The sequence below is a fragment of the Ruditapes philippinarum genome, unplaced genomic scaffold, assembly GCF_026571515.1.
Source record: "Ruditapes philippinarum isolate M1 unplaced genomic scaffold, ASM2657151v2 ctg823_1_1_1_1, whole genome shotgun sequence".
Lineage (NCBI taxonomy): Eukaryota > Metazoa > Mollusca > Bivalvia > Venerida > Veneridae > Ruditapes > Ruditapes philippinarum.
Window position 1 is genome coordinate 211,384 of NW_026853081.1, and position 57,169 is coordinate 268,552.

The 57,169-nt window shown below is 30.9% G+C and overlaps 4 protein-coding genes across 4 annotated transcripts; 2 read left to right on the forward strand and 2 right to left on the reverse strand.

The window, feature by feature from the left end:
• Window positions 1–1,367: 1,367 nt before the first annotated feature.
• Window positions 1,368–4,805, forward strand: LOC132733277 (uncharacterized). Its single transcript, XM_060719892.1, has 4 exons — window positions 1,368–1,783; window positions 2,329–2,523; window positions 2,853–2,961; window positions 3,716–4,805. Exons 1-4 carry the CDS (start codon window positions 1,459–1,461, stop codon window positions 4,491–4,493), a joined length of 1,407 nt encoding a protein of 468 aa, XP_060575875.1. The 5' UTR covers window positions 1,368–1,458; the 3' UTR covers window positions 4,494–4,805.
• A 5,832-nt stretch (window positions 4,806–10,637) lies between these two features.
• On the forward strand, window positions 10,638–17,574 carry LOC132733423 (uncharacterized). Its single transcript, XM_060720073.1, has 7 exons — window positions 10,638–10,986; window positions 12,376–12,738; window positions 13,063–13,219; window positions 13,983–14,182; window positions 14,877–15,044; window positions 15,467–15,566; window positions 16,372–17,574. Exons 1-7 carry the CDS (start codon window positions 10,953–10,955, stop codon window positions 16,778–16,780), a joined length of 1,431 nt encoding a protein of 476 aa, XP_060576056.1. The 5' UTR covers window positions 10,638–10,952; the 3' UTR covers window positions 16,781–17,574.
• On the reverse strand, window positions 17,243–27,421 carry LOC132733412 (von Willebrand factor D and EGF domain-containing protein-like). Its single transcript, XM_060720063.1, has 10 exons — window positions 27,246–27,421; window positions 25,038–25,252; window positions 21,881–22,088; window positions 21,379–21,525; window positions 20,983–21,157; window positions 20,374–20,561; window positions 19,893–20,159; window positions 19,396–19,501; window positions 19,116–19,251; window positions 17,243–18,923 (listed from the first exon to the last, which is right to left on the reverse strand). The coding sequence occupies exons 1-10, from the start codon at window positions 27,264–27,266 to the stop codon at window positions 18,818–18,820; spliced, it is 1,569 nt and encodes a 522-aa protein (XP_060576046.1). The 5' UTR covers window positions 27,267–27,421; the 3' UTR covers window positions 17,243–18,817.
• An 86-nt stretch (window positions 27,422–27,507) lies between these two features.
• Window positions 27,508–44,405, reverse strand: LOC132733233 (uncharacterized). The gene is made up of 13 exons (XM_060719837.1): window positions 44,290–44,405; window positions 42,962–43,156; window positions 42,044–42,232; window positions 41,376–41,396; window positions 40,761–40,955; window positions 36,426–36,608; window positions 35,814–35,964; window positions 35,060–35,162; window positions 34,178–34,393; window positions 31,204–31,356; window positions 30,962–30,979; window positions 30,206–30,288; window positions 27,508–27,873 (listed from the first exon to the last, which is right to left on the reverse strand). Exons 1-13 carry the CDS (start codon window positions 44,354–44,356, stop codon window positions 27,786–27,788), a joined length of 1,662 nt encoding a protein of 553 aa, XP_060575820.1. The 5' UTR covers window positions 44,357–44,405; the 3' UTR covers window positions 27,508–27,785.
• Window positions 44,406–57,169: the final 12,764 nt, after the last annotated feature.

Genomic DNA, 57,169 nt, shown 5'->3' on the forward strand with positions numbered 1-57,169 from the left:
ATAACCGACATATACTTATGTAAATACATATGTTATAATGTCTTATCTGATAAAAGCAAAACTTAATTCTAGAGAAGTAAAATTGTATAGATTTGATATCTCTCATTGGTCTAAATGATATATTTAATTATTTAAATTATTCACATATAAAATAATTATTTAATTGTTTACGAAACCAAAGTTTAACATCGCTTAAATTTATCTTCTCATTTTGCATAATTGTTCACTTTGTATAATATTCCAGTCAATTAGGTTATAAAGTTATCAAGTATCAAGACCAGATAGATCTAATTTGGTCTTGCATTGATTATTAGTGGTCTCAATATTGGGGAAACTTAATAGAATAGAACAAAGAAATGGGACTGAAATTGGAGGTCTTAGAAGTAAAAAAGCAGGGTGGTCTTTATTGTGGATCATGCTACAATTGAAGGACAGAAATTATCATTCTATAAAAAATGTCCTAAAAGAAGAATGATTTTAATTCCGGAATGGTCTTAATTGGGGTGTCTTACTAAGTCAAAGAAAGTTATAGATATCCAGAACCCAAGTGGCTCTGTAATGGGCAATTGCAAATTGTGATTATTTAATTGTCTATTAACATAATAGACACTCTGTGCTACATGGTATTTACTAAATTTATATGTTACAGGTTCCGTGAATTCTCTTTCGGACAACTCGTCAAAGCTATGCTTTGTCGGTGATGGTATAGTAAACGTTTTTTGTGAGAATAGTTCTACGGAATTATCGTGTTTTAATGATCACATGATAAGGATAAAAGGAATTCAAATAGAAAGTACTTATGAAAGTAGTCAGATGAATGATTGTGGAAAATGTCCTCCTAATAATGACCCGCAAGATGAGTGGAAGAATGAAACGGATATTACATATTTTGAGGCATTACTGTACAAGGCTTGCTCCAAGAAAAGGATGTGTATTTTTACAACAAGTGATATTGGGAACGATAATCATGTCTGGACAGCAAATGTTAAGTATGATTGTGTTGAAAAAGGCAAGAACAAACATTTTGTATGATACAGTTAATATTTTATAATACATTTGTGAAAGTCCCATAAATCATTATTTAATTCATATATCATTATTTTATAGTTTTAAATGACTTAAAGGGACAACGTGGCAGGATGGTGGTATCTTAAGTTACCATATTGAACTTAACACAACATATTCTAATATTTCTTTAAATCTTATTTATGAACCTTTCTATGGTTTCATTTCTTTTATTTTAAAGATGTTAGAGAAATTCGAAATATGAATGCACAGTGCATATACATATCATATGTTTATCTAAGAAACACAGTTAACATTGCAACATTTTATTTCAAACTACACAGAGATGTCATTAATTTTATAAAACCTTAACATCCAAATAAAATGTAAACGATAACTTTATGTGATCATATTATTGTATTATATGTATTATATACAGAATTATTCAAGGATATGTGTTCACCGTGGACAAAGAAAACAGACTCCGTTCATATTTACCTGGACAGAACTAATAATGCGTCCAAAACCTGTTCATGCACCATTGAAGGCGACACGGAAAACACAAAAATGGCAATTGTTGACTACAGGCCATACACAGGCAACTCTAGTTGTGCTGGTAGCTCAGTTATAGTAGATGGTGAAGATATGTTGCAATGTACAGAAAACGGCACATACTTCTCAGTGTTAAACAAAAATATAACGATCATCAACAATGTTACCAAAATAGCAGTTTCATTTTCTGATGATTTACCTCAGATGTTATGGCTACATGTCAAAGGTAAAAATAATTGTTCATATACATGTAAATGAGTACATTCACATTTTCAAGATATCTTAAAGAACTCCAAAGTTCTCCTTCATGGTGACTTTATCAACTTTACGCGTTTATCATTAATATGTCTGTGCTGAAAGATAATGACCATCAAAACATCAGCTTGATATGTCTTTCAAAAACTTACAATTATATAATACAAGCATAATATCTATAGAATTTATAAGAATATTATTTTTTATGGATTTATATATTTTTCTTCTCTAGTTACTAGTATCGAGTTAATGTAGCGATAGCCGCATATTTTTCAAAAGTTAACAATTTTATTTTTAAAAGAAAAATGTTTATAATAATTATAAGAGTTATATGATTTAGATTTAAAAAGGCCCAGTATGCACAAGAAATGCTTTCACTTTTAGTTCTTAAAGGTTTGTTGTATTGAAGTACTTTTATAGTTTCCTAAGAATACTCATTGGCCAATTATCTTAACCATTTTTCCCTTTTTGGTAATAAGTTCAGCGCCTTTTAACATATTGATGTATCAATTTAAGGTATAAATATGACAGTTCAGTGTGGTAACAAAAATATCAGCTCAACCTTTCCATCTAGCTCCCCAACTAGCATCTCTACTATTGACACCATTTCAACAGATACCTTAACAACCTCACCAGAAAAAGATACATCAAGGGTAACAACTAACACAGAGTCAAATACTGTAACGACTACTTTGTCGTTAAGTTACGAAGGTATGTGCATAAAAAGATTAATATGGTTTGATTTATCTAAAATTTTGCACATTTTAGTGTCATGTTATCATATACAATAATTAAAAAGTATTCAGTTAGAGTCATATAAAAACTAAATCTAAACATCTAATACTTTTTACTTGCATGATGTGAACAAATGCTTCATCTTTAGAACGCTGATTTACTTATAACGTTTAGAAAACCACTTAAATTATGTTATTTGTTTGCAATTCCAAAACAAAAATATCAGTTCTAATCTTACTGCGAGATATATCTTTCACATTATTAATTTCAATTTATATTAATTTTTATGTGTGTTTACGTTTCAGAAAACGAACATGAAAATGTTTTCAGCCTTCTGGTAATAGCCGGGGGCTCAACTGGTCTGTTAGCTGTAGTTGTTATCATTACCGTTACAATTTGCTTCCTTTGCAGAAGGTAATTACATACTAATATACCTACCATTAAATATTTCACTTTGATACTGAGTATTTAATGACTAATCATTTTTCGATGGTGTGACTGGCTAAGACACAGTCACAACAATGTCCATAGAAAATGACATTGACCTCGATACTAGTAAAACTTATTTATAATTTACGTCATACGCGTGAAACATGACTTAGCTAAAGGCAACCAGTCATTCAAGGATTTACCGGATTTAGGGTTAAACGTTACGTAAAGTAAACATGCGATGTAAATTATTGATTTTGGTATTACAAATACAAAAAGCGTTTTGCTTTGCATTCTAATGAACATAATAACATTGAGAAAGCGGTGAAAATGCCGAAGAGACGTATAGCGTCTGCTAAGTAAGGACCTTTTTGCTTTAAAAAGGCTATCGGTCAAAATGAAAATTAAAAAAATGAAGAATTTTTTTTGCCATACAATTAAGAATTACTACAAGGTTATAAAAGTCTATTGACCTGATTAAACAATGCCCGTGGTATATAACAACTTGGACAGGTGATCATCACCATAACATCGCTGTATTATCGGAATTTGCCATCAATTTTTGATTTATTTTTGTTCACTAGTGAAACACAATGGATGATTTTCAGGTTAATAAGTCAACATACAAGTATATCACAGGTGTCATTCATTCGTTGTTAATAAATTGAAATACTTGAATAAGAGTTACAAATAACATGATGGTATTAAAGTCAAACAGTGTTAAACATTTGTCTTACAGGAAATCAAATAGGACTACCAAAGATAAGAACAAAGAGAACATGTACGCGGAATATAATGCTCAGTCAAACACGGCAAATATATTTAATTTAACAATAAAGAGTGGTGTCATAAATCAAGGTTACGAAACCGAAAATAAAATTGGTGATTTCGAAATTAAGGATCTTTCAAACTCAAACTATGAAGAAGTAGGGAAGAAAAAAGAAGAATCGGATGATGGTAGTTGTGACGACAATGTGTATGCAGAGCCCGCAGATGTTGCTGATAACATGTATGCAGAAACATCCGAAACAGAGAATCTAAGACCACAAACAGAACAAAGTAAATTTGAGGGTGTTAATTACACTGAACCGTATGGTAAGTTCGTTATCACTGATAATGGAAGCCAAACTAATTATGCCAAAGTCATTAAAAGTGAGCGAAAGAAAGACGCGTATGACACGTGCGCTGGAATCGACAACTATTCACATATTCTTATTGACATGAAAAAACAAATACCGAAAACCGAGGACACTTATTCTCATATGGAATTTCCCGGAAAAAACCATGACACTTCGTGTTTAGACAATTATTCACACACCAAAGTGAGACCATGGGATAGGAGTAAAGTACAAAAATGTACTGGTATGTACATTAATGTCAAAATCAACACCACGCAGCAAGACCTGATGGATAGAGAAACTGTTATAAAAGAATCAGATAATAATAGTGCTAGTCTAGAAGAGGAAGAAGGAGAATATGACCATTTGGACCATTTGTCTTATCACTCTGTTATTTAAAATAAATGTCAATAATGTCAAACTTAAACTTTGATATTCCTTTGACAATCGTATTTAAGAATTTTGAGGATCGGATGAACATTGAATATCAAACTATTTCTTTGATCGTTATATTTTATTGTCCCAAAACGTCAGGGTCTAATGGTTGAAGTTAGATTTACGTGAGGAAGATATTTAACTTTTTAATGTTTGATGATCGTCTACTAAGGAATTCCGAAATTATGTACAAAAGTGCATACAATTTCTTTTTAAGTGTCATGTGATCTTTGGTGATAATTATGTTTAACAAATCCAACGTTGTTGATATATAAATTTTATATTTGTAAAAATGGTTAGCTTACTTTATTGTAAAAAAAATTCAATTTAAAAACGGTTAATTATCTGAAAATTATATTAAATTAATGTCTGTTATCAGTCAAGTCAGTTCACATTACATATTGTCCATAATCATTTATGCTTGTTTGCATTTGACAATTTTAATAATTTTACGAGGGTAATAAGCAGTAAAAAGAAATATCAACAAGGGAGCGAGACATGCACTTAACGCAGCCCCAATAGTACCTTGCCACACAGGGCCATAGGATAAGCACCCTGTTATGAAACACAGAAAAAGGAGAGAACAAGCCCGGAACAAACATTAAAACAAATACAGTTTATAATGGATACAGTTTTATAACTTATGTAATAGGTTTGAATGTTAGTTCATTGACAGAATCGCACAGGCCATATGTCTGAGTAGCTGCAAGCTTCTAAAAGATAAACCTGGTATTATTGAATGATAATGCAATATAAAAATATAAAATATCTTTTTTCGCATTCTGATATAAAAAGAATTTTTCAAAATCTTTGACTATCATTCACAATAGATATATCAGTTTGATGTCATTTTTGTTAATATTCATCATATTTGCGACGTATAAATGTCTCAGTATTAATATCGTGTATACGTCTTAGTTAAACATAGCTTTGCTCTATCAGGAAGTAGTGGTAATCGTATTACAAACGGGCAATAAATCACCCGATATTTGTACATTAACGATATTTCATTTCAAATAATTTATAGTTGAAACACGTGTTGATTTTTATATTGAGGAAGTGTTGTGTCAAGATGGTGTGTCTTTGATTCTTCTTTTCGTGTGCTTTAATTGCTTTTATATTAAATACATTATGAATTTAAGTACTTACAATTTTTTTTAGATAACTTGATTGTTTTCATTTTTAAAAATATAATATATTTAGAATACGGTCAGAATTGGAGAAGGGCGAATGCAAAAGCAATTGGCTAACCAACCAGTAAAACTTGCAACGCGCAATTTGACCTAATAAAAAAGTGTTATTTTATAATTTAAATCCCAACAAACCATCAAAACATTTAAGGTTTTATTTCGAAAATGAAAATTTCACTATATCTAATATTCTTTGGTCTCTTTCATAGTGATCTGTAACAGAAGTTTATCATGCAACTGCTTTTGCAATTGTCCGATATATACTATGTACTTTATGGCAGGTAAGTAAACTGCTCACCGGTTTTAATTTGCTTTGTAGAAAAAAGCTTTTTGTTATTTTTGCAAATCATCTCATAATCTGTTATAGTCTATCTAGTCTAAAATTTATGCTTTAACTTCTATCATTATTTTGGCTTTTCGAATATTAAAAGGGATATCCTACTTATGTGGACTTAGGTGTTTGGGTAACACTTTACTTAAAGATCCTGTTACTCAATTTTTTATGGTTTTATATCATAAATATAAGTTCCGAAAAGCATTACTTGTAAAGATATTACCGAATTTACATTTCATGTTAATAAAATGAGATAATTAGAAATTTATTTTCTATACAGTATAAGTCAAATTTGCCAATAGAAAATCAATGCATATATTTTAATTGATTACATATGATGTGCACAAATATCATACATATTCTTCGATGTTTAAATGTTGTCTTAGAAACATAATTAAATACATATATAAAATTTCACTTAAATGTGGTAACAACATTGATTTTCATATACAGGATCTTTAAATTTTATGTGCAAGTTGTACAATATCATCTCATCAACCACTGAAGTTGCTTATAACTTCACACACTTATTTTGAGATCATAAAATAATGACGACATCAAATACCCATAGGTAATAGAAAGAGCATCGAAACACGAGGCTATCTGATTTGTACGAGGGGGCGTAGTCCCCGAGTAAACCGAGTATAAATCAGATTGCCAAGTGTTTTGATGTTCTTTCTCTTTTGTATCATAGTCAAGCATAAAAACACGTTCCCTGTTGTCACAATATGAAAACCCCAGAGAAAAGTATCCAATGAAAGAGCATCTGAATATGAAATTTCTGTCGCTTTTCCTTTCTCAGCCGTCACAATAAGTAAACCCCAGCAAAAATGAACCAATCAATTGGCATGCTCTGGAGAGCGGGTAACTAATACCTGCACTCCAGTTAACGCACTGTGCATGTATATGTATACGATTTAACTCTGACACATTTTCAACAGAAAAGTCCCCAAACTATGATACAATAATATCTTATACATGTATTTCAAGTGAAACATGACTCTTTATATTATAAAATTCCTAGTTAAAGAGCAAATTGCAACATCAATTTTCAGATTTATTGAAGATTTTTGCTGGGTACATAACGCATGTATTCGGGATCATAACTGTCGGTTACTCTCCAAGGCCCGTAACTCTTGTACTGTTTTTGATTGAATTAAGACCGTGTGTGAACTTTGATAGTTTTACATGCAGTTATAATCTTCAAAACTACTGGAGGTATCCACATGAAACATATCTAATAAGTGGAATAGTTGGAGATCACTTTCAAAAGCCTGTTACTCTTGGCATTAATGATCTGAATTCCGTACACATATAACTTTCAAACAAGATTTATTATTATTATTCTTTTAGACATGAATTTGAAGTAAATTGCCCCCTTCTTTGCTACTTATATGGCTCGTTGTGAAAATAGAAAATTATTTGACCAATATCCAAATCTCATAACTATATAATGTCTTTTTTTTTAATTAAATATTTTTCCTCTTTTACTTTCTACGTTATCCGAGGGCATATTTTACTATGATGCTCTGATAATTTGAGCCCCATTCAACTTACAGCTCTTGTCTTTATTTCGGTAACAGATTAATTAGCAAATAGGTACAAAATGCAGTAACAATAGTTGAGTTTCATGTATAAGGGTATTTTTGTCGAAACTTTGCAAAATAAAAGAAAATGATAACAGATCTCAGCAAAAAAATGTAATTTGCATTATTCAAAATGTAAATTCATTGGAACAGGAATCAGATTTTGCATTTCTTTCTCTGATTGTAACAGAACAACAAAAACACGGTTTGACATGCTTGCCCAACTAAACATTCTATTACATTCAATTGAGGACGAATAATAAAGACAAAGTAAATAATCTGGATAATATTTGACTGATGCCGTTTATTACATTTGCTTGAAATTGTATAAACTAGAGTTATGCGTAAATATTGCTAAAATACAAACAAGTTCAGAAAAATCAAATAATGTTTATCTATCACTTGTCTTTAAGGAAATTAAACACAAAAATACGAAAGTAAATCAAAAGGAAAACATATTCACGGTATATAATTGTCAGTGAAACACGGCAAATATATCAACGATAAGAGATTGTATCATAAATCAAGGAACCTGAACCGAAAAATGAAATTAACATGATTAATATAAAAATGAAAATTGCTGTTAATAACGAAAACGTAGACCTAAAAGAAGAGGAATCAGAAAGAATCTCAGGATAATGATGGTAGTGTAAATCGTCCATGTGCAAAGCAAGAGGATGTTGTTTCTGATGAAAGTTATACAGAAATTCCAAAAGCAGGAGCAGGTATTCAGATGTCATAAACACCAAGCAAATTACAGCAAGTCTCATAATTGAACTGAACCGTTTGATAAGAGTGACCTCGTCATAAATAACTGACACTAAAATAGCAATGCTTAAGTCATAAAAAAGTTAACAAAAGAAAGAAGCAGATGCCACACATTTGATTGACACGCCAAAGCACCAAGAATTACGGATAACTGTTCTCACATACATACATAGTATATAGCCGGAAATAAACATCAACATTTATCTGTAGATAATTACTCATACACAATTTCACAATTTACACAAATAAAATAAACAAAAATAATATTAAAGTGTATAAAGCTATATATCTGCTTCAGAATTATTGTTTGAATTTCACAAAAGAATACATAAAAATGGTAGATAATTGCCTTAAAAGCATGTGACGCATGCACAAAAAAGGGATAAAACCATACTTAAAATAGCAAATAATATTTTGTTCCGGAACATTTTATTCTGTTTTCATACAATATTCACGTGTAATAAATACGAGTAACAGAGATATTCTATGTAACAACTTTTTCGGCAATCAACCATATACTAATGAGACCAATATAAAATTAGATCTACTGTTGATAATATTTTTATAAAAATATTTCATTTTTGTTATTATTATTGTTATTTGTGCTCACAATTTTTTTGTCTATCGACCCGATTTTGATCAATTAATCCCTTCGATTCAAACTAGAAATAAATTCGGAGCTAAAAAGGACTTTTTTGTCGAAAGTGAGCGAAAGTGAGCGAAAATGACATTAAAATGTGAATTATAGCATTTTTATAGAATTTTACAATATAATTGCAGTTTGTAGACATATGTTATTAGAAACTAATTATATTTATTATCAAAAAGAATCATAATGATGATTTAATCGCTATTTATTTGCATACTTTCTATACACAATTTAGTATGAGATATCATGATATACCATTTGCCGCACATTTTGAAAATGTCGATTGGCTTTTCATATATTTTTACATAGGAATTTTAACATTTTTTTACTATAATAAGTTGTTGATATTTGTAGAAAATGAGTAGTATTACAGGAGAAAAAGAAAATGTATATGCTTTAATATTTTATTATCATCTTGTATTACTGACTACAGTAGTGACACACACAGAACAATGTTGCACTGCTGTCATGTCACATTACAATTCTTGTTAGTCTTGTTTGTGTTGGAATTACTTTCCTTATCAAGTAGGCATAAGTGAAAGCATTTTTGAAATTATTATCTGGCCCCTCTCTCATTGACAGTGCATAGGATAAGTATAATTATGCGAATTTAAATGATTTACAAAACATTCAGAATAATGTACAATAGTACTTAATCTAAATAGAAAATGACATGTGTGTAGGAATGATTTAGAAATGTATCTGTAATGAGTGCATTTCTTTGCGCGGAGCTCCTCAATTGATGCATTGCAGCAACATTTGTATTTGTTAGATATAGATTTATACCCTTTAAACAAAAATAAACCAGTATGTATAATCATGTTTAAATGGGCACCGAAATTCAGATAGAATCAGAAAATCGGCCTAATGGAGGGGTAAGCTAGGAGAATATGAAGACTGATCACTTGGTAATTTTTCACATCACATCATTATGAAATTTGTTTTCATCCAAAATAGATTCGTCCGTTCAAAGCTTTTTTTCATAATGCCTGTTGCAACTGTGATTTAATTATCAGTGATTAGTGACTATATCGTATTTAGTAAAACATTCATATCTTGTTTATATCAAATGCTTGATGTGTGCGCTTTAAATTGAACTATTCATACATTTTATTAAATACAACATGCCACTTGATTAAATGATAAACTTTCAAAAAAGTATGTTTCCGCTTCATTGCACATTTTCTTTCGATTTCTTTTTATAATTGCATTATCATTTAGAAATTACTTAAAATAGGGAAAGGAGATTTTATCTAATAAATTTGTCATTTTTTGCGTTCTTACATTTAACTAAACAAACTAATATAACATTAAACAACGAATGGTGAATCGAAACTTTAACTAGTTATGCTAAGTGCTCACAATATTTTCAAGTCTGCTTTCCTACAATATTGAAGCCTTATATTAAAATATTATTATGTGCATTTCAGATTACCAGTAGGGAAATTGATGATATGCATTAATAATTATTATATAATGCTACTTTTCATGGTGCGCAGTCACCAAAACATATACACTCTATCGCAAACTTGCTTCAGTAACTTTGGATATCTTCCTGGTTAAGGGTGATGATTTATAACAAAATCGAAACTACAAAAATAAAAAGAACAACAACCCATAACAGACTCTTTATTGAAACATTTGGATTTGTGCAAACATATAAAATACGATACATTATAGTACTCAAGCGTTTAAATAACCTTTTTAAGAAAATCATTCTATTTACTCAAGCTATTTAATAGCATTTCTATGTTTAACAACATGTTTTATTATCAGCGGAATGAAAAAGTTGATTTTTAATGTTTTATGACAGTAATGCTACGGAAGGGCAATTTTAAGATTTATTCTTTCAAATTTTGCCTTACTGCACGACTTGTCAGATAGTGGATTAACAGGATGAAACTTTTTCTTATGTTGATATATATCACAGGTAGGTTTTTCTCATACATAAAAACATTAAATAAAACGATTAATTAACGTTAATTTAACAGCTTTTAATTGAATGTAAATACAACTGGTACATCGAACTGATATTATAAACGTATTGAAAATTTTACAAATTATAAGTAATTACTTGAAATGATATAATATAATAATATTAATAGAATATAATAATATTATATATTGTTACATATTTTCTAAATATTTCTTCAATTAAGTAAAAAAATAATATTAGCTGTAATAGTATTCCAAATTGTTTTAACATGATTCTAACTGCTGGATATTTTTTCAATGGAAATTTAATCGAACTACATAATTATTTCCATTCTGTTGTATATTTATTTTGTAATTTGTCTAACAATACATATTGTATTTGCCTTATGGAATTTAACTCGAGAAATATATACATATGGAAAAAACTCCTTACGTTTGAACTTTTTTATGGACATTAAGAGAACGCAGGTGTAATGTAACTGCTTCGATTAAGGTGGTTAGCTTATATTCACTCATGTTGAAATGACTTATGAGGTTTTTGTTTGATTTCATTATTAAGGATAAATATTTAATAAGTGTGTAATGGAGAGTTACTTTTAAAGTAGAAATTAAAATCGGATAAAGATGTGTACATGATAAGGATGTATTTGCTAAATCTAGAGACTAAAATCTATTTATTTCGTACATGTTAATCTTATCACCACCGTGCATCCGTTCATGTTTTGCCTTCATTATGACTCGGATTTCCCGAAAAAAAAACACAATTTATGCCATGCAATAAAACCGGTTTTATAGATAGGCGTCCGTGGAAGTATAGCAAATTGTTGACTTTGTCAGAAAAAAGAAGTAAACTTTAAATGATGTTAACGTTATCCATTTTAATGGGCAATATTGTTTAGATAAGTTAGATGCAGGGTATATGGAAAACGCCGTTTGTTCTCTCGAAATCGTGAAAATTCCCTAATTAGTATTTGTTTTCCAGCGGTTAAAATTAGAAAACGCATCGCTTTCAAAATTTTGAAAGTTCGCCGATGATTGGCTGTTTGAAAACTCCCGAGGAGGTTACAGCCTATTGCTGATCGTCAGATTCTAATATGTAGCGTTATTTAAGAGCTGACTTTAATCAGATTGCCGCGAAATGTTACTTGAACATTTATAGATCAGAAAAGATAAAAGTCTTATTTATAAAGTAAATCTAGTATTGGTATTTTTGAAAGTGTTAACAGTGGAAATAAATAAGGCACTAGTAACTCGACAGTGAGTGTCTTGAATCGTGTGGATATTCGCAAAGTAGAAATATGGTTATAGTATCTTGTTTCTAAGTAAGTATTTAAAACAACAAACGTGGATATATTTTTTGTGCCTTTGGTGTTATTATTTTCAGAGCATTTATATCACGTGAAGTGTTATTCGTCAACTATTTGCTTAAGACATTACTTTGACACAAGTGATATCTGTAAAGGAAGATCTGACAGTCTTTCTTGTAGCCATGGTGACGTCATTATTATCGAAAGTATTCGTTATGCAAAAAGTGAAAAAGGATACAAGTCGTGCTCATACTGTTCAAATAAAAATTTAACATCGGATTTGGACATTAATCCAATTTTCTTCAAAAACGAAGTCTACGAGTTATGTTCTCAGGAAAATAATTGTACACTGAGTGAAACATTCAAATCACCACCGAACATTAGTCAAAATAAACGCCAAACATGGTATGCCATCCTAACATATGAATGTGTAGCTAAAGGTAAATATTTCATTTCAATCTGACACTTTTTGCCTTATCAAATCACCTTTTTGTAGATATCTCTGTTAAATCTTTTTTCTCAAAAGAGCAATATCAGCAAAAGTTTTCTTTCTTAACTAAGTGAAAAAAATCAGTTTACTATTACCGTCAATAATTTGGTTCCACAATCATAAAATGCTAATTAATAAGTTACAATGTGTAAATTTTATAGCACAACCTTTGATACAATATTTTGTCATTTTAAATTTGTGAAAAATATCTAATTAAAAATAACTCTAAGTCAATACTAGATTACTCGTCTGTATGATACATTTTAATATACAGGTTCAATACGTGACATGTGTTCATCATTTGAAGCTGTGATAAATGACAATGACACTTTACATGTCTCACTGCTTGGAAAAGATATTGCTTCGCAACACTGTGGCTGTTTTGTACATGGCACTAAAGATAATACTGCTATTAATATCGTCGATTACAGGTAATCAAATGAACATATTTGTTTAGCACCATGGTACCATCAGCGTTTCGAGGCCATGCTCATTTGTAAACGAATATGTTTAAAATGTCCTTGTCACTATGTCTTTTTGCCTTTATAATACACATGAGCTTTCAATAAATTTCTCAAAGTCTCAATATCATAATAATCATAGTAATTTATATCTTATATCAACATTCTGAATCAACATTGGGGTGTTTGAGAAGAAAACAATGACTAATTGATGTATGGAAAAAAGATAATTAAACAAGAAGATATATTAATTTTGAAAGCATAGTTTGGTTTATTTACTGCTACAATTTGTGATTTTTTAGACCTTTTGTCGTCAGAATTATTATTACAAGTACTTTCTAATAAAATAACATTTAAATCATTATTAATAGATATTCTAAATAATAGATTAATGAATATTTTTGAAGATTCAGGGGTGATGAACAGTATTTGAATTCTTTACTGCTTGTAAGGAGGCATAATGTCTGGTACAATTTTTTGAAACACACTTTTATCCAAGTAAAATAAAGTTGAAATGTCCAATTTGGAAAGTCATAGATATACTATGATGCAGATATTACCAGTAATGATACAAATTTGTTTAAATTGTAAACAGAAAAAGGTACTTTGAACATGTAACGTCGTTGTATTTAGAAAAATAACCTTGACTGTTATGTTATAGACATAATCTCTTTCATACATAGCTGCTATAATAATATAATAAAATAATCTCTTGTCATTATCATTATTACAGGCCAAATGATGACCATACTAAATGCACAGATGACACTTTATTTTACGTAAATGGCGTACGGATATTTCAATGTTTGAAAACCATTTCAAATGAAGGCACGCATATTTATAACACAGCTATAAACATAACTGGTTTTGTAACTAACATGACGGTGTCATTCAAGGAAACGCTTCCAAAGATGTTTTGGATTACAATAAAAGGTACGAATATATATTATTTACAAGTTGAAATTTAAGTTTAATTTAATAGAATATTCCCGATCAAGATGTTTACTCTCAATTTCATAAAGTCAATTCAGTATATATATCTAATAACAAATGTAAAGACTTTGGAATCATATGGTGAATAATAAGTCCACTATTAAAGTCTGTCAAGAAATAAATAAGATTTAATCAGATCTAATTTACCATTTGTTAAAACGGTTTGGTTAGACAATTTTGTTTAATTGTTATGTTTTATATTATACATTTATACCAACATAAAATTAGCTAACCATAAAATTATTTATCTTACTCTATGAATATTGTTATTTTTCAATTTGTCGATTTAATAACAATTGTAAAACATCGTAAAATTTAAGAAGCACAACTCATGTGTGGTACACATATTACTTTAATTGCATAAATACAAATAACTGCAGTTGAAAAAATCTCAAAAACCTATTAATGATCAAGAACATGATTCTGATAATATTTCCGGTTGAGCATTTGCTGGGAAAGTTAAAACCTTTGAGAAAAGACTATCTGTTATCAAAGACCACAATCTTAGATATACTCTTAATATAACCATTAGTCTGAATGAAAGTAATAAAAAAAAATCTGCTTATAAGAGCTTTATAAATCATCACAGAAATTGTATTTTCATTTGAATGTATTCTTTTTCTTTCACAAAAAGGTGCCAACGTACTAGTTCAGTGCAATATTGTAAACAGCGCCATCAGCCGATATACAAGTGTGCCAACATCTGTTGGAAATACAGACACATCACTAAACTCTCAAGAAAAAGCAAGTCATTTACCATCCGGTGGCATGGCACAAACAACTCGACACACAGAAAAGTCAGGTAAATGACGACTGCGTCTAATTGAATAACATTCGATACTTTATATATTCTGTGATTATTTTTAATTTTTACTTTATTATCTATAATATCTTCATTTATTGTTTATAATTCAACATGAACTTGTGGATATTACTTACTTTAAAATTATAACACTTTATAACGATTTATGTGATGAGAAGACATTTAAAACTCTTCTTTTTATTACATCTATAATCTTTAATATCAAAATTACTTCCTTGATTTACAGTTTCATTTATTACTATATCAATGCATGGTTAACTCATGCAGTCATACATGAGAGTAATTGAAATAGTGACGCACGTAATTTAAATACCGTGTACTTAGACCGATTTATTAAAGGATATACTTTCTGTATGAATAAGGATCGTTTTAAAACTCAAAGCGTTTTATATCTATTCCAGTCAGTTCAGAAGTATTTACAACACCAGCTATAATCGGAGCAACTGTAGCAGTTGTAACATTTATGGGTATTATTGCAGTTGTTGTTTGGCTATATCGCAGGTAACCCTAATACCATATTAGCATACTTAATTTATACGACACATATTTATTTTACTTTTTCTTTGTTTTGATTATTTCAAATCATATGAAGAAGTTTGGAAATGCCCATTAGGACAAAGAAATGCTTGATTTTTTTTCTTCAAAAGCTTTTCATTTTTGTTGCCCTGTTGATTTCTAGAGAAAAAAATAAATTAAATAAATAAATAAATAAACAACCGTTTACCTACATAGTAATACGGTTAGTATAGCTAATATTGATTTGGTATTTTAATTAATTGAAGTCAAAATACTACTAAGTTTACAGTTTGCTTCTCTTGTAAGTCAAAAAATTTCACATAAAGCACTACTGTCTAAGTGATAAGCGTCTAACATGCCCTAAAAGCATGAATTAAACAATATAAAAATTATATTTTCCATTCTTTAGAAAGAACGATTTTTTTTCTGAGGCAAAATATGCCTTTAATCAGATCTCTTGTGAAAATGTAAAGATGCCATAAGTACTTCAAGCACAAATATGTCTCCAGTTTTAAAGGCTTATTCTGCCCCAGAAATAATTTTATTTCTATTTCTCATTAGCTTTTTATATATATGTTTTTTATTTTTTGAATCCGGATATTGTTTCCAAAAATTTACTTATAGACCAAAAAGTTGAGCCATCTTTTTTTTCTGTTGTTCTTTGATTATAAGTACGGTTATGATTTAAAAACCATTATTCAAACGTTATTAAACTCATGCTTGGCCTTCTTAATGAAGGAAAATGTATTCGATTCTGAGGCAATTTGCCTTTTAGCCATTTTAACTTCAGAAAAACTTCTGTACAACAAAAACCCGAAGTTACTGAAGCTGTATACTACAATGAAGGACACATTAATGGTGAATGCAGAGACGGTGGTAAAGGTGACAACGAGAATAATCTCTCTAAAAATAAAGTTGACAATCTATACATAAATGCGCCAAGTGCACCAGGACACGATAATGTAGAGAACATAGATAATGTTTACTTAAATGAAAATATGAAAGATTCACCTATTGCTGGGTCAAACAAAGGTGAACAAACGAATGCAAGGAAAAGAGACAAAAATAAAACCAGAGAACACAATAATCAAGATACCCATTACAATGTTCTAGGAACTCCAGGGGAAGAACACACCTATTCGGAGTTAAATTGCTCTGGTGGAGACAAACATGCATATTACAATTTAGTTAAGACATAATTATCAGATGAATACGATTTATTAGTAATCTTTGACGAGAAGTTTGATAATGATACTGAGTTTTCTTTCTGACAGCTACCAGTATACTTTTCAAAATGATAACATAACTAAGGAGCGCTTATTCCAATATAAATTATGGAAATATCCAAATTAATACAACGGATAAGAGGAAACAAACGAAGATATTTATGACTTGAAATTTTAATGGAACCACATGACAACATAGTTTAATTTACAAAAAAAGCTTCTGAAATTACAATACATAGTTGAGTTTGTTTAAAAGATGCAAAAGCAAATTCAATATTCATTTGGTCGATATTTATTCCTTTCTGTGTATGTTTTTCGGATTCATCAGATTTCGTATAATCATAAATTGTTCGTGCAGAAAGAAATATTCAAATGCCTTGGTATACCATCAAAGACATGATGAGGACTAAATTTTTATTAACTTGACTGAAATTAAACTTTGTATGATCTATCAAACACACAATATGAAACTTAATATCTTAACATTTAAAAATAATACTTACGAAGTGATTTAGTACCAACTTACAAGGGTTGTAGAATATATGCTTAATATCACAATATTGCTCACTTACATTTCAATCACTTTCCTTTTGCTTCCTTATTAAATCATCGTGCCAACCTTACTGGCGGTATGGATTGTTGTATTTACAATTATTGTTATCTAGTTTCGCTTTTACAGATAAGAAAACTACTGCCATTATATCTATACAATACAAATTTCTTCTGATGATTTGAGCTTCATTGTTACATAAAGATGACATAAACTGTGAGTTGTTTACTTTTTTATATTGAAATGGTTAGAATAAATGATTTTGATCATTTTAGTTCTGCTGTAAGTTTACAGCATTCAGATATAAAAACATATAGTGAAATTTAATTAATAAGCCATTTATTTCAATGGTAGGATACTACGTCATCTCGCACCTACAAAATGCTCTAAAACGGACTGCTTTTTTCGTGTAAACATTAGTCGATTAGAAGGTAAAATATATTTTTATTTTAAGAAATTGTTAGAATATCAACAAATAATGTAGCCCACCAAAGATTTGCCTTTAATTTAGTACTGCCAATTATTAAAAAAAAAACAACAACAGAAAAACGTTCTACTGCCTAGTTAAGTCCTGAAAACGGGATAAAGTTGTTTGTTTCCTAGATGCTCTCACTCAGACTCCTAAAAAATAATCCCGTTTTCAGGCTATAACCAGACATAACTGTCATTATAACTCAGCTATATCAAAACACGAACTTGAAACACCATCTAGGCATTTTTATTTTTGAATGGGTATATGGAAATCTGTTATATATGTTACGGTTATTTAATGATATAATCTAAGCTATTGATGCTATATTTAATAATAAATGTACAAAAAATACAAGGTTTTATGTTATTTTAAATTTTCAAAAATGTACACCCTCAGTAAAAAAATACCATGCCAAAGATGTTAGCATATACAACAATGTCTGTTAATATAGATATAACAAAAACATAACACAAATAAATTCATGAAATAGTTTCCTGTTAAGTCAGAGTAAGGATAATTAAAAATGGATTGTAATCTAGCCTTTTGTCACTCAGAGTCTTGACAAATATATCCTATTATTGTCCGTGCATGATAAAAATCGAAAACTAAATTGTTGTTTTCAAAGATGATATGTTCTGTTTTTCTATATTTATTTTATACAAAAGCACGTTAAATTTGTGTTTGCTTATGCTAATTTAGAAATCTTAATACTTGTTATTCTAAGACATAATCTAAAAGCTTTAGCAATGTTTAAATTGAACGCTCAAGATTTTTATTTTGCCATGACAAGACCTTTCAATTTTCATCTGTTTTGTGTAGGATCGGAAGAACTTTATCATAGAGAACATTTGCATACATTGTATAAAGTTAACACGAGGTTAACTGTTATGATTATATTTATAATCAACAAACTACGACGACACATTAATAGCTGTTTAAAAATCTCCAACTTTTCAATTCTTCACAGCATCTGTTTATATTTTTTAACTCACAGTTTGTGTTTGTTATACATAAACGATGTATTCCCGGGTTCGGGAAGATATCGTATGCTTGATACTTTCGTTTGAAGACATACGTTGGAGTCTTGAACTTGCCTGCAATTAAATAGTAAAATTTTAAAATCAAAATTCAATTTAAAGATCAGTATTACACGGAAACAGCAACATTATAAACATTAAAAGGCAATTAAATACTGACATATTGACATATTTGTTTATTCTTTTTTTTCAATTTTTAATAGGAGATATTAAAATAAGAAATAATTCGTTATCAAAAAATGTAATTACCGTTTTTTACGTGACCCTTTGCAACACACGAAGTAACAAAGAAGAACTGAGGCAACAACAACAACAAGAGCACATCCAATAGCGATTCCTATAATCATTTCTGTAGTCATTTGTGAATCTACCTCTACACAGGTACCTGAAATCAATCAATCAATCAATCAATCAATCAATCAATCAATCAATCAATCAATCAATCAATGCTTAGTATTTTTTTCTGTCATGATTAATAAATTCTTATTCAATATAATAATTGCTTTTCCATTTAGTAATGAGAATTTACCATTCGTCCATCTGTAAAGATTTGAATCCGGGTCACAAAGTAAACAACCAACCGGTGACAAAAAGTTACGTACTACACAAATCCCGTCGATAAAGCAGTAGCCATCCTATTGGAGAAATAAAATAAAATTTTACCGCAAGAAAACGTCAAGTTGAAGCTATTGAAACAGTAAAGTACTGCAGACTAGTATCTATTGTGTTTGCTCAAGTGTAAATGCAATCAGTATTAAAAAGGCCAACGGCTTTAAAATTGATGCTCATAAGATCGAACACGCTAAGGTTAAGTAAGTAATGGAAAGTATAAACTGACATGACAAAGGCATAATATATTTCACTGACATATAATGTTTAAATGGCCGAGTATTGTTAATTTCAAATTAACGTATTGTTGACTATAACATAATCATGCGTGTTTTTTCTGTTATGAGGATCTCTTGAATACTGACTTGATAAAACACAAATTTCACTATATCAAATAAAAAGCCTATAAAACATCACCTTCAGTTCAATCATGATATTCCCTTGACTTGTACTTTGTGTCAAGCATGTAGTATCATAGACAAAGACGGTGTTGATTTCACCATAGGCAGCACCATCATTGCTGACAGAAATGTCATACGAGATAACAAAAGGATCATCATCGTTGATTTCTTCAGATCGCCTTTTTCTACTTTCAGGTGCGCAACACTCGCCAGTGAAGATATCCTCATAGTAACCAGCATGAATAGATTGTTCCATCTTAACTCGAGTACCATTGAGATATTCCTTTATATATAATGAAAAAAATCTGGTGACACAATACATTAAATCCTGTGTATAGTCATTTTTATGATTTCATGATGTACACTGTTTTTTCAAAGCTCAATTTGCAAAGGACGCTCTGTTGTTATATATGATAAAATGATCAATAAGATTAAAAAAAAATCTATCAGGTTATATATTCACCTGTGAGAAAAGCGTTGAAAAATAGAAAACAAACCCTATGTTTACTTATATCACACATGAAACCATCAAACATGTTGTCAGATCGGATTTCGAAGCAAGTACAGTCATCCTCTTCTGACAATTCACAGATTCCATTTCCTTCTATACCATAAACTACAGGAGGTATTCTTATGTCATCACTACAGTCTGGTCCACGGAATGTTCCATGGCATTCACACACTCCTAAATCAAAAAGGAAACAACTGATATGAAAACATTATACTTCAAAAATAATATATACTCTATCTTTAGGAATATGTTCGCCAAACTGTTTAAATTCAAAATATTCGAAAAACAAATACATGATGAATCAATTAAATAATCTCACACCCCTCTTGATAATAAAAGTTAAAAAACAACAAGAGGAAATGGAGTCATACACAAAGGAAATAAAAGATGAAATAATAAACATGGAAATATCAATTAAACGTATGTTTAAATTTAATAAATGTTTTAAAATATAATGTTAAACATGCAATGAATTAAAACTGCCTGCTCAGTTTAATTAAATTAGCATTTTATGAAACATGATAGTGTAAGTAAAGCAATTGATAAGCTTTTCATATAACTAATTTTAAGTCTTTGGTGAAAAAAAACATTATACCTGTCTTTAGGCATTCACCATTTCCACTACAATTGTTCAAACAAATTTGCAAACGAAAGCTGTTAACCTTGTCTGTATTATTTGCAACAAATACAGGATTGAGGTTTAGAACAGTGTCTGCGACATTGTTTACATTAGTGACATGTGCATCAACCCAGCCTGTGTCGTTCCCATGCTAAAATGTATAAATACATATCTTGTTTTGATTTGTAATGTACTTACGGTTTTGTATGTATCATAGCTAATTGTTCAGTTGAATTATCTTGTAAAGAAAGAAGACATTAAATTTTTTTTCACATAATGCTGGTTAAGTATGACTTGACTGCAATGTAATCAAATATTACTTCTGTAAAACCCTATATTAAATTGAAGCAAATACTGATGTAATCAACTCACAGTCAAATCATAAACACATTGTTCAACAATTATATCCGGGTCTTCTTCGGCAAGGTAGTCTGGAAACTCCATAACTGCTGGAGTATTATAAATGGAGCTGTTACACAGTGCAAATGCTTCTTCTTCTGTGAAACTGTCTGTGCTCCTCTGGTAAATGTTTACAAGAAAAAGATTAGAAGAATAATTGATATGCACATATGATGAAAGGAGTTTGATATTTTTGTACAATTTCTGTACGAGGGATATGATCAAAGGTGGTAAGAACAATAAGTTATGCCTTAAGAACAACCAAAATCGTACAATTATATACATTTCAGGTTCTGTGTGATTGAGCCTGTTCATGGACGGCAGTTGTAAATACAGTCTACTTTCTAAGCGTCTTCTAGCACAAAACTTAGCAGATATAAGAATACAATGTGTTTAGAATTTATAAAAGCTAAACGCATGAATAATTTATCAAATTTGTATGATCATGTATAGCTTAGTAATTTACTTTACTTACTCTTTCTCGGGATACAGACTCCCGGCTCCTATGTTTGTGCTGTACGGGAATTTGAGTTTCTCGCCTATTTCTACGATTAATCTTACATTTCCTCTTTGTTATAGAGTTAGGTCTGCTACAAGGCTGGTCTGCCATCCCGTTCGTTTGTGTGTTCCATGGCGTCAGCAAGCGTGCATCATTTTTAAACAAGTTTTCTTCATCCGACAATCTGATGCATTAAAAAGATCAAAGTTCCCATATTTACGACGTAGATAAGAAAGTAGAGAAAAACGGAGCACAAAACGGCAGAGTTAAAAATTTTGCAAGACCAGTTGCTTGTATGTATAACTAGAGCTGCAAGTTTGGTTTTAATTTGATTTAATTGTTGTGAAGTTTATATCATTTTTTATACACAGATGCTAGCAATGTATGAAGTAAAAATTGTCGATTCACTTCAAATATAGTTTTCTGCTGTATAGCAAATTCGTTATAAAGTTGTTAACCTTTTTACCCCATGAGCATATTGCGAAAAATGGCCGTTGTCATTGAAAAACCTTACAATTTCAAACTGCTATGAAACTATACAAAATGCTTAAATACTAATGAAACTTTGCACAAATGTTGACTAGACCAAAGCCTGTGTAACAGCATGCTCAATTTTAAATTTTATGTAACCATGGCAACGGAGGACGTCACAAAATTGCCAAAAATCACTATTTTGCATTGTTTTTTCCATCAAAACTGATTTCAAAGTGCTGCAACTTCTCAATGAATTGAGATAGAGTAAAAGGCTTTTCAGCGTCGGTTTCTAGTTACCCTAATATCGACCTAAGGCCATTTTTAGCCTGTCACATGTCCAAACAGATGGGGGCACATCCCCTTCTGGCAACCCCCTGATGTTACATTTGGATGGGGGACGGCGCCGAAAAAGTGGTCACTTTTATTTAACAATATATCCAAACGAAAAACAGTGCCTAAAAAAAGGGGATGGGGGGGGGGGAAAAAGCCGTCGAAAACACGCTTATATAAGGGAAAAGGTTAAACGGTGGTTTGTAATATAAAACTCGCATAGCGGCCCGGATTATGTCAGCTCACAACCGTTGATACCTGCCAATACAACAATAAAATAATATTATATTATTCATGAAAATAATTGTGGGTCCTTACTTTTAAAAGAACGCACAGGAAGGTTAATTCATAATTTTCCTTAGAAAACTTTAAAACGCCGACGAAAAAGACTAGACTACTTCTACTTTCGCCAACTTTTTTTCCGAGCATTGATAAAACTTAGGTTTTATCCTTGTGTTCTTTGACGGATTTACAGATTTTATATTCTAAAATATCTTTTCTTTCTAGGAAAAGGTAAATATACTCTTATAATGCTCTGTTATTTATTTTCAAATAATTCATCAGAACGATTGCAACAAGAGCTATCGGTAGAACAGAAACGCTCGACTATTCATAGTTCTTGATAGTAAAAGAGCCGTGATAATGTAAAATTTTCTGAGTAAATAACTAAAGGACAAAATTTTCATAGCTTCTATACTTTAGGAGAAATGGCCCGGACAAAAATAAAGTATGAAAAATAACAAAGGGCAATAACTCAAAAAATAAGAAATGCAGAGTACAGGTTCTTGTGCACTGCACTTCTTCTTAATGAGATCTATCATCCTATGAAGTTTCAAGTCCATACCTTTTATACTTTAGGAGAAATGGTCCGGACAAAAATAAAGTATGAACATTAACAAAGGGCAATAACTCAAAAATTAAGAAGTGCAAAGTACCGGTTCTTGTGCACTAAGAAGCATGCATACCAAGTTTGAAGTCAATACGACTTATAATGACTGACTTATGCTCCGGACAAGCTTACGGGGACACCGACGCCGGCACGGACGCCGACAACGACAACGACGCCGATAAAAGCAACCCCTATATGTCGCCTTTTTCAAGGCGACACAAAAAAGGGCATTATCTGTCAAAATGCCTGATAAAATTACCGCCTCCTGTATACAGGTTGGGGTTATAATGGTGAACAAGTGTGCAAAGTTTCAAAGCCATATGTCAATGGACTTTGAAAATATTTGAGGTATTATAAAATCTTCAACGTTAATTCAAAGACGAAAAAGGGGCATAATTCTGTTAAAGTGCTTGATACAGTTACCTCCTCCTGTCTACAGGTTGGGGTCATGATGGTGCAACAAGTGTGCAAAGTTTCAAACCCATATGTCTATGGATTTTGAAAATATTTGAGGTATTACAAAAACTTAAACATAAATTTAAGTCGAAAAGGGGGCATAATTCTGTCAAAAAGCTTGATACAATTACCTCCTCCTGTTTACGGGTTGGGGTCATGATGGTGAACAAGCGCGTGCAAAGTTTCTAAGCCATATGTCAATGGACTTTGAAAATATTTGAGGTATTACAAAAACTTTAGCATAAGTGGTTACGCCGACACCGACGCCGACGCTCGGGTGAGTACAATAGATTTACTTATTTTTATCGAAAATGCATTTTTAAGCTATTCAAAAATTATAAAATAAAGTAAATTTATTGTTAGGTAGGGTTATTGACTTCGAACCATTTGCCCCGTACCAATGCGGGTTAAAATCCGCAAATGACTTTGGATTTGTTTGTTTAAGGAAGATATTCAGATACAATGTACATGCATGAAAAGCTGTTGGGTTTACCCCGTTCGTATAGAGGTGCGTCTGAGGACATTTTCTAAAAATCAATAAAGCTGGAAAGTCACATGACTTTAAAATGCCTGTGTGAATAAAAAACCCAAAAGTAAAACATTAAGCAATAAAAAGCAATAATAAACTTAGGTAAACACATAACTTTGTTAATGACTTTAGAACAGTCAAGTTAACTTTTGCAAAATTTAGATACATTAAAGCAACCATTCATTAAATACAAAGCCTATTACCTAAAAGAAGAACACTGAATCCTTAAGGAATGTCCCGAAACGGGAAAAATGAAAACAAAAAAGACGAAACAAATATATGAAAAATGCCCCGACGTTCGAAAAAAGGCCCTAGTTTGTAAATCATCATTTAAAAGTATCTGTTAATAAAACACCTGTTTAAACACAAAATATTCCATTTAAAATTAATAATTCTTTTTCTCAACGTTGCAACATCAACTGAACTGAGAACTTTTTAAAAATTAATATTCTTACCTCCAACTATCTGCGAATCGATAGCTCCGATTATTGTCATTTGAAATGGTTTTGTTATCTCTGTGAAGAAGGTCATTGCTTCTGTCGCCATCAAATGTTCCACATAAGCCATCAACATTGCCGTAATCTTTAGCAGACATGTATATGTCAATGTTCATTGTGTTACTCCATCCATGAAATGCTATGTCGATAATGGTACCTATTGGTGTTCTGACCTATATATTTAACCGAAATTAATGTAAATAAAGAAATGAAATTTATATCTAAGTTATGTTACTTAAACAATGTATTCAAGATTAATATGGTTTTGTAAATTTAAAGATCCGAATGTTTCCATAAAAAGTTGTGTATGTGAAAAACTATCTTACTTTACTAGTGACTCGACTATTTGTGATGAGATAAGGGGATAAGATAAAAATAAGAAAACTATTAAACATTTCGATTTTTATCCGGCCGGAAAAAAAAAATAATTTTATGTTAAATAGAAGTAACAAGAGCCCGGTTGAGCCGGGTGATGCTCCCCGAATAGGTTTTGGACACAGGAAAGTACACTTCTTGTAGTTTCAGAGTTATGCTCCTGGAAAAAGTTCAAAGTGCAATAATTCCCAAATTAGGCAAGGCAGAGTAACTGTTCTTTGCACTGCACTTCTAATCAATGCGATCTATCAACCTACAAACTTTCTTGTTGATATCTCTTATTGTTTCCCGGACAAGTTTAAAATGTGAAAATGAACAAAGGGCAATTACTACAAAATTTGGCAAGGCAGAGTTCAAGTTCTTGTGCACTGCACATCTACCCATTGAGATACATCTACCTACAAAGTTTCAAGTTGATATCTTGTAGTTTTAGAGTAATTTCCGAGACAAAGTTCAAAAGTAAAAATAAACAAAGGGCAATAACTCCAGAATTAGGCAAGGCAGAGTTATGATTCTTGTGCACTGCATATCTACCCATTGAGATATATTCACCTACAGAGTTTCATGTTGATATCTCTTATAGTTTTAGAGTTATGTCCCGGACAATATTTTTCTATAAGGGGAAATAATTAAAAAACCGGGCAAAATAGAGTTATGGTTCTTTGACACTGCACTCCCCCTCAATGCCCTCTACCACTGTATGAAGTTTAAACAAATTATCTCCAACGGTTTTCAAGTTATGCTCCGGACAAGACAACGGACGGACGGACAGACGGACAAGGCGTCGACTATATGCTCCCCCGAAATTTTTCGGGGAGCATAAAAAAGTAACTTGCTGACGTTGCCTTCCCAGAAACATTTGCTGTATCAGGAAAAGCACTTGATTATGTATGTGTAGATACGGATTAAACTAAAAACATATCGAAACTATGGATTTCAGTCAGCGAGATGAGTGTGTTTGTTTTATGTAAAAAAAACTGTTTACTTAACAGTGAACTAAACTGAAAGCCAGAATGTGGCCTTATCAACTTCAGTGTTGTTAAGTAGCTTCTATATATGTATGTGTGTAATAAGAGATTAATACACGGCAGAGTAGGACCGGAAGGTGATAATCGGCCCGCAAAATAAATAATGGCCCGAGGGCTTCAGCCCGAGGGCATTATTCATTTCAGGGCCGATTATCACCTTCTGGCACAACTATGACTTGTATTATTGTATTTAATACAGTTGGTAGATCTAATAATAGCATTTGTATTAAACAAATACTTTGATATTTATACGTTCAAATTCCTGTCTTTACTTCTACTGTACAGTTACTTCTACAGAGTTGTTTACTCTTTATGTGTACAAAGTACACTAGAAATTAGAAGCAAACTTGTATTATTTTCTTTTTTTTTTTCGGAATGAATTTGTCGTATTATTTAATTAAATTTCAATAGTTAAAAGACTGTGTTTGTACGAAATACGCTTAAGCTCTCATAATAAAATCAAGCGATTCGTGCTAAAAACCTACTTTCATTTTACAGTTAACAGTTTGATGACGTAAAATCTGACGACATTGTTTCAGTTTGTTTCAGTTCTCGGCCCCGGGCCGCAAAGCCCCGGGCCGCAAAGTCATAATAGGTCACGTGACACTTATAATCAGTTAAATCACGGGCAATTTTCTTACTATATATAGTAACAAGTGTATTAATCTTGGATAAAAATACCTTAATTAATGTTCTTCAGTTTTTTTAATAATGGAATTCATTTTACTTACACGTATTGTAGATTTCTAAAATTAATACAGACCTTGTAATGGTGGGGATGCATTTCGTCGATATCAATAAGTCCACCTTCATTACATATTAAGTCGAATTTGAATATGGTGTTGTAACATTTGTTAAAGATGAAAGTATCAGCTCCAACAGCTATTGCTATTCCACATGCACATACAGGTCCGCTGTTTGATCCAGGGGAACAATACTGAGCTGACTGTTGAACCTGAAAACATGAAATTTATTCTATTATTTATCAAAGCTTAATTATTTCATGCTAAGTATGTATATTTTTCCCCATTTCATTAAGTTTACCTTTTGTATTATAGAAATTGTTTTAGCATTGTCTTTTCAAAACACTATGATTGAAAGGAAAAAGAATGTTTCAAAAGTAGTGATCATAAGGTTACATGCTTTGCTTTGTACATTATAACCATCATTTAATCAGTGTTGTTTCTTTATCAGGTATCGGTGTAATGAATGATTCCTTTTCTGCCGAAAATACATGACACGTTGTTCAAGTTATTGTTTCATAAACTCCACTGCAAAAACTTTAAACAAAAGACTAAAAGCATTAAGCTATGTGGAAAGTTACAACCTCTGTTTGGTATCTTTTATTCCTGTATAATGTATAATTTCCTTCCTCCTGAGCTTCATAATACCTGAAAAATAGATAAGTGAAATATTGGTTTTGTTTGTTTATTTATTTGGTTTACGGTACATCAACACGATATTTGTCAATTGGTGTCGAAACAGGAAAAATGATTTTGGCTAACCTCGGGTGTTATAAACTTAAAATTAACACCAGGTTCAAAGCAACCTCGCTTGCTGAAGGTTACTGATGCACATAACCCATTTTATCGGCAGGGATACACTGTGGCTGCAATTCTTATGTCCTAACCATTAAAAGCATCAACTCAATCACAAGGAAATCTTGCTTTTGTAAAAAGTTAAACACACATATATTATAACACGATTGTGACGCATCATTTTTAAATTCATTAAAATCATTTGAAAATATGTTCACCTTAAATACTATCATTATATCATACTTACATTATAAGTTTTGGTAAAACTGACATTCCATTCCCTGTAACCTTTCAAATTTCGTTTTTGCTTTAAATAGACATATGTTCTTGAACAAACTTTTTTAATGATATCATGCTTAAATAAACACAGGAAATATCACGAGGGGAGTTCAGTAAGAACGTAAAACTTTCCTAATAGCAGCATATGCCTTTATGATAAATGTCGTCTGTTTGGTTCCTAAACGAAATTTCTGTAGTTTCCTTGAACTCTTTATTTTCCTCGATCCACGCAAAGGGGTCTTTAAATTCGAAACAGATAATAATCACTTCGGGCCAGGTCTGGAATGAATGGCGGATGACTTTATTGCTCAAACTTACAAATGGCCGTTTGTACAACTCTGGACATGTGCACTGGGACATTGAGAAAAGGACACTGTGTGCTAGCTTCACCCTTCGTTTTTGATATTAATGATATTAGCATAGTATTCACCTGTAATTGAAAAACATGTATGCTTGCAAGCTGTTCATATGATACCTTTTGATTCCCAATAAAACCGTTGCCATTACTTTGTCGGCTAATGGTTCGGGATAGTTCTTAAAGCCATTTGGGACTGACTAGTCTTAATGTTCCGTCTTCTGCCTTGCTTCGTCGGGCCCTTGTAGGTGATTTTCTTGTTGCTCTGTCTTCCTTTAGGACATTGAGTACTTTTGTTATAGTCATTGGGTTTACTTTTATATGTTTCTACATTATCATTTTGGTGTTTTACTTATTTAACCTTGTTTTGTAACCATAACAACTGTTAGAATTTCACTTAGCGAGGATTCATTTTATTTACACTGTCTCGTTTATAGGAACATGGTGGTGCTAAGAGCGAGGTTTGGTGCACCATTAACCGGTTCAAACTCCCCAGCAGTCATTATTATGCTGCTGACCGTTCCAAGGCGGTGCCCCTCTGTGTTCCTCAGATGTATGTCTATGTTGTTTCATACTGTTTTGGTGACACTTTTGCTTGTGTCCCTTGTTGTTTTCTCGTCTACGGTAAGTATCTTCCCCATTGCCCCAAGTTTTTATTTCTTTGATTACCCCCCTTCCCCCGGTCTCCTGTCCCCTTCCCTTTTGTGGGCCTATTATTTATTTAATCATTTATTTGTTTTCTTTGAATTCCTAATCAGTTACAAATTATTTATCATTTAGTGATTAACCTGTCCGTGCTCTGTCTTTGCCCTGTCCTGTTTTTGTTTTGGTTCTGTCTGGGCTCCTTGCCATTGGTTTTTGTTGATGGGTCATATGGGGGTTGCGTTCATTGAACGCCGTCTTTCCTTGTTGATCTTGTTTATATTTTAGGTGAGGGTAAACCAGTGCGCTCCCATTGTATGGCCTCTGTATTACATAGGTTCCAGTGGTGAAACAAAGTTTCATCTCCTGTTACAAGACTATTATGAAAGTCTGGGATTACACACTTGTAAAAGCTCCTGACCTGACACTATCCTCTGATCTTTTATGTTCAGGTATCTTGATACCATCCTAGCAGATGTTTTTGATATGCCAAAAGATTGTTCATAGATTAAAGTGTAATAAATTCTGGTAAATTCTGAAGCAAGTTTGGCAACTTTGATTGGACGATCATTGAGCAGTCTATCATCTCCTAGCTGGTGAAATCAGGAGAACAACCTGGCTCAAGATAATCATATTCTAAGATGTCTCAACCACGATTAATTTATAGTGACCATTTTGCCACTGTGAAATACTTTTGGCTACTATCACCATACATTTCAGTCATGCGGCGATGGATTTCTTTGGTGTTATACATTAGTTATGAGCCTCATGACTTCTGTTGACTACTGTTTAGACCAATGAGATTACAGATATATTTAGATCATATAATAAAGAAAAATATCGAGTTCTACGGACTTTAACTCTCATTGTTTTGTAAAACATTATAAATATACATGTATATTTTCTTACAATCCGTCTACTGTTCTCATATGTGGATCGACGTGTGAGTAACATCTTTTGTTCCGATGTCTGTCATTGTCTGTTACTGTGACCTGAAATTACATAAAAATACATTATACTAAAGACAATTGTAAAATACTTACATATGTTCTGGTGTAATCCAGTATTCCTACTTGAATACTATACTATCACCCTTAGGATATGTTATTTGTCTTTTGACAACTTGTCTTTGATATACAGGCTTCATTACCACAGTTCTTCTTTTAAAATTCCTTTTTATTTAGTTTCACCCATTGTTTTTCTCGTTTAGCACACACACAGCCTTTATTTGGCGACCATACGCCGCTTGTCATGGTATGACATGACCATGTCGCATTGAAGGTTCCATTATAACCGCCGTATGAACACATCTGCGCGTAATGTTTCTAAATTCAAAATTTCACAATTTTCACGTTTAAATGTTAGATTCTACTTAAGCTGGGGGCGTGGATGGTACCTTGCATTTTCTAGTACTGAACATGAACAGGCTCAATCACACCGAGTCTGCAACATTTTTTCAGTTCACTCGTTGTGGGCGTTCTGTAGGAATTCTGTTTTCAGATTTCAGATTTTTCTCTATTTTATTGCATAATATAATAAGACCATAAGGACCTCCTTTTAAAGAAATGATGAAAGTGTTAAATGAAATTTAAATCCCTAAGCATTCTATGGTCGTCTTAATGTTAAACAACTGATGCCATTTAAAATTAAATCAAATTCACTCACATGAATGGCTCCTATAGTCTGAAACAAAAGAAAAACATTAAAAGAAAATATAGTTCTCACCTATATGACACATGTACTAGTTTTTACACAAATAAACCCATCTATAAATATTGTAATAAAATAGTGATATGAAAGCCTTTAAATACATTATTAAACATTCAAAATTTTGTTTAGGTTTATTTTAAAACAGTACCATCTCTTTGCAATCATGAAATAAACTCAAGGAAGGGAATTAACTATACCTCTGATCTGACTGATCTTCGTTTGTCATGACCAGTGGTGTCTGTTACATATACTTGTAGGTCGAAGTCTGTTGCATCGTCATATGTGCTGTCAGCAGTTGTCAACATTATCCTATGTGTGGTACTTGTCCATTGTTCATCTTTCTTTAAACTCTGTACAAAAGTGTTATCTTTAAATGAATACTCAAAATGTTTGTGTCATTTTATAAAGGATGTTATCGTTAGTACACGTTTGCACAGACGCGTTCTTACAACAATATTCATATTTTATCCATGGGATTGAGCAGTCCCTGCGAGGAGAATAAAATAAAATTCAAACGGTTCCAAATCAACAATTAAACTAGAATGTATTAAACACTCTAAAATAAGTAAAAATAGGTATACCAATACTCAAAAAAGTTCCCGGAGACGGATATAACCTCATGGTTTATTATAAAGACATATAATCTCGCACAATATGTCATATAACACCTACGTATTTGCAACGATTATATCAAATGTTTGTAAATAGCTTAAATGGTTAAAAGGTGATCTATAAAGTATTCAATAATGTTTCAAAAGGTTTTAACAGACATCGACAATTTTGATTTACAACATTGTAAAATCTTTTGATAATTTTCTAAACAAAACAATCTATTAAAATTCTTGCTTAAGTTTATTATAAAAATGATAAAACATTTATATACCTCGTTTGCATTGAATATTTAAAGTAAACATGCTATTCAATGCAAATATATAGATTATCTACACTCATTAGACAATACAGATGTATGATGAAACACAAATATCTACTACAACAATAATGCACAAGGGCCGTTAGTCCTTCGCATGAAAATTATTGCCTTAATTAGATAATTACAGTTGTGTAATATAAAGATTATGGTAATTATGCAAGCAATGTCTGTTTAAGTCTGGAACCTTTTTAGGATCATATCAAATGTTTTGTTGTAATACAATTGAAAGTAATCTTACATGAGGTAAAGACGACTCCACAGACATCTTAACCTCAATAACCTCAACCCTTTTTCAAGTTTATTTAAGTTATCTGAATAGAGACCACTTACACGTGTGGTTGAAAAATCAAGGTTCAAAAAGAGAAAACAGTAGCAAAATCTTATAACACCTTGCAGCATTATTAACCTTGAACCCGGTGAATGACAGGCGTCCATGAAAATGCGTCATAAGTAAATTTCCAAGACCCACAAAATCCTCAAAAAACAAAAGTTGTTTCCAATGATTGCAAATAAATATTTTTTTCTTAAATCTTTTTAAGGTCCAGAAATACAAATTTTAAACATGTGTGTTTTTCCCTTAATGTATATTTGTCCATATAAGAACATTAAAAACCATCCGAAACAATCATAGACATGACATTGAGATCAATTGTGTCAATGAAATATCTATTCCAGGCAATATGATAGTGCCGTTGTGTTCAAATATAAGCAAAATTCAATAATTTATTTCTAAGTTCATATTTTGATAACAAGGTTATAGCCATTTTATTAAAGATCAACCATTTGACATAAAATGAAATTTTAGCGCTCTTAAAGGATTCTGTTTTCTGTATTTTGTTAGGTTATACTGAAATTTCTGTTTTTATTAAAAATAAAATAAAAAGTGAAAATACATGTACTACTTTTCGGACACAAACAATAACGCAAGCACGAGCGGAAGGATGATAGACAATGTGCGATTATAAAACGTTTACTTTTAAACTTAAAATAATATAAAAAAATTAATATTTTTTCTTAAAACGAAAGGAAAATGGTGACATCATACAAAGGCTTTTATTATATATTTGCAATGATCATTTGTTGAATGCAAGTGAACTAACTGTCCTGAATTTACCATTTGATATGAGGCTTAGTTCTAGTACAGCGATTTCATAATAGTTACATATGTTTAAACAAAATGTGTATTATCAATTGTTAAAGCATATGTAATATTTCAATTAACGCAGTCAAATGCTAAATGTTTAATGCAAATAATAATGATATCATATAGTCACACAGATCCCTAAATTGCGTTCAGCCGTGTTTTGTAAACGGACTCCATTTTCTAAGGTTTTAACGGTAACAATAACTATCCTTAACCTTAACCTTAAATGTTTCAGTGCTCAGTATTTTTATAGAATTATTGATTTGTTTATTTGAACATTCTCTCGCTGGAACGCTTCTGTCTGAAATTGAAAGTATTTGCGTGCTCTAACAAACAATTCAAATACAACACGTGGATGTAATATAATGGGTTGACAGATTATTTGTAATAATTGCATTATGCCTCTATTGTTTTCAAAACGCACGATTTATGAAAATTAAATGAAGATGTTCAATTAGGTTGGTGCTTAGATGTTATGTGTTGTGGTAAGAAGCTTGCATTGGTTACATTTGTCCGTGAACAATCTCAATCAATATATCACTTTTTAATTTGAACACAATAAACATATTTACTGTTTTAAATGAATTTGACTTACGCCCATGTATCATTTTGACAAATATATTTATAGGCTACACTGTAATAAATTAATATTTTCAAAGAGTTTTTTTATTTTTGTTTTTTATTTCATTCTTTTTTTGGGGGGGGGGGGGAGGGGGGTCGTTATAGGAACACAGTATAGTTTATAAGGCTTTTTTCCAGCTTTAATGATGGAAGAACACCTCAGGTGCCCATCTGTACATTATTTCAATCACAAACGAAAACCTGACTAGAACCACCGGCGTTCCGTAGGTTTCTCATATGATCAGTTTGCCTCAGAAACATAAACCTGTATTTTAAACATGGAAATGAACCCGTTTTGCTTGTTCCTTTAGGAGAATTTCCCCATCTTTAAATACAAGCAGACATGTAATGGTAAAAGACATTTGAAACCGTTATGTTTATTTCAAAGCATCAGAATCATCACTTCGTCAAATACGTACATTGTGTATATATGAAGATATATGTGAAATATGTGTAATACATATTTAAATGTTACCTTTATTTTAACAAAAGGATTACCCACATCAGCGATGTTTTGTACACGAAGTTTTCCTGTACACATATCAGGTACAGAAGATTCATCTTCAAAAGTAATTCTTTCTTCACAATTTGGTTCTTCGTCATCAGTGTAATAGCAGCCTTTAGGAATTGTCTGCTCGATATCAACAGTAGCAGAACCGCTTTTGCTCAGTGTAATGGAATCGTCCTTTACCTGTAAGAAAGACAAAACATGTTGCCTTTTCGATGATTATAGAAAATGTTGTTGATGCTATTGTTTCTGTTGGTGTGTTTATGTTATGGATGAATCATGACATATTTTTATAAGTTTAAGCCAAATTTTTACTTCTTTTGTCCCGCGTAAAGGCTATAATGTTTTCAGGACTCTTTTCCATCCACGTGATCAACACTGTACCTGGGGACCAAAAAATACATCAAAAAAAAGGGTTTTTTGGGAAAAAACCAGTAACAGTCATTTATATTAGTTTTTTTCTAAAAAAATAGAATCAATTTAACAAGGGGTTGGAGCAATGATCTTTTTTTTTATTTAAATCACTTGGGAATATTAAGGGCTTACCAGCACTCATTGTTCTGAAATAAGCACGCGCCCTTTTGACCTAACCCCCGTAAATCTTAAAAATCAAAAATAGTTTTATATTTGTGTCTGGATAAAGCTATAATCTCTACAAAATTCTAATACATTTGACGTATAAGGCAGTGAAATAAATATTCAACTGATTAATGAAGATATTAAGAGGTTATTCTTAAAATGTTGATTAATTTCCGACTCAATTGTCTATATAGTTAAGTGAGTGTTAGATGATTTAAAAACATGTATTGAAACATCAAATGAGTTTATGTAATGTAATAACCAAGTTACCTCATACCCAGGTCCAAGAGCCGATAAGAAATCTTCCTTAAATAAAAGTTCGTCCTGATTTGAAGAGGGTCCCATCTGAACTTGGAATGTACCATTTATGTACCTAAAAAAAGAAAGATACCCTGAAAGAACGTTTATGCGTATAATCAACATTATTTGTATATGTATATAATAAAATGTAATCTCTAAATAAATGGCACATGAGTGTAGATGACAATCAGTAAAATATAAGGTTTTATCCGTGAAATAAGAACCATGACAGTTGTCACTCACTGTGAGTGATTCCCGAATTTCTTATTGGCTATGATTCCGTAAATTCGTAAATACGTGAAAAGGTTATGGTTGCGTTTTGTTCTTTATACTATCCATAGTTAAATGAAACGCCCCAGTAACTATTATATTTGTTTGCACTGTGTAACGTCGCAGAGAGCTCTCGGCGAATAAAGATATGGGGAGAGTTTTGTCTGTTGCACTGTAGTATATATAGCTCTTCGTCAGCTGTATATTTGCAGTACAAACGAATAAAGCTTCGGGATACAACATTCATTTGATTGAAATAACAAAATAAGCATGTCATTCCATATTCTGTAGAGTCTAAAAAGTTTTTTTATGTCAATTTTGTGTATTTTAGGTAATTACAAATTACGATATCATGCAATATTTATATGGGGATAGATTATTTGTTCAGAAACAATCTTTAAGGTGAATTTTAAGGAGATAATACGAAAGAAAATGAAAGAGTAACTTTATTTACCATTTTGTGATATACGTTACCCCATCAAGTATGTCAGATTCACATCTATATTGCAGAAAGGGACTATAAACTTTACGTAATTTGCCGTTGTCTTCAGTATTCAGGATTTTATGACCAATTTCGGGCTTGACTTTCACATTGTTCCGATGCACTGTAACGAATCATACAAAGTAATAGAGGTTCAATGTTGTGACATTATGCTTATGTTTTCATTGTCAAATTGAGCTGAATTGAGTACATATTTCAACAGATTGACTGCTCTGATAGTGATTGAACAGCAATTTCTACTTGGAAAAGTTTAGGATAAGATATAAATATGCCTTATATATAAAAAGACTGTCCCAATTTTGTTTTTATAAAATGAACATTACAGGTAAATACCGTTGGATATTTTCAGATTGTTTAATATTGGATTTAAAATATTTTTAGATAAGCTAACAAGTAAATATTCAACTCAATCACACTTTTTCTATCCTACTAAAACAAATAGATAGCTTAAATTTGATATGGATTTAAAATAAAAATTTTTTTTTTCGAAATCTAATTTATGGCCAGCAAAAATCTTTTAATATTTTGTATCTTTTTATGATTTTACAAAAAATTATGCTCTACCTAAGCATAAAAAATCACTCCAAGTTGCGAAATAAGAGAAATCAAATTGAAGTTGTCCGTTGCACAATCTGGTATAAATGTATATGTCAGAACAGGTGTTCGTTTCATAATCACCATATTTTTCATGAACCCAGCACATCGACAGTCTCACTGGTGTTTCACTAAGCACATTTGGAAATGGCTCTGCAATAATAAATCAAAGCATTGAATGTACTGATGGGGAGGCTATGACAGAATGTTTCAGACTTATAGTTTCTTTTCTTTTTGCTTAAAATGTGCTGTTAAATAAGAAGATATGCACATTGCGCCATTTATCGTTCAACCATTCATATATATGGTTAATATGGTTGACTATTCATTTTGTTAATATTCCAGAACATTTCATTGAGGTGTACATTCGGATTGTTAATCATGCAAATTTTGAAAAACCTAAAAACCATTCATAAATGACATACCAGCAGGTATGACGACTGTTCATTATAATATCATAATACCATTTTACAACTTACGGTTCCTTATCAAAATATTCTAGGACTGTTCATCATAAATACTTTATGTCATTTTAATATCATTGAATGATAATAACAACTGCAAGTTAAGCAACATTTTAATTGAACATAAAAATTATACATATTTACATGTACCATAATTGAGATCAATAAGACACTGTCTTGTGATGAGTATTAATATTCATTCTCTATGGACAGAAAGTTGTCTTCTCCCGAAGCAAATCTCGAATTAAATCACGTTTCAGAAAATTATTCCCATTTCATTACTCGTCGCTGACTTTGACGGCTTCGGATAATATTAAAGCTAAATATTTCTTGAAAAAATACATATCTGCAAAGCTTATTCAAAATTGAATCAACCTAAGTGAAAATTGATCAGGAAGTTATATTCTTTTTTTTACCGCCAACACTCAACCAACTTATGGTAGTTTAATCGATAGATTTTAAACCTCGCTAGCTTGAAAATATATACTGCGGAAAATCTGTTGTTAACAGGGTGTGCGGTTATCACGTAGGGTTTTCCTTGTCGACCATTTCCCGCAAATAGATGAGAACATCGAAGCATCAGTGCTATAAATGGTGTTATAAATAGCGTGTTTTGGAGGTTTTTGTTGAAACTTCTCCAAATCCCTCCAGGGATATGCACGTCGCAGAGAAGCCACACGGCAGGTCAAGGTCAAGTCATCTCAAGTACCAAAGGTGATTGGTTGAACTGTCGTAACTTACTCTGGAGGTTTGGCGCTAATGAACGCCGTTTTTGTTGTCGTCAATCAGGAAGTTGATGCCTTGACAGTACTGTCGTCTCCTTTACCACTAACGAACGAAGAATGGGCTACCAGGAAGATTCTGCTTCAAAAAGACGTCCCCGATGCTATAATCTCGGACATATGGTTATTCCTGCGCCGAGAATAATTGAACTTAAAACACACACTCTTGTTGAAAAAAAACAAAAAAAACAAAAAAAAAAAACAACAACATATTTTCTGTAGTAATTTTTCAAGTGTTGTAAAATGAAAACGAAATTCGATTCATGCCGCCAATTAATTTTAGAACACAAGCATATAAGTTATTTTTATTTGATTTATTCAAATAAACATTAATCACTTCAGCGCGCGCAAATATCGTTTTCAAATTAAAATTTCGTAAGATACAAATGTATGTTGATGAATTTCCGATGCTCGACTGTAAGTCATTCGTATATATATGCGGTTTTTTTTTGTTTTTGTTTTTTAAAGCTTCTTATTCTTTAATATTTTTATGTATCTCACAATCTGTATTGAAAATTTTATTACACATGGACTATCAAATTATGATTCGTTGCCCTAGAATTGAATAAACTTTCTAATTACACAATACGGGGTCATTCATTTGATTGAAGACTGATCTTTGCGTCTTTCTCTGAAATAATTATTTCCTTGTTAAAACATATTTGACCACATATTTCTGTCATTTAACTGTTCCCTTTACTTCCGATTTTTGTTGTACCGAAACACATGTTTCTATTTGTGATTTCTATTCGAATCCTTAATCAGTTTAATGGGATCACCACCGGGTAAACGACTACTAGGTACTTTTGTCATGTTTTTTTACCCCAAATATTTGAATGTTTCTATTGGGATTAAAATGAGCGTAGATAACTAAACAACTGGTTGTATAAATCCCTGACCTGTCTAATTCTAATTATGAGATTAGTGGATATATTAAGACATTCAATACAAAATATTCCTAAACAAAAGAGCACATGTTTAAATTTATTCCTTTACAAATAAAAGATCAGAGTAGGGATCTGTCAATTGCCAGACATATTTTTAAAAGATACTTTTATGTTAAAAGTTTGATTAATGAATTATGTAAGATGAAAATAGTAAGTATTGCTTTTTTATTTTGCTAATATTAAATGTAATCTTGTGGTGAAATTTTGTCGGATTTTGTAGTTAAATAGTTTTTTTTCGGCGATACATGGTTAAGAATATAATGTTTTCAAACTATATGTTCATCCCCATTAGTGAATTTTTAGTTAAATGTATGCAAAACATTTACTAACAGCTATATGATATAGCGGTTTATGAGCGTTTTCCGCGTACAGCCTCCTAAGGTGTACTAATAAGTTAGTTTTCCTTAGTTATCACGCAAGCATGATCCATGTATCTGATGTTAGCGACAGTTTACGATTATTTGTCTTTAAAAAATATTAAGGACTATTAATGGTTTATAACAACAAAAGAACATGCATGATATTGAGACTACGGTGTTGCTGTTCATAAACAGTTGGTCGCTGCGTAGTAATTGGAAAATTGTTATCAAAAATAATAAAGAATATTTGCCACCTAATTAAAACATTTACCTATAAATTTTCATTTATGCTTTTTGTTTAAAAAAGATTGATAAAGTTATTATATAAAAGGTTTTCGTACCAGAACTATTTATTACCAACGTACGTATGCCTAAACCTGATTACCGCGGCAGTATGACGTCACGGAGTAGTGATTTTGAAAAAAATAACCAAAACAAAATCAAGAATTTTTCAGAGAATTATTATCTTTACAAATTGCAGATATGAAATAAAAGAATGAAAATATTTTCATATGGTAAATGTCTGTGATGAGTGATGAGTCAGCTTAGAAAAAATCAAGGTACTATTTTTTGACCTGATTACCGCGGCAGTAAGATTTGACGGATGGTATTAACATTGGGTAGGCATAGCCTCCCCAAAAAAAGGTTCTGTATTAAGAAGCGTTTATTAACTATGGCATATTATTTACAGTACACGATACAAAGGCGTATCATATTGTCTGTGTCTTTACACAAAGTAAGGTCTCTTAAATACAATTAATAAATGAAAATATAATATGTAATTGTGAAAGAGATATAATTTCAGTTGATATTTTGATTAACATGTAGGAGGGTATTGACGTTATTACTTTCACAGAGTCAAACATTTGAGCAAAACGTAATGATTATGACATTTCGTCAATTTTCTGTAAAAATGTCTTATTCTATCAAATGTCAAATGTCTTTTTGCTGATTAATAAGCCAAAGGTAAGCGTAAATCAATTCAATTCAGACAGCTTTTGTAATACATTGACTCGAACCATATAAAGCCGCATCTGTAAAGTATATAATTATCCGCCCATATAAATTATGCACATCGAAGAGAAAGTATTTACAATGATAAGAAGACCGGATGTATAGTCTTAAGTTGTCGGGCACTCGTACACAAGAAGTATAGGAGATATAGAAAGAGGAAGGGGGGGGGGGGGTTAACGACGATGATGAGAAGAGCGGTATACACTCTCGCGGTGTCTTAAGGTCTGATGCGTATTTTGAAAAGGCGCTATACTCTACATATTATCTGCCAAAATTTGTATATTGATTTTAGCACAGTTTCTTGGCGAGTAATTTGCAATGTTTGCCATTTGTTCCTCATTTAAAACGCCTGAAGTTTGCTGTGTAAGCATATGGTGTGAAAAAAACCTTATTGTAGTTCAAACGGGGCCGATTGAATAGCGTTTGGGATTTTTACACGACATTTTATCCTTGTGTGAATTATTTCAAAACTATGTTAAGTTGTAAGTGAATATTACACAAATTGTAGTGATAATTCAGGCAAGAAAAAAACTGTCAGGAAAAAAACTGTGTGAAATCTTATAATTTATTTGGACTTCAGGTAAATAAAATATTATTAATTCTGTATTTTCGAAACGAATGTTGTTAATGTTGTTTGTCGTTAGACGTTTCTATCTAAATCATGTGTAGAAATATTCATAATTTAGTTGTTGTTTTCTTGTAAATTAACACGGTCATAAAATGTATCATGTATATTCACCTTGAAGAATATATCCATATTGATACTGCAGACATTCATTAAAGACTTCGTCTTCGTCATCTTTTGATGGAGGCAAGAACTGTTTTCCATTTACAAAAGCATTCATCCAGCCATTTTTTATATCACCAAACTCGAAGTTAATAATTCCGCCATTCTCATTTTTAGTCTGATAGACGTGTTCTGTATCGTTGCAACCTGTATAGGGGAAATCTCTAAAATTTCTTGCATATTCATAAAACGCAAAAGTTACTTCTAAACTATACACATATAATAATTGTTGATACTTATCATACAGTCTTTTCTTAAAGCATCTTTATGTTGACCCAAATACCAATCTTGGTCAAGCAACCAAGGACCACCGGCAAGGAGCCCAGTAGTACATTAAACAAAAACAAAAATAGGAGAGGACACAATAGAAATGCACGATCGAAGCGTTATTTTAAATATTTGATATTAGGTAAAAGAAACTGACAAATTTAATAATGAATATAATCTATGAGCATAAACAATAGAGACTATTAGAGGTTCTTTTTTAGCTATGATCCTGATCTTTATATCTTAGTGGACACGGTGCCAATCTAGCAGGTAAGCAGAAAACAAATTTAATTTACTTACCACTATTACTGTATATGCGATCTGAAAAGAAACAACTTCTGTCTAAGTTGTTTTCATTGTCGATTATATTTTCATCATTTCATATTAAATTTGAGTTGATGAATGTCTGCTCAGTAGAAATGTATGATGTTTGATCATTTTAATAAAATATTTGATTGATGAATACTCATTGCGTCAAATTAAGATCGACTGTTAAATTTTTCGCCTGTTGGTTTATACGTATTTCTCTTATTTACACCGTACACTCCACACAAAATTACCCTTCCACAGCTATTGATACAAGCTTGCGTCACGTGCGGCTGATTGGAAGAAAGGATACCGCAGAGCTATTCTCCAGTTGCCTTCCCCCCGTAATAATGTACAAGATTGTATCGATAAATTATTCAAAATTAAAACTGGCATTAGTGTTCAAACATATTCATTAACGCAATGCCATGGCTAATACGAAGCGATCCCTTAAACTAATGACAAGGCAAAGAGATACGCATTTGAGATGTATTTTTAAATTAAGATTTGACCTTCATTACCCTTTTTAGATTTTATATAACAATTTTCTACAATGATTACTTAAGTTTAGAGCTATCTTTAACTGCATTTATGTCATAAAAAATATAAATGTCTTCAAAGTATCTAATAACTTGTTGATTAGTATTCTATGTTGTTCTTACCAAAACAAATGTACAGGTCCCATCTATCTAAAACATTGAAACTTTGCTCAGGAAATCTGTAGAATAGATGACCATGACATTTTCTCATTTCAACAACAATATCATCTTCGCATTTACCATTTTGATTGAGACCGCATGCTGGCAATGTTACTATGTCATCACTTATAGTCGATATATCTGGATGTTTATCTATCAAATTAGGCAAACATGTTTAAGTTCAATTTCATTTCTTTTTCAAAAGTCTAAACCAATACCGTCAATGTTTTGAATAAATGATTGACTTCTCATTTAAGATGCATGTAAAAGGTTTTCAAAAGGTTTTTAAACGCAACATTCGAAATAATAAAAAGCAAGTGAACATCATATTTCATCTTATCTTTATATAATATGTTAAAGGGGCTCCAATGATATTTTTAACATGACAGGACTGGATACTGTAGTTTTGATCTTGTGATTTTATTATCAATTTTTAATATATACGAATAGATTATAGCATATCAAATTGTTCCCTCCGTTTCCCCAGAATATTTTTTTATTTTATAAAAGACCTAGTAATGTAAAGCGTTGAAACGATTTTAATTCAAATCTTGCAAAGATGTGCATCTTATATCGAGTTTTAATTCTGAGGACATTTTCGGTTTTTAATTAAACGTTTCATTTGCTAAACTGGTTGATGTAAGAATTTTTATTTTTTACGTATTCAGGTTTTTTGGACCTTAGTGGGGCTCCTGATATGTATAAATAGTAAATAGTGCAACTCCCCTTACAATTACTGTCACATATAATTTGTACTGGTTTATCAATAATACAGGGTCATTGCAAAATGTGTTTGCTGTAATGACAACGAGAAGAATGACTGAATTTGTATAACATATAATGTATCATAAACAAATACTTAATTTTAAGCATGTCACAAACCTTTGAGAGCAATCAAAGTTCCCCAGTCAAGTTGACACTCAGTTCCTACATTTTCTTTTGAAGGTATTTGTACATATCCTCCCCAGAATGTCATGTTATACCACCAATTGTCGTATAACGATATATACCAGTTATAGTAGTAAGATGAAGGGTTATAATATGCATACATATTGATCCCATTGCAATCGGTGCTATCTAAAAGAAGAAAGGACAATTTATATGTCAATTTGAAAAGAATTATCGAATTTGAAAAGTTTCAAAACTTATTAAGTTAGGATGTAAAGTTGGATTAAATTAATCGTACATTTTATAGCAAGACATACTTTAAAGTCTTTAAATAATCTGAATTCTGTTCACATTTTGAAGTGTAAGTTTACATTGAATATCTGTAAATGCAGTTTGAAAGAGTCTTGCCTTTAATGGCATTTAGAGAAGTTAACATGCGTACTAATGAAAACGAAACTTCTAACAACAACAACAACAGTTTCAAATATCTATGTATAAAATGTTTGTATAAACAGTAATAAAAATGATAAATAATAATAAGAATAAAAATAGATAATGATTTAAGCATTAACTGAACATAAACAATACAATAGAACAATATATAATACACATAAAGATGTTTTAACTCCTCCTCTGGTCATCATTTAAAATTCATCTTCATGGAAATTGAACTATTTACATATCTTTGCTATAATACAAGTTACCTTAATATGTAAAAAAATCCTAAATCAACTTTTTACTTTGTTTGTTTTGTTCAGATTTGGTATTTTACATTATGTAGAATATAACCCCCCTAAATGACTGCCACTTTTGGCAAGGTGTTAATGTTGTAAAAAGTCTGAAATTTGTAATTTTAATTCCTTATGCTGTTGTTATTATAATACATCTATATTTTAAAAAGTTATGCATGAATTTATAAAATGTGTGGAATACAATTGAAAGGGTGAAACGTTAAACAGTTAATAAGTTAAGAGAGTAATTATGCTGCACAGAAATTCTGATCTCTGTTTCTAAATCTCGTAAAGTATTAATCATGCAAAATGATAAAAATTAATCGTTAAGGTACTATTTACGATATTAAGACGCTGAATTATACAAGATTAGTCAACATTTCTATTGATGCTTCTTTATACTGCAGATTTTTTTTGTCTTTTTGTTTCAGGACACTGGTTTAATTAGACTTCACAAATCATATGCACAAGTTTAAATAAATAGGTAAAAAGAATAAATAAATCATTTAAAACCAGCACAATGCTGATCGGCTACCATATTCGAAATATCTTACTTTTAAAAAGAGATATTTAAAATCTAAAAACACAAACCTGCAACAGATAAGCCCATTTTTAATCCTATTAGAAAAAGACCTATCCAAACGATATGTGCATCCATTTCGATTGCCACCTATATTTTAAGTCAGCTACGGCAATATCAAAGTATGCAAGAAATACAAATGTTCTACTGTTACACAAGAGATTCGACTTGAACAGTACTATAGACTAGTTAGATTATTTGTCTTGATAACTTTTTCAATTGGAAACCATTGAAAAAAAATTATGTAGTTATATCAAATTAAAATAGCAAACCTTAACATGTCAAACTGTTCTGTTTCATCTTTTTTTGCAAAATGTAATTTGCCTCAAATAAAACAATTATGTAGTTGTATCAAATTGAAATAGCAAACCTTGACATGTTGAATTTGATATGTTTCATTTTTTTTGCAAATGGTTTTTGAAAAATAAATCTCAAATAAATTGTTATTATGTATTAGGTCATAGTCATCAATTAAGATTCTGAATTAGATCACATCGAAAAATTATTATTCACATGGTTCTTGTCAAATATTTGTTTCCATTAATGGTCAAGTTTTTACTAAAATTAATTTGCAGTGGCATAAAAAATCATGTTGAATTAAACATATGTATTTAATATGCTGAATTCAAGCGCATTTGCATAAATAAAATAAAATAAAAGGCAATGCATAAAAGAACATTGAAAATAAAAAGAAAAAACTTTAGATTACAGTTGGCTAATTATCATATGTCAAAAGGACCTGGTCAATCATTAAGACAGTGTGTCAACTTTGTTGTATTACATGTGTCCGAAGAAGTAATTTGATTTAATTTAAGTCAAAATTTGATGTACAGACATAATTATAGTCTATTAAATGTATAATGTTATCAAAATTAAATTAAGTGCATACAAGTATACAGAATGTAAAATCTTTATTACTTCACTATGAAAAAGACAGTGATTTAAACACATGTAATTTCATACATAAGGCTTAAAGCCCTAACCAAAGGAACATGTCCATGAGATTTCCGCATGGCTAGGTAATTTTCCAGCGATTTGCTTTTTCTGTATATAAATTTCGGAAAAAACATCAAATTTACGAACCTACCGTTCAAAAGCCATTTGACCAATTCCAATGCAAATTCGATTTTGTACAACTTGAGACGGTCTTCTTTGCACATGAAAAGGCCTATAGCCCTAACCCAAGTAATATGTCCAGGAGATTTCCGCGTGTCTTGGTCATTTTTTGCACCGGCGATTTGTTCTTTGTCTATGTAAATTTCGGGAAAAACATCATATTCACGAGCCTACCATTCAAAAATAATTTGATCAATTCCGTTGCAAATTTGATTTTGTACAACTTGAGAGGGTCTTCTTTGCACGTGATAAGGCTTAAAGCCCTAACCAAAGGAACATGTCCATGAGATTTCCGCATGGCTAGGTCATTTTCCAGCGATTTGCTTTTTCTGTACATGTATTTAAATTTCGGAAAAAAACCATCAAATTTACGAGCCTACCGTTCAAAAGCCATTTGACCAATTCCAATGCAAATTAAATTTTGTACAACTTGAGAGGGTCTTCTTTGCACATGAAAAGGCCTAAAGCCCTAACCCAAGTAATATGTCCAGGAGATTTCCGCGTGTCTTGGTCATTTTTTGCACCGGCGATTTGTTCTTTCTCTATGTAAGTTTCGGGAAAAACAACATATTCACGAGCCTACCATTCAAAACCCATTTGATCAATTCCGTTGCAAATTTGATTTTCTACAGTTTCAGTGGGTCTTCTTTGCACATGATAAGGCTCAAAGCCCTAAGCCAAGGAACATGTCCATGAGATTACCGCATGGCTTGGTCATTTTTCAGCGATTTGCTTGTACATTTACATTTTAACATTTTATTTTATTTGCACTAATAATGAGAATAAATACACGTAGTAGCCATATTTCTCTCTCTCTCTCTCTCTCTCTCTCTCTCTCTCTCTCTCTCTCTCTCTCTCTCTCCCTCTCTCTCTCTCTCTCTCTCTCTCTCTCTCTCTATATATATAATATATATATATATATATATATATATATATATATATATATATATATATATATATATATATATATATATATATATATATATAGTGTTGTCTTTTAGGGACTTTCGTTAATGACACTTAGAAATAAGATATTTGTTAAAATTTGAAGATCGATAAGTATCAATCATACATCACATTACAACATTATAGATAGATGTGAGTGACCAGAGCCCAGCACCGAGTCTTTTATAATTTAAAACTTTGAATAAGAGTAATTGCATAATGTTTTGTAAGTTGTCAATAAAAAAGACAAGCACATTAAAACATTCACATACATGTGCTTTACACTTCAAGTACAGCTGACCATTCCTCTGCAACCATTTTAAGCGTGCGAAAATCCTCGCTTTTGATTATTAAAAACAGCATTATCATTATTGCAAAACGTACAATTTTATCATTTTATAATTATAGTTTGACAATCAATTCATAAAAGCACCATGTGCATTTAAACATATTGCTCAGTACTGGTTGGTTCGAGAGTGCATCTATAAGATTGCAGCTGCCTACACAATCGCACTAATATAATGTTGGTTTAACTAAATTATCATCTAGCAAATAAAAAGAATGACCATCCAAATGCTCAAACATCAAATTGGCAAAAAATAAAAACAATTGTGCTCTTTACAATTTAGGCTATATAAGACTGACCTGGCGACTTATTCAATATTTACTTCTGACGGATATTTGCCCATGTATTATAGTATAATATTGTAAATTAATCTTACATTATGAGCAATCGACCAATTCCTTATAATAACAAGTGTCTGATAACGTTTCTATGTAAACTTGATAAGAAGCCTGGATTTTATTTTCAAAAGGCATATGTTTGGTTTGTGGGACAGGTTGATCAATCATAAAGGCATATAAACTCGTGGATTATTATAAAGACATTTAGTCTAACACAATATGTCATATAACACCTATTTTGATATCAAATGTTTGTAAGTAGCTTAAATGGTTAAAAGGTGATGTATAAAGTATCCAATAATGTCTCAAAAGGTTTTAATATACATCAACAATATTAATTTACAAAATTGCAAAATCTTTTGATAAATATCTTTGCAAAATAATGTATTGAAATTCTTGCTTTAGTTTATCATAAACATGATTAAACGTTTACATACCTCGTTTGCATTGAATAGTCCATGTAAACATGATACTCAATGCAAATATATCTATTAATTCGGACCATTAAGCAATACAGATGAATGATAAAACACAAATATTCACTACAACAATAATGCACAAGGGCACAATAATTACAGTCGTGTAATATATAGATTTTGGTAATTTTGCAAAGAATGTCTGTTTAAATCCGGAACCTTTTAAGGAAATCATACCAAATGTTTAATACAATTTAACGAAATCTTATATGAGGTAAGAAAGACTAATTTATTTCTAGCCACAGACATATTAACCTTAATTACCTCAACATCTATTCAAATTCATTTAAGTTATCTGAATACAGATCACTTATAATTGTGGTTGATAAATCAAGGTCGAAAAGAGAAAACAGTAGCTTAAATCTTAAAGTATCTTGTAGCATCATTAAGCTTGATCCCGGTGAATGACAGAAATCCATGAAAATGCGTCATAAGTATTTTTCCAAGACCCACAACAGACTCCAAACACAAGAGCACACTCAGTTGTCTCCAATGCTTTCAAATAAATATTAATAGAACATCTTGTTAGGTCAAGAAATACAAATACAAATTTTAAACACCAATGTTTTCCCTTTATATGTTTTTGTAAAAATAAACCATCCAAAACAAACATAGGTATTTTTAGTTTTAACGTTTCGGCATTTTCTAGTTGGGTGGTTCCAATATTCCTACTTGAATAATGTTGAATCACCCTTAGGATATGTTGCCTGGTTTGTAACTTTGTCTTTTGACGCCTTATCTGTGATATGCAGGCTTCATAACCTCTGATCCCCTTTCAAAATTCCATTTTATTTAGTTCCGCCCATTGTTTTCTCATTTAGGGCACACGCTTTCTATTCCTTGGGGACCATACGCCGCTTTTCATGGAATGGCACGGAAATGTCATGTTGAAGGTTCCATGATGACCGCATATCCGGTACAGATGATTCGTCTTCAACAGTAATACTTTCTTCACAATTTGGTTCACGTCGTCAGTGTGATAGCAACTGTTATAAATCGTCTGTTCAATATCAACAGTAGCAGAACCGCTCTTACTTAGTGTGATAGACTCGTTCTTAATTTTGAAAAAAAAAAAAAATTTTTTTTAGTTATTATCACGTTATACCATATACGCTGTACATTTAAATTTTAATTTTGTATGTCAGAAATTACAAACAAACGTATTGTTGTTGTTGATGTTGTTGTGGAAACATTAATGTTATGTCTTGCACAATGAGATAAGTTTAAGTCTTTTTGGCCTAAGATATTGGACTTACTTCTAATCCTGCATAGAAGGTATTACTTAATGTTTCAGGGGACTCATTTTCATCCACCGCGATCAAACCACATTGTACCTACAGGTCAAAAGAAATATAAAAAAAATATGAATTGTAGGGTGGTTAGTACAACCATTTAGAGTCATTTCAGCTAATAGTTTCTTGTTTAACAAATAGTAGAATTGAACATAATCAAGTATTTGAATGTGTGGCTAAGTGACTAAGGTCACTATCTCCGAATCACTAAGGTGCCCGATTGTTTCAAAAAGGACGCGCATAGATTATTATCATATTATCTTCACATCAGTGTCTTGATCAAACTAAAACCCCTATAAAATGTCGAAACATTTGACGTATAAAGCATTGAAATAAATGTCAAACTGATTGATAAAGCCATTTATAGGTACATTTTTTAAACGTATATGAATTTGAAACTCAAAATGTATAAAATGTATATAAAGTATTAAATGATTTACAGCTTTACATAATATCATATAATATTAGTGATTACATAACGTGTATTAAATCTTATTAGGCTAATCTGTTCATACATTAAGTAATGTACATGTTACCTCATACTCAGGTCCTAGATCTGATAAAAAATCTTCTTTAAATAGAAGTTCGTCTTGATTTGAAGAAGGTCCCATCTGGACATGAAAGATACCGTTTATATACATTAGAAAGTAATTCTTAATTACAAACTGTTTATTCTTTTTTATCAAAATTAATTATATAAGTTTATGTTCAAATGTTGCCACTAATATATATTTATAAATATATGATAACAATTGCGATTTTCTGGAAAGTCATAAGATTTATTTCAGAAGTATTTTGTTTAATATAGTTTGATTTATGGAAGACTTATATTCTTTTGAGTCATGTGATATCGAAACAAGGATATATTGTTTGTTCCGAAACATGTGTTACGATAAACGCAGTCAAAATGATAATATCAAATAGTTTCTTTACGTTTCTCGATAGATCATCTCAAATTGACATTTGTATTGCAGAATGGGTCTGTACGCCTTACCTAATTTCAATTAACCGTTGACTTCAGTATATAAATTGCTATGGTGTACTTAAACGAATAATGCAAAAATAAAAAAGTTACAGCCTTTAATTGCAATGTCTATATTGAAGAAAGTTCAAAGTAGTTTCCAATAAAAGACATACGTTAAGAACATGCAAAATAATAAAAAAGAATACCTGTGTTATATGAGATTGAAAGACATTTATTTCAATTAGTCTACAATAACGCTGTTCAACCAAAGAGAAAATTTATTTTGAATAATTCGAATGAAAAAGAATACATATAGTTTAAATTCCTTTTTGGATTAAAGAAATGGATCTTTAAGGTAAAATCAGATAGATGATGATGATGACCAAAAGTTCCTATTGTCTCATTTCTTAAATGATTAGTTTTATAATAAAAATTTCATACTCTACCAAAGCACAAACAAAAGGAGCAACTGATGTCTGCTAAAAATGATATATCAAATTGTAGATGCCCATTGCACTTTCTGGCATAGTCAGTACATGTGCCGTAATAAGTTTTGAAATCCAACTCATAGGCATTCTCACTGGTGATTCACTAGGTACATTTGGATATGTCTCTAAAATATCATACAGTTTCTTGTTAGGAAACGTTTGTTTGTCTTTATCATTTGACTCAATTCATATGCTACAGAATGTAAAAAAACTTTCAAACACATGATCAATTATGTTTGTCATTACATCTTATATTAATATCAAGCTATATGTTTCGGTCCAAAACAACCCGCTTTAATCATACCAAATGACTGTTATTGGGATAACTTAACGACTTTAATTGTGAAAGTACTGTGAAAAAAGAAAATGCCACACTTAGTTAAACTTGTATCCACGACCGCTAAATTCGGAGTTCGACTCATTATGAACAGCATTCACCGAGTTATTGTCGGGAATATCCAAATACCAACGTTGAGTATCTCTTGAACGCTTAAAACAATTCTTTATAATGCTGTCACATGCTCAATTTCAGAGGAACTGACTTACTTTCATTACTGAAATAATTAGGTTTTTTGGTAATTAAAAGGTGATGTTAATTTAATAGGTGACCGTAATAGCCGCACGGGAAGTTTGCCGGATTATATTTTATTGACCCAAATCTTGACCGATACATTGGCTTACCTGAGTCCTCTTTGCCTCGGGTGGAAATACCTGAATAATTATGGCTCAAACCTAATGTATCTTTGCAAGGAGAATAAATTCTATATATTAAATGGTCGTTAAGATGATGGTAAATGCACTTATTATTCATTGTATAGAAATAAATCATTATCTTATCTGGTGGATAATGTAATTTAAAATTAGTAGATTATGAAAGCATATCAAATAAGTGTGTTTCAGATATTAATGAATATTCTGATTTTTGTCGAGGAACTATATGATTTTATTTGCTGCTAAAATTGTATCATTTAAAATTGACCCCAATAGCCTTCGGTCAAAAATTGATTCTGTGCAACATTATTAAAAGAAATGGGTGTGAAAATAAATGTTATTAAAACAAACAAAAAATGTGTATTTGAAAAGAAAATAAACTGTATCAAGCGATAGCGTCGGTGAAGAGTTACTTCCCTTATTGGATGTGACGTAAATGGGGAATTAAACTATACAGACCGCATATAATGTAAGCTAATTTAAAGTTAAATGCATAAATACTGATCGTTCAATTATGATTATAACATGAAAAATTTAACTTTATCATACATAAATTCCATGTTTAGACATTAAAATATTAAAACAAATATTAAGATTAAAACAGGGGAATTTCAAAGTGAACATTCTATTAGATTTTCTCTAGTGCTTGGATTAAAAGCTCGTATCTTAATCAAATTTTTATAATTTATTAACACTTACACGCTTTTTTCTTTTCTTTTTAATGTTTTCATTATATTTGATAAGCAGAATATATAAAACTGTATATATAACTAATTTTGTACCTTAACCATTACATAAAATATATAAAGTTAACTATATCACTTTACCAGCTTTCATAAAATATGTAGTGCATTCAATTGGCGTGATGTACGATATTTTAAAAGTGATTCAGATACAAAAACAATTGTTACTTTTGGGTTTTAACATTTTGTTTTTTGAAATTACATAAATTTATATTTGTGTTTTTCTTTGTTTCAGTTATGCTTAAATCAAAATAATATTTATTCAACCAGTATATTGCAATTATGCAACCGTTTTTCGAAACATAAGTATACTTACATTTTTGAAACTCGAAAAAGCTACTGGGTATTTATATTAGCAAGTACGATTTAACTACCTGCGACAATTATAATTATTTAGATTCAAACAAAAAATGGTCACCATGATCAGTTACACGGCCGTGATCTAGTATTGAAACAAATCGTTAACCTTATTTTTGTAAACTTTTTTATTTATTTGGCCATCTTTTTTATGTAATATCTTATTCAATTACACAAAATTTAGGCAATTTCAAACTGCCAAGGATTCAGATCTTTATATCCCTTTAATAATGTACTTAATCGTATCGGCAATGTCCACCGTATCCCCCCAATGACGTCATTCAAGGGCGTCAACATGAATCCGTTCTTAAATGAAAGGGTCTTTATCCTGACATATATACAGATAACGAAAAATTGAAATTGTTGACAATTTTGTATGTCTTGAAATCCACTTTATTTATACTGGTACTCTTGTAAATGCGGTAAAAGCAATACATGAACGTAAAATAATCTTTTATGCGTTTTTGATAATGTTAGTCTAAATATTAGTTCCAAGTTATTTCTGTTTGATTCTATGATTTTACCAATATTTATGTATATTCATGTCCGGGGTCCATACCGTACAGCAGAAGCTGCTTTTGTGTCTTAACAGGCGGATAGACCCTTAACATAGACTAAACATATTTAAATATATAAAACATATAAACACATACATACTCCTACATATGCGGTACATGATGAACTAGACTGAGTGCATCTGTCAGTTACATGTAAAAAAAGAAGTGTTAAATTTAGGCTGGTTATCATTAAAAGTAATTAATTACCTATTTATCATCTGGTTAATGATTTTTGTAATAATGTTACTACTTTTTTGTGAGGCTAGTAGAATGAATTATAAAGTCAGAATATCATTTTGTTTTGTGTTGCTCATGTTACAGTTGTATAAGATAAAAATATTTAGGCCAATGTTTATAGCCAACTATACAAACATTAATGAATTGATGTCAAATTAAAGTAGAAAAATGTATTTTAATTTAGCAAAGTATATAAAAGAAGCATTATTTTTACGTCAAATTTTTGTTTTAAACCCTGTTTTGATGTTTTTACTTTTTGTCTTTTTTTGGTGTGTAAATTCCTTTGCTTTGGGGTTTTTCTGGGGCGTGGGGTTTTTAAAATGACAAGGGCAAATTTATTACTAATTGCAAATAAATTGAATTGTTAACAAAAAGGTTGTTGTGAAATTGTTATTGTATGATCTATAATGATCTGATAATTTCAATTAGACATGTCAGGGATATATGCATAAGACCGAGTTTGCAAATGTCATTTTTTTGCAATTTTGCATTACTCCCGGGGAATCTCCCTTTACAGGAGATTAGATATTTGTGATCTAATACAAATTAAAAATTTTGTGGTATAAAATTTTGAGAATAAAAGTTTTTAAAAATTGCGTGCAAAAAATATAGATATTAATTTTTGAAAAAATATATTGTTTCTGATTTTAAAAAAGAAAGTATTTTTAAACCAAATTTTTTAAAAATTTTTTTCGTTGAAGTCAAAAAGTGTAATGAAATAAGTCAAACCAATTTTATAATTTTTAAAGTTATAAAAAAAATTTTTACTAATTTGTGAATAGAATGTCTTTTTTTTTAAGTATTATTGCACAGTAGGATCAAAGTTTTACTTTTCTACAATTTTTTTCCAAAATAGTCCCATTGCAGATTATTGACACCCTTTTTTTTAACTTTACCATTTGGGTTCCCTTGTTTTTGGTTTTTGTTTGGGTTTAATGAAATTTTGGGTCTTTATTATCCCTCACAAAAAACCTTTTTTCTGTATGGGGGCTAATGGGGGAACGCACATGGGAAATTTTTAAATCAAATCATCCGGGAAAATTAATTTGGGTTTAAAAATTTTTTGAAAAATTCCCCCCGGGGGGCAAGTAATCTATACGATTAAAAAAACGTTATTTTTTTTCCTTCCCCTTGGTAACATTTTCCCGGCTTTTTCTATATTGGTTTTTTGGGTTCGGTTAAAAAAGAAAACAAAAGCAATGTTGCCCTTTCAAAATTAAGCTTTTTAAATTAGCAACCCTTGCTTTCCCCTGTTCGCTTGGTGTTCAAATATTTTCCGGGAGGACATGGGGATTTTCTATGGGTTTTGGTTATCTTTTTTTTTTCTTGGTTTTGGAAAAAATGCGTTATTTTTTCTGTGCAGGGGAAACAATCCCAACTGTGTTTTTTCCCATTCTGTTAATAAAATTTGTATTTTAAACAGTTTCAGATGTTAAATGTTTTTAAATGTTTTTAAACTTCAATTCGTTTAAACCGCATAAAAAGGGAGTGAAAATGATAAAAATAAACCCCACCCAAAAACATTTTAAATTCCCCGCTGTTTCATTATTTTAAATTTCTGAAAAATTTTAAAAAAAATGACTTTCTATTTTTTTGGTTTTTTTTCTGGTAAAGGGTTGTTTTATCAAAAAACTTAAGTCACATTAAAATATCCCAGTTTTGGGCATAAATTTTTTTGCTTCTGTTTTTCCCTTATTAAACCCCTTTATTCCCGGGCCCATAGCTTTTGTTTAAAATTTTTTTAACATGTCAAAATTTATGAAAAATTTCTTCTTTTTATAGTGTTAATTAAAAAAACCATATCTGATTAAATTTATTTTGAAACTTTTTCACCTAAATAATGGTAATTTTTATCTTGTCATTTAAAACCATTAGTATTGTAGGGTCAGGGGGGGTAAAAGTTTAGCTCGGATTTTCTTCCGGGTGGCCCAATGAAGCCGGGGAATGAGGCATTTGAGGTCTTCCCTCTCCATTTAAATTTTTTAAGTCTTTAAATTTTAACTGGTGTCGGATTGATTTAAAATAAAACAAAACAAATCATAAAAACCCAATAAAAATTGAAAATTAGGTTTTATGTTTTTGCTTGGTTTTTTTTTTGGATTCTTTTTTTTAGTTTTTAAAAACCCAAAAACAAACATTTTTTATCCTTTACCAAATTTTTTAAAAAAACGTTGCTTTTTCTATTTTTTTAAGGGTTTATCTTTGGAAAAAATCATTCTTAATTGTGGAAATTAAATTTTACATAAATGCGTCAATTTCATCAGTTCAAGATAATGTGGGGGAACATAGACGGGTTTTTTTAAATTTTTGTTTTTTAGTGAAAAGGTGAAAAAAACCCAGTGCAAGAAAAAGAGACAAAAATAAAAACCATATACTTTTCAAAATCGTAACATAAATGAGGGTAGTTTATTCCAACATTAATTATTCAACGGAAATGTAGAAATATCTAAAATAATACAACGGATAACAGGAAACGAACAAAAATATTTTATGACTTGAAATTTTAATGGGAACATGACAACATAGTTTAATTTACAAAAAACAACAGCAAATGCAACACTTATTTGGCTAGTATTGTTTCCGTATGGTGTATTTTTCCGGATTCATCAGATTTCGACTAATCATCAATTTGTTCGTGCAGGAAGAAATATTCAGATGTATTGGTAAAGAAATAATGAGAAATAAATTTCATAACGACTGAAATGACTCTATGTGTGATTCATCATCACACAATATGAACTTTAATATCTTAACATTTGAAAATAAGACTAAACAGTGATTTCATACCAACTAAAAAGTTCTTGAACAATTCATCTTAGCATGTATGCTTAAAATAACAATATTGCTCACTTATATTTCTATCACTTTCCTTTTGCTTTATTATCTAAATCATCGTGCCAACCTTACTGGTGGTATGGGTTGTTGTATCTACAATTATTGTTACTAATGTTGTTTTTAAAATTACAGTAAAAAGAAATTTTTTTAGTCTTATCTATTTTTCTTTTTGAGAAAAAGGAAAAAATTTCTGGGCCCAAAATATCTTATGAAACAAAATTCTTCAGATCTTTTTAAATTTATTGTTCATAAAGAAAAAAATAAGAAAAACCAGTTTTTTTTCTTTTTTATTTTAATATTTAAAGCTTTTAAAAAAAAAATCTTTATCATTTTGGCTCTGCCTGCAAGTTTACAACATTTTGAAAAAAATCAACAGCTTTTTACAAAATAAATCCGATTTAACAGTGTTGCCTTACTAACGACAACATTTTATAAGATAGTAAGATCAGCGAAGCCTATATAAATTGACCTGCATGCAGTACATTTTCTCAGATGAAGTAACATGTAGTTAAATTTAAGTAATAAGCCAGTAACTTCAATGGTAGGATACTACGTCATCGCGCACCTGCAAAATGCTCCCAATCGGACTGTTCTTTCGTGTAAACATTCCATCGATTCGAAGGTTAAATATGGTTTTATTTAAAGAAATCGTTAGAATATTAACAAATTATGTCGTGCACCAAACATTGGCTATAGAACTTCTTATAAGTTTTAAAATTTTAAAACACGTTTGAAAGTCTACGGCCTAGCTTAGTCCTGAAAACGGGATAAAGTCGTTTGTTTCCTAAATGCTCTCACTTGGACTCCTAAACAAAAAATCCCGTTTCTAGGCTTAAACGGGACAGAAATGTCATTATTACTCAGCTGTATTGTTTGATTTTATTAACCTGTCAATTCCATACTCATTATACGGTCAATGCACAGAATATATTAATATTCGATAAATGTTCGGTAAATTCCGTGAGATGTACGCAGTAAGATGTAATAAAATTATCTAGTTGCTATGACTTAGTTACACTGACCGTTATAGCGCAATAGGGTAAACCACGGGTATATTAATATCTTGTAAGATCGAGAGAGTGTATGTCCAGGGTTTTTTTCTTATACATAACAATTTACAAATTTTTTGAAGTTATGGTTGTTCTGTTTTAATATGTTTTGCACTATTTTATAAACACTATATTTTTTGTATATAACATTGTTTTAAGAATTGATACTGAAAATTCATTCGGATTATAATCAATAAATGTATTTTCAGTGCCGTAAAATACAAATACAAAAAAATGTGACAATATTCAGTGTTTCTTAGTTGTTTCATATCCGTGTAAACAATTTTGCAAGCGCTTGACCATTTTTCTTTAAAATATACCTAAAAATAAAGACAGAATAAGTCTAAAATGAATGTCAAAAGGAAGGATCGAACCTCGGATCTCTCATACATTAGGTAATCACTTAACCGACTGTGCTATTGCGGAAGTTACGAGAA

Excerpts from the sequence above, each read along its gene's own strand:
- LOC132733277 (XM_060719892.1), top strand. The coding sequence starts at position 1,459 with ATGTGTTCACCGTGGACAAAGAAAACAGACTCCGTTCATATTTACCTG. Across the intron at positions 2,524-2,852 it reads TTTGTCGTTAAGTTACGAAG|AAAACGAACATGAAAATGTT; the intron begins GTATGTGCATAA and ends TTTACGTTTCAG. Across the intron at positions 2,962-3,715 it reads ATTTGCTTCCTTTGCAGAAG|GAAATCAAATAGGACTACCA; the intron begins GTAATTACATAC and ends TTTGTCTTACAG.
- LOC132733423 (XM_060720073.1), top strand. The coding sequence starts at position 10,953 with ATGAAACTTTTTCTTATGTTGATATATATCACAG. Across the intron at positions 12,739-13,062 it reads ATATGAATGTGTAGCTAAAG|GTTCAATACGTGACATGTGT; the intron begins GTAAATATTTCA and ends TTTAATATACAG. Across the intron at positions 13,220-13,982 it reads ATTAATATCGTCGATTACAG|GCCAAATGATGACCATACTA; the intron begins GTAATCAAATGA and ends TCATTATTACAG.
- LOC132733412 (XM_060720063.1), bottom strand. The coding sequence starts at position 27,266 with ATGCATCCCCACCATTACAAG. Across the intron at positions 25,253-27,245 it reads TGCATCCCCACCATTACAAG|GTCAGAACACCAATAGGTAC; the intron begins GTCTGTATTAAT and ends TTAAATATATAG. Across the intron at positions 19,502-19,892 it reads ATATCATGATTGAACTGAAG|GATGGCTACTGCTTTATCGA; the intron begins GTGATGTTTTAT and ends TTTCTCCAATAG.
- LOC132733233 (XM_060719837.1), bottom strand. The coding sequence starts at position 44,356 with ATGGATGCACATATCGTTTGGATAGGTCTTTTTCTAATAGGATTAAAA. Across the intron at positions 42,233-42,961 it reads AACTTTGATTGCTCTCAAAG|ATAAACATCCAGATATATCG; the intron begins GTTTGTGACATG and ends CTAATTTGATAG. Across the intron at positions 27,874-30,205 it reads ATGAGAACAGTAGACGGATT|GTATTATGAAGCTCAGGAGG; the intron begins GTAAGAAAATAT and ends TCTATTTTTCAG.